The 71,496-nt window shown below is 32.9% G+C and overlaps 6 protein-coding genes across 11 annotated transcripts; 1 reads left to right on the forward strand and 5 right to left on the reverse strand.

Annotated features, from left to right (window-relative positions):
• Positions 1–1,705: 1,705 nt before the first annotated feature.
• Positions 1,706–30,396, reverse strand: LOC106636416 (glutamine synthetase-like). 2 transcript variants are annotated; one of them, XM_089591774.1, is made up of 4 exons: positions 30,377–30,396; positions 8,070–8,283; positions 5,656–6,110; positions 1,706–3,938 (listed from the first exon to the last, which is right to left on the reverse strand). In XM_089591774.1, the coding sequence occupies exons 2-4, from the start codon at positions 8,251–8,253 to the stop codon at positions 3,462–3,464; spliced, it is 1,116 nt and encodes a 371-aa protein (XP_089447900.1). In that variant the 5' UTR covers positions 8,254–8,283; positions 30,377–30,396; the 3' UTR covers positions 1,706–3,461. The 2 variants fall into 2 exon arrangements, with proteins under 2 accessions (XP_089447900.1, XP_089447899.1); XM_089591773.1 differs by lacking the exon at positions 30,377–30,396 and adding an exon at positions 22,054–22,079.
• Positions 30,397–32,296: 1,900 nt separating this feature from the next.
• Taf7 (TATA-box binding protein associated factor 7) lies at positions 32,297–34,599 on the reverse strand. The gene is made up of 7 exons (XM_014349202.2): positions 34,218–34,599; positions 34,008–34,136; positions 33,847–33,927; positions 33,400–33,760; positions 32,941–33,273; positions 32,703–32,872; positions 32,297–32,614 (listed from the first exon to the last, which is right to left on the reverse strand). The coding sequence occupies exons 1-7, from the start codon at positions 34,353–34,355 to the stop codon at positions 32,579–32,581; spliced, it is 1,248 nt and encodes a 415-aa protein (XP_014204688.2). The 5' UTR covers positions 34,356–34,599; the 3' UTR covers positions 32,297–32,578.
• Positions 34,600–35,792: 1,193 nt separating this feature from the next.
• Positions 35,793–37,434, reverse strand: RpL14 (ribosomal protein L14). The gene is made up of 4 exons (XM_089591251.1): positions 37,418–37,434; positions 36,863–36,964; positions 36,427–36,621; positions 35,793–36,077 (listed from the first exon to the last, which is right to left on the reverse strand). The coding sequence occupies exons 3-4, from the start codon at positions 36,577–36,579 to the stop codon at positions 35,871–35,873; spliced, it is 360 nt and encodes a 119-aa protein (XP_089447377.1). The 5' UTR covers positions 36,580–36,621; positions 36,863–36,964; positions 37,418–37,434; the 3' UTR covers positions 35,793–35,870.
• A 475-nt stretch (positions 37,435–37,909) lies between these two features.
• Positions 37,910–42,408, forward strand: ZC3H3 (zinc finger CCCH domain-containing protein 3). 2 transcript variants are annotated; one of them, XM_089591513.1, is made up of 8 exons: positions 37,910–37,989; positions 38,046–38,372; positions 38,578–39,841; positions 39,922–40,013; positions 40,096–40,255; positions 40,330–40,488; positions 40,624–40,819; positions 41,550–42,408. In XM_089591513.1, the coding sequence occupies exons 2-8, from the start codon at positions 38,330–38,332 to the stop codon at positions 42,006–42,008; spliced, it is 2,373 nt and encodes a 790-aa protein (XP_089447639.1). In that variant the 5' UTR covers positions 37,910–37,989; positions 38,046–38,329; the 3' UTR covers positions 42,009–42,408. The 2 variants fall into 2 exon arrangements, with proteins under 2 accessions (XP_089447639.1, XP_089447640.1); XM_089591514.1 differs by having other exon boundaries at positions 37,910–37,984.
• Positions 42,409–42,665: 257 nt separating this feature from the next.
• LOC106636711 (LETM1 domain-containing protein 1) lies at positions 42,666–44,501 on the reverse strand. Its single transcript, XM_014349208.2, has 3 exons — positions 43,401–44,501; positions 43,171–43,320; positions 42,666–42,878 (listed from the first exon to the last, which is right to left on the reverse strand). The coding sequence occupies exons 1-3, from the start codon at positions 44,127–44,129 to the stop codon at positions 42,681–42,683; spliced, it is 1,077 nt and encodes a 358-aa protein (XP_014204694.2). The 5' UTR covers positions 44,130–44,501; the 3' UTR covers positions 42,666–42,680.
• Positions 44,502–46,257: 1,756 nt separating this feature from the next.
• Positions 46,258–51,122, reverse strand: LOC106636708 (uncharacterized). Of its 4 annotated transcripts, none has more exons than XM_089591517.1 (6): positions 50,911–51,122; positions 49,807–50,245; positions 49,658–49,721; positions 48,740–49,194; positions 48,471–48,626; positions 46,258–48,240 (listed from the first exon to the last, which is right to left on the reverse strand). In XM_089591517.1, the coding sequence occupies exons 2-6, from the start codon at positions 49,962–49,964 to the stop codon at positions 47,952–47,954; spliced, it is 1,122 nt and encodes a 373-aa protein (XP_089447643.1). In that variant the 5' UTR covers positions 49,965–50,245; positions 50,911–51,122; the 3' UTR covers positions 46,258–47,951. The 4 variants fall into 4 exon arrangements, with proteins under 4 accessions (XP_089447643.1, XP_089447642.1, XP_089447641.1 ...); XM_089591516.1 differs by having other exon boundaries at positions 49,807–50,413; XM_089591515.1 differs by lacking the exon at positions 50,911–51,122 and adding an exon at positions 50,496–50,622 and having other exon boundaries at positions 49,807–50,413.
• Between the last annotated feature and the right edge of the window lie 20,374 nt (positions 51,123–71,496).

The raw sequence follows: 71,496 nt of genomic DNA on the forward strand, positions 1-71,496 counted from the left end.
TTGTGATTTCATCGATTTATACATAATTCTACGTTTCTTTTAGTGATTACATTGTAACAAAACAATTCAATATTAATTGAAAAAAAATGTTTATGACGTTTAGAAAAAAAATATTTAACCCTTCTACTATTCCGCTATTAGTTTTATTTTTCATTTTTTTCAAGTTTTAATGTCTTAATTTTTAATTATACTTGAGAAAACTATTTTTTATTTTGTTTTCTACAACAATGTGACGAATAAAGATACGTTTTATGGAAAAATTTTTTTCAAAAATGGACAAACCTAATCAACATCAATGAATAAATCCACGTTGATTAAAAAAAAAAATTGTTCAGAATATGAAAAACATTTTCAAGGAACAATTCATTGTTGAGAGACAAGAATTCGTCAAAAAAAAAGGATAAATTTCATAAAATCATTGCATTTGAAAGAATGTTAACTAATAAACGTGAATATAACTAACTATATTGTACCTTACTAATGTTTTTTGTATTTCAGTTAATAATGAAAAAAACTAATGCTTTGAGCAAAGACTGCATGGATGAAAAAATAATAAAAACTAAAAAGCATTATTTGAAATGAATTAAATTCAATATTGTTATAGTTAATTCAATGGTAGCAACTTAAGTAACTAAGTAAAGATTACCATATTCTTCTATTCGTCATTTAACTCTCAATTTAACTCGAATCTAAATACTCATTTAAAATTTATGACACAGTATGTCCAGGGCACATAAGGATTCTGCACATTTTCATTATGCACAAGTTATTATTCACAAAAAATTGTTAATAATGATTGTAAATAGCAAAAAATTTTATTTCATTTATTTTATGTTTAGAGGTTTTTTGAATTTTTTTGAATTTGTATTAATCATCTGTGTACTATCATAAAATGTACAATGACGAGATTAGCGTATTACTAGTATATGTAGCATTATCGTGAGGTCAAAAGTAATCATTATAATGAAAATCTTGGGTAATCTTACTACAAAAGTATGATATATTTAATTAAACCCTTTAAGATTCTTTAAGTACGGTGAAGTATACTTTCAAAATCACAAAGACGAATTTTTCGTGTATGTGCATTTAAGATGCACTACTGAAAGCATACAAGAAATCTCTTTATATTCTATACTGCTAATTACTGTAGCAGGTGGTGGGAAGGGCTGCCAAGTAATAAAAAAAATTAATCAGTACAGATAAAATTAACCTTTTTTTGTGAATAGTTTTGTCAGAGATTGAAGAGGATCGTAGAGGGATGTGACCTAATCCACCCAAATCTCTGTATATTACCATGTAAGTAAATATGTAAGAAGCATCCATATTATTCAAAAAGAACTAGTTAAGTAATATGTCAGATTTTTTTTCCTTATATTATTTCTCTCGAAAGTTTGGTTACACGTAACTACAAGAGTTTTATTTGTTGTATGGTTAGTTGTAAATCCTCATATTGCATGTTTGATTTTTTTCAATAAGTATAAATACAGTTTTAAGATGAAAAAAATTTTTTTAAACCTTACTTTTTTAGTATAGTTGATGTTGCAACCAAGTAATTTTTTTTTCGTAATTAATAAATTTGAAAATAGTGATGATGAGAATCACTTAATAGGCATGTCTAATATTAGTAGCTTACATAAGTAAAAAAAAAAATCAAAGCTGTTGAAGCGAAGAATTTTAGGGTGAAATAATAAAAAGTACTACAGAATTTATCATGCAATTATTTATTATGCATCTCTGTAACAAGTGCTATCTCCGTTAACACTAAGAGATTTTATACTTGAATTTTTTTTAAATTACATTATTATCTCCATCTGATATTATTGTGCTTAATAAAATACGACTTCGTAGAATTCAATTAAATAATTGTAAGAACAAAAACATCGTTATTTATTGTTCCTATGGTTTTAATTCATCTCACACTTTTTACACAACCATGATACTTTATCTTTTCAAAAAATATCTCCACACGCACTGGTTTCTTCCAGAGAAAATGTACAAACGACTTTTTTGTTACTTTTTATTATGAAAATATATGATTTGTAATCATTTCATTTTGTTATTAAAAATTTATCATTTTACGAAAGAAAGCAAAAAATTATATCCATAGCAAATATATATTTGTATATAACATTCATGTGCTTCGAGTGTACATTGATCACACTTGTATTTATTTTATGTTGTACACGTACAGTTGAACCAGCGCTTCAACATCAATACACCCTGATAATAATCCACTATTATCACATTGATAAAAATTCATTTAATTGTTTTCAGATGTCTTACATTTAAAAATAAATTCAACATTAAAACTACACTTTAATCTTATTTAACAATGTATACTTTCATCATCAAGGGCCGCATTTGGTTATTCATCAACTGAATTTCTTTTTGCACTATGCGTAATTTTATTTTCTAGCACGACATTGTGCTTTAATAAAGTTATTCAAAACAGTAGAATTTCTCAACATTAATTTAACAATCATTTCAAGATAATACCCGTCGCACGACGTCTCTCCGTATTATTTGTCAGTTCCAAAAACAGCAAGGAATGTGAGATATACACATATACCACAAGTATAATGTATTGACACAACGTCGATTCGAGTGCTTAGGTGAGTAAATACAGATTCAATCGACAGTACCAGCGACGACGACGTTGGGTCCTACGTATATTTTAATGGGGGATATTCTGCCGCTAGAGGCGCTCGCCATCACATGGGGTACTCGCATGTATTTCGTATATCTACATACTATGATGCGTACGCACTCGCATACAATATAAGTATAGATATACTAAGCCATGTTGGGTACCTCATGTGGTGAGGAGCATCCCCTAGTGAGCCCGTAGTATTGGGATTTAACATTTGTCGTGGCACCACTTATCAACGGAAAAATAAATAAATATGAGCAAACTCGCAACTTTTCATTGTCAGTATATCCATACACATATAAGAAAATGGTGCCAAGAACCCGAGAAAATCAGTGATATCGGGGTTCAATCACGCCTTCTGTTAAATCCCAATATATTCGTACATGTAATTATTCAAGCATTTTCAGCTAAGGTAATGAACTACTTGCATTATACCGCGATGACGCGATGATCATATAGTATCCTCGTACATCAACTATTTGGCTCTCGCAGGGGAACACTTTTACTAATCGCAGGGAGTGGAGGGACACGAAAAAAAACATGCAAATATACCCCGCTGTGTGAATCCTCTCTCTCTCTCTCTTTTTCTCTTTAACTACATAAGCGGGCGCTCACAAAATCTTATTCGTTTATCCAAAAATACGTGTGCGCATACGCAACTTTTTTCTCTCTAAATACTCCATGATCTATCAGGTCCCAGAAGTTGTGCATAATACCGCAGTGTGTCTTTCGGTAGCAGCAGCAAGGTTAGGTCACGCGTTTCATACACCCGGCAGCGACCGGCTTCCGCAGTCATTTGTGCAGCAGCAGCTTACTGGTTGAGGATACAAGTACGCACGAGGGCGTTCGTCACCGAGTACGGGTCACAGTTGCTGCTGGGTCTACGGTCCTCGAGGTAACCACACTTTTGCTCGGCACATGACCTCGGAATCCGGATGCTCGTGGTCCTGTTGGCCACTCCAGCGCTGAAGTCGTGGATGCTGCTGGTCTCACAGATGCCGGTCAGCCGGCGTTCGTTGTCCTTACCCTCGCGTGGGTCGTAGGCACGGATGTGCTCGACGTGGCGATTTTTCATGCGATCGATCGCCTGATTAATTTCCTCTATGCCATTAGGTGCGCGCATCGTCTTGGTCGAGAAGTTGCAGTGGGCGCCCGAGCCGTTCCAGGTGCCTGAGATCGGTTTTGGATCGAGGGTTACCACCACGCCAAACTCTTCGGCGATGCGGTACAGGATGAACCTCGAAATCCAGAGGTCGTCGCCGGCGTTGATTCCCACACTTGGTCCAATCTGCGAAAAAATGGGGAAAGGAATCGTGGTTTAATTTTACTTTGATTTTTGAAGGTTAGAATCGATTGGGTAAAGGGACTGAAGTTGGATCGTTGCATAATATAAACGAAATACAGAGAGTATATAAGTACACTATACTCTATGCTTTGTGGTATTCAATTGTACACTAGACAAACCTTAATTGGTTAAGCGGAAAATTAAAACATTTAATTCCTCTTGACTGGTTCCATAACATAACCTCTTTTATGAGATTTCATACTTCGCGCATAACTAATTAAGGTTCGTCTAGTGTACCCCAGGAATTCTAAATAGTTTAATTGAATTTTAACAAAATCTATGTCTAAATGTAGGAATTCATTACACTCTTCACTGTTTATTTCAGTCGATTTAAGGTAGAAGTAACCCTTGGAACCCAAAGTATGGCCCTCGGAATGGTTTTGGTCAAATTTTTTTAACAATTTAAAAAAAATCAATATTAACTCAAGAATGAATATTTCGTTATTTTTTTATGCGCTTTGTCTTCATTAATATTATGATTTTTAAACTTAATTTGGGTACTATGAAGTAATTTTTTTAACAAAAATGTGAACAAATTAACTAATACCTCCCACCCCTTGAAACAGCCACTTAATTTAAATAGGTTTCATGTATTCTATGGGAAGACATTAGACGTTAGAAATTAAAAACTATGTTTTATTATGTCCCCTATCTGGAACAGCTTCGCTCAATAATTTTTTTTTTTTTTTAACAATACTAGGACTAGTTCAATAGTTATTGTGGTTTGTATTAGAAAGATTATAAATAATTTTTTTCTGAACCAAAAATCTCAAGAACTTGTTTATTATTAGCTGTTCCACATAGGGGGTTCATACTTTTCAAAACCTTCCAGATTAGTCCCTTTAACTCAAGTGACGATAAAAAAAATATTTTAGCTGCTTTAATTGAATTGTTTCAAATTATCATTTATAAAAATCAACAATCAATAAAAATTCGTTATCTAAAATTGCCTCAATTAAAAAATGAAATTCGACGAAATTTTACAACAGTTATCTTCTTTCATTAGTAACACGAATCAGGATTTTAATCTGATGTTCGTTCGCAAAGCAATTAGAAATGCTCAGGATATTGGCAAATAAAATTAAGTCTTCATTAAAAATTCTAATACAAATTAGAAAATCAAATTGTTACGATTTAATTCATATAAAATCATCATTAGCTACTGAAAATAATCTGCACTCTATACCACGTCGTTGCCTTTACATCATCAAAATAATAAAATTCACGTATCTTGAAAATACTAGATGATCGAAGCAACACTTCTTTTGCAAAGAAATAATATTAAAACGTGATATAAGAAACATGAAGCATCGCGATAATGTAACACGTACTTAGACTAGTCATCAGATTCTTTTGTGAAGTCTACAGTTCGGCATAAATTTGATCAAAGTGATTCACCGTCAAAACACTTTTAATCTTGAGAATCCCATTACCGTTAGCGTCGCAGATAAGAAAAAAAAAAAAAAAAAAAAAAAAAAAAAAAAAAAAAAAGAAGGTACAAGTGCAAAACAACGAATCGCGTAATAATCAACGAATGACGTCACATCAATATCAAGAGACACGTTGGCCTAATATGAAAGTCGGCCACAAAGACGACCGGCCGATTGAAAGTCAAGATAGGATATAACAGCGAGACGGATACAGAAAAATAAAGGCTCACCTGGTACTCCCACTGGGAGGGCATGACCTCGGCGTTGGTACCGCAGATGGGAACCCCGGCGTAGAGGCAGGCCCTGTAGTGGGCCTCGACGATCTCACGGGCAATGACCTTGTCGGCGCCGACCCCACAGTAGTAGGGCCCCTGGGGCGCGGGGAAGCCGTTCTCGGGCCAGCCGAGGGGCCTGCCATCGACGTCCAGGAGGGTGTACTCCTGCTCGATGCCGAACCAAGGCTCCTCCTTCTTCACGGCCGGCGAGTCCATGGCCTCGCGGCACTTGAAACGCTTGTTCGTCGCGCAAGGGATGTGGTTGAAGTCGTACGTCTCGCAGAGCACGAGAACGTTGTTGTTGCACCGGAAGGGGTCCTTGTATATGGCCACCGGGTGCAGGAAGACCTCGCTGTTCTCGCCGTGGGCCTGGTACGTCGAGCTGCCGTCGTACGTCCAGATCGGCAGGTCTGCGAATTTTCGTGATTTTGTCATGACGTTATATTATGGTGTATACAATTATTTTTTAATTTTATTATATTATTTGGTGATTTTTTGGTCAATTTGATACATTTTTCAATCCATGTTATTAAAAAGTTTATTTATGTTGCGGTTGAATTTTAGCATAAATCTTTGATAATTTTTTTAACGTGTACCGGTTAAGGAGGATAATTCGGGTTGATGCTTTTTTTTTAATTTTATTTTTGCGTATGAGTTTTAATTCGCACCGCGTGTGTATTTACGTCGAGTTTGCGTCACGCTTCGTTACTGATTATTTCGTTTTACTTCGACACTACGTAATCGAGTTTATGTTATCGACTTTGCTGTAATCTTTAAACACTTCATTTCATAATGTCAGTACTTATTAGTTTTTTTTTGTTTTACGTTTTATGCTGTAATGATTAATACATATGTCACTTTAATTGTCATTTTCAAATTTTTACGCTGACATCAGATAAAGCAAGTGAGTTAGAGATTAGTTAATAATTATCTAGATCATTAGTGTAGGTAATAATAATAATAATAATAATAATAATAATAATAATCATTTTTGTCCTCTTTTTTAATAAAAAAAATTTTTTCTACGCATACCTTTAAAACCGGGCTCATTTTACTTGTAATGCCATGTATTATGAGAATAAACTTTTAAACAGTAAAGGTAACACCCTTTTTCAGTGATTTACCTACATGTTAAGATTATGTGTATACACTATGAGAAAAAAATTAACAATAAAAGCCATAAATAAATTTCAGTAAAAATTACCATTCCGCACAGTAAATCGAATTCAAGATGGCAAAAAAGGAAAAGTTATTATTTTTAACGGTAAAGGTTATTGTTTTAACAGTAGAAATTATGTTTCGAAAAGTAAAAATTATGGTTAGAACAGTAAAAATTTCGATGCGGGAAAGTAACATTTATTAACTGATCCTGTTAAGGTTAACTGTTGCAACATAGTAATTTTTACTGTTCTAACCATAATTTTTACTTTTAGAACCATAATTTTAACCGTTAAAACAATAATCTTTACTATAAAAAATAACTTTTTTTTTTTTTGTCAGTTTGTATCCGATTTACTGTGCAGAATGTTAATTTTTGCTGAAACTTTTACATAATTTTTATTATTTTTTTTCTCTCAGTGTACACATCGTTTACATATATATAATTCGCGAAAAAAGGGTGCCACCATTACCGAAACCCGTGCTTAATAATTTTATCTTCATAGTATGTGACATTGCGAGTAAAATGGCCTTATCTCGAAAATGTGTCTCAAAAAAATTGTTGTACGAAAATGGGATATTTTTTGTGGATTTCCTCACGTATTTCAATGGTTCTCTTATTTGTTTGTACATTTTTGCTCTTATGCTATTTTAAAATAAACCAGATAATTTCTCACAGTAATAGATAAATATTTTTTTCCAATAAAAATATTAACGCCGTAATCCCTAGTATAACGTTTAATAGCAACGGATGAACGAACGATCATGGAACTTTAAACCTAAAAAATTCAAGACACGCTTATCGTCGTCGAACGAACGAGTTCTAGTATGCAAAGATAACGATAACGCGCTTGACGCAAAAGTACGTTACGTTACGATCATCAAACAGTAAAATACAGACATTTTGAATAAAGCAACAAATAAAATAGTCATGAACGCGACCCAGATCGTACAGGGTTATCGGATCGATATAATTAGCGATTTGCCTTCGATGGACTTGAGCATCATTTTATTATTTTATACGAATGAAATTTTTTTCCATCGTTATTATTTGAAAAACAAACATTTATTAAGTCGTTTTCAGCAAGTTTTAGAAACTACATGACAAACATAATTATTTTAACGAATATTTGAATACTTTTGAAACAAAAAAATGTTTTGTTGGAAAAAATTACATTGTCAAGTGTTAGAAAAATTAATGTGTAACTCACCGGCCGGCTTATTGGGGATATTGTTGAGGGTGCGGGTCTTGCTCCTCAAGCCCTCACCAGTACCGTCAATCCATATGTACTCGGCTAGGATCTTGTCGTCCGGCTGGGGCAGATCCAAGTACCTGTTGAGCAGCGTTTTGTCCAAGGCCGCGTTAGGCGAACTCCTCAGTATCTTCCGCGACATTCTGTCCGACCAAGATGCTCTTTACTGCCTCTGCAATTACACGGTTGATCGTTTGGTTGACAATGAACGCTCAAGTCTTTTATATTGGTCGCAATTGATTTCTACGTTTCATTTTATGTTATACTAATCGATTCCAGCTCAAAGTATACCAAAGATAATGTATAGGTAAAAAATGCAATGGAGATACATTTTTCAAAAGCTTAAGGTGGTTCTTTCATGACTCCCGAGTCAAAGGTGCGACTGTCAAATTAATATTTATTAATGCTGCTTAAATTTTAAACGATTATTTATCAATATTGTTTATTGAATCAAATTAAGTACTAATTAAAAATTTTAGATCATGATATATCCGATATGATTCATAAGAATGATCATGTAAAATTTGCGCTTAACCTCAAAATACCAACAGTTAATGCTTGCCTATATGCTTTCAACATAGGAAACGAAAATATATATGCCTGTAATTATTTTAATGTCTTTTGATTAAGTCCGCGAACATACATATTTCGAAATGGCAGTATGTTTAAAATTTCGTAAGCTTTATTGTGTCAGTTTTTTACTTAATAATGTTTTGTAAATAAATAACCAGCACATGTTTAGAATATAATTTTCATTTATCATTTTCTTGCGTTCATATTCGTCAGCCTATAGGTACTCTAAAATTTTGAGGAGTAGTGTATTATAACTTAATAAATAATTCCTCAAGGTTTCATGTCATTCGGTTCATAATCATTTCATGAAAAAACCGCCAAGACTTTTTTAAATGCACTTTTTTTGTACTGTTGCTATTTAACAAACAAAAAAATTCTGAACAACAGTTTTATTTCATTTCCAAGTTCTTTACAACCAAATGTAATGTATACTAAATTGTTTGGTTGTATAGTTTAAACATTTTCTACGTCATTACAATATAGATTTTTAACCAATCACATCACGTACTTTTGGTAAAAATTGAAAAAATAGAAGAAGAACGAAATAGTTTCGTACGCGTCACAGATTTTCCGACTAGACAAGAAAAAAGATGTCATAGAGGTATGTGTATGCCCTTGAAAAGACAGTGTCTAATCTCAACCTCTTGGCTGTCAAGAACGAATACATCAGCTGTAACGTAAAAACCTACGGAATATACAAGCAGCGAAATACCCATGGGTATAGTGATTTCATCAATACGACGATCGATCGAGATAACGGATTTTTCATTCGTTGCAAATAAACCAATTACTTTTAAGCTTCGTCCAATTGTGTACAGTAAAAAAAAGCGGATTAGACGGCTTATCAGTTACTTCATGTATGAGACATACGTTCCATGGATTTTGATAAAATGTCGTCGACAATAATTCTTGAAACTTTCTTTCGCCCAACCAATTAAAATTTTTATTAAAAATAATTTTCTGTGACACATTCTACGGGGGTACGGGATAACGCATCTTGAAAAAATATAAACTAATGCAATATAAATGTAAATATAAATATAAACGACACAACGACACTCTATTAAAATTTTTTTCATAAATATTCACTGAAATCGTTAAAAAATAAAAAATTTAATTATGTACGTATTGTATTGACTATTTTATGGATTGCAATTTTTTACAAAACTTATCTTTCACTGTCAGGTTTAAAGTTTCATTATCTTATCAGAATCGGTAACGTGACAATGCCTCGGTGATCACGTACACCATTCAATTGAATTGCAATGAGTAAAACTTTTACTTTACAAAAAATATGAAGTAATATTGTTTTACAATAAAATTGCAACTCCTTGATTGTACATTAGATCTTTAGAAGTATCAATTAAGAAATTTTGAACAACAATATTGCGAGCATGAATGTTTTACCGCATCATAAAACAATTAATTAATAAAAACATCCTAAATAAAATGAAAATTATTTTTTATGTTGCAGAGACATGAAAACAATATTTTTCATTCTGTATGATTTGGATAGTTAGTAAAATTATGGTATAATGTTTAAAAAATCTTGTTAAGAGTTTTTTTTAATCTCGTTTTTATATTATGATTAGTAAATTATATTAGTGTATAATAGTTGACAATATAGAATAAATTTCTAATTTAATGGAAAATTACCGTTCTACTGTAATGTCACATCGATGTTAATTATTTTTTGGTCTGCGGTTCTGTAATTCTTTAAACAAAACCCTTCATATAATTTTGCCCATGCAAAAATGTTCTTGCATTTTGTATCAACCATAATTTTGGGTAAAGTAAAAAAAAAAAAAAAAAAAAATAACATTCAAAGCTTCCCACGAAAACGTCTCCGACGGGGAAAATATTTTTACAATATCTCAAAGAGCCCGAACAATACACATTTTCCGCGTCCAATTCTTCAAAAGACAAAATCCCTCGAGACCCACTCGCAGCTGGCGAAACGCAAATACGACTCTCACTCGTTTGACCCTCTCACCACCCACTTCCGAGAAAATCTCGGCGACATTACAATGGAAAAAATGCCGCCTCGATTATTACGCGGCCGAGCTTTGATACTCTGTCACCCAAGGTTGTAGCAAGTTGATACGCTCGTCAGTATACTGCGACCTTGAACACCACGTATACACCTACAGCATTTTGTTGGCAGGAAGATAATCGTTTTTCCGATTAATCCGTGCCATTCGTGCATTTATTATTTACCCTATCGATTTATCGAGGATCGATTACCCTTTTTCTTTTTTTTAACCTTCGGATGAATGCATAAGCACACGAACCTCGCGTTTCTCGAATTCAATTTTCCACCCCATCGATGTTGACGTGCATTCACGAGATTCCCCTTTTTTCCACTCCCGACGCTTCTCTTCTTTATATATACTACTTGTGTCTTGATTACCAACTGTGCAAATGAGCATAGATACCGAGGCCGGAATCGATGCAGCCATTCCTCATTCTTCACACTCATTGAACCGAGACACCAGTGCCTGTACAACGTGGGTACACACTCGCAAATACATATTGTTATTTGACCAACAAGAAGCGACCTTTGATTTTGATTACAACGTTAACTTTTCACCATTTGTTTAAAAAAAAACTTAATATCTATAAAATGACTAACAAACAGCCTCTGCATGACGCTCCAAACTGAATGCGATTTTTCTACCACCAAATAGGTTTTTCTCTCATAAATTGTGTTTTACCGTACACGGCTTTATCGTTACTTTAATCATCGTTGGAGATAATAAGTACAAATGGATGGGCACGTGCCATAAAAGCAGTACCGGAAACTTTTCTAATAACGTCGCTTTTTTGCGAAGAAGTATCGTTTTTCCGAGACGTTTAAATTACTTTTCTTGGTTTCGAATGATCGCTGTCAATACTCAAAAAAAAAAAAAAATTCTGACTTCAAATCACTCTTTTGTAGTGTTACACCCTTTTATCCAACTATAATTATTTTTCTGTTAATGTAAATGCATACTAATAAAAATATTAGTTTCTTTAGTTTTATTGGAAAACTAAAACTTTCAGATTTAAAATACACGTCATAGGTTGCCACTCGCTTTTATTCCTCTGCCACTGACAGTAGCTCGTCTTGTCTTACTCGTCTGTTTCTACTTTACTCTGCAGATCAGATTAATGAGATTTGTCTCCTCGATCAGTACATTTTTTTTGTGTTATTCATAAACTTTTTTTTTACCCTGTGTTGTGTCATGTATAAAGTGTAAAATCTGGTATATTTATTTAGCCAGATAGTGAAGAGCAAGTTTTTACTGTGGTAAAAATTTTTAAAAAATGAAAAAATTGTAGTGATACACTTTTATTGTAACCTTGATAAAAGCAGGAGTCGTTAATTTTGTCTATTTTTATACACAATTTGTTTATGTGGTGACACATCAATCGTAAGTACAATAAACAATTATTTTTGTATTTTTAATTCATGAATAAAAAAAACCGTTTATTTACTAAGTTTTATCCTATCCTATTATATGTATCTCTGTAAGTTAAAAGGAAAAAACACAATGCATTTCTACAAGAACAGCTAACAGTTTTACCTGGTAATGGCGGGAAAAAAATTTTTTTTGTTTGATCCTTCAGAGGAACCTGGTATTCTATGTGCATGAAAATTTTTAAAGTAACGTCTTTTCAAAATGAGACGCTAAGACATCATTTTAGAAAAAAATCTCATAATTTTTAATCAGTTTCGAAGACATGGATTTTTTGTTTTGATAAATGTTAAAAAACTTGGGGTGATATGATATTTTGGGGGTTGGTTTGAGTCCATTGTTTGTTTACAAGAAAATATAACTTTTAGGACAATTCTTTTTTGAGTCCCTGTTTTCTGCAGTTTATTCAAAAATGATGTGAAAAATGTTCAATGTTTAGAAAGTGCTTTATATTAAAAATGTTTTTAAAATTCATTTTACCCTGGAATCCGTTCCACCCTACACAGATTCCCTGATTGCTTAATTACAAACACTTTATACGCATACTTTTTTTTTCTCAGTTGCACAGAAAAAAGGAAAAAAAATTCCCTGAAAGTAGAGTTTTACGGGACGTGATGCGTCCTGATTCCGAGTCTCCATTAGTTTTTATATTTATATAGGAAATTACATAAAAAAATTTGTGCGTACCTTCTCCATCTAATTAATTGTTTCACCCAAAGACCATGTAAACTTTTCATGGTAATTTTCCAATTAAAGGAGATGATGGAAACCATACGAGCCTTACTGGGACAATATACTAAAGGTTAAATCGAAAGGAAGCCAGAAAAATGGAGAGTCGCGATTAACGCGCTATTGAGGTCGGTGTTTGTTGAGCGTCAAGTGAGGGGATCCGGAGAGAAAATTATTATGTACACGCTCGTGCTAATCACGCATGATGGAACTGACTCGAATATACTCACTTCCGTGTTTTAACTGTACGTGAGATCGGAATTCAATGCCAAACTAGAAAGCAGAATTTTTCTGCTCCATTCATTTTTGCCAGATAATTTTTTTTTTTTTTTTTTTTTTCGTGGATGCGCGAGTTTTTGACAATATTAATTTCATATAGCAAATGTGTCAATGGCAAGTTGTTTTCACAATAATGCGCAAAAAATATGCAAACACACCTACGAACAGAATATATTGTCATACGTCATTTTTAGTGAATGACCAATTTACATGGACGGTTAATTATACCTAATGCACAAATTGTGATTCTATGTATACTGAAATAGGCAAAGGGTGCATTGAGTATCGTTTCTAGCATTTGAAAGTTTTTATGCACCACAGTATAAAATATTTTATGCTACGTGAAAATAAACCACACGTATGGTGCGATAGCTATACTATTACATGTAAAAGTGTCGTAATATTTATATAAGTAATAATTAAAAAGTATTGCTGATATCCTTATAAAAAAAAAGTGAAGCAGAATTACGTGTTAACTGTTTCATAAAATTCTTATTAACGCAAGTATTATCACGAAATATTTTTAATTACTTAAAGTTCACAATCACCATGACTATTTCACATTTTTTGAAAAAAAAAATTTACAAGCCACAGATAAGCGTTGACAGGACAGATTTCTCGGTGAACGAACAGAACATGGAAACAAAGCTAAAAACCCTGAGAGAAAAAAAATTAACAACGAGGGTTGATAAGCTTAAAATTTTTATGCATTGTTATGTGGATAAACGAACGATAAAAGCAAGGCCAGCAATATTTATCAAATAATATGTTTGTTAATCGAATGTATTCAATCTTTTGAGTTGCTGCCCGTATAACCGATGTACAAATGGACGAGCTACTATTGATTTTTGGGCATTCGTGTACATGAGCGTTTCTACAAAAAAAAAACTTTGATGCATAGTGCCTGAAAATTTGAAAAAAAATCAGTGTACAACTCTGAGATGCAAATTTTTGTTTTTCTCCAAAAAAATTTGAAAATATTTGAGCATAAAATTAATGAATTTTTACAATTTTTAAAATGATATCGAGGCTTCTAATGTTATTTTGGGCCTGAATTAGAAAAAAATGTAGGATACAACAGTTTTTTTTAATTTTTAAGCTTATTTAAAAAATATAATGCTTTTACTATTAATTTTCTTGCAACGCCATGGTTTTTGAGTTTAAAAAATGCAATTCAAAAATTTTTAAAGGTGTGCAATTGAAAAAATAACTATGTTTGAACTTAGTAGTACTTCTTTTATAATCAATAGTTCATCCATCCTGTATATTGTATAAAAAATAATAAAAAAATAATCCAAAAACTGATATGGTGATTATAATTTTGTTAGAACAAAAGAAAATATCTTACAGATATCTTTATAACGTAGCATGTTCATTTGCAATGAAAAAAAATTCATGTAAATTATAACGAGGTAATGATAAAAAAAATGTGAAACACGTTCAACATATCTCGATAACTCAAAAGCCTTTCAAAATTTTTACAGTTTGATGGTTACGAAAAAAAATTAAAAATTAATTCTATAACTGATCAAACAAGAAATAGACTATAAAAACGTGCCATGTCTTATACGTGTATTTTCGAGTTTACGAAATCATTATATTTCTAGAGTCACATGACAAAAATATTTTTTTAAGAAGAATTTTTTAATCTACAACTCGTAACTACAATTTTTATTTTTTAGAACCACTTAAGTTTGTAAATTAAAATAACATTTAGTTACAATTAGTCCTGTACATATAACGATTTCGGTCATCTTTCAAACAGTAAATAAAATCCCACAAATCAATTCCAAACCCATTTCCCCACGTTTACAACACCGATACAGTTTGATGTGCAAGAGTAGTAAAAAAAAAAAAAAAAAAAAAAAGAACATTCCCAAAAGTCACATAATACTTAATTAACACCAAGATAATACAAGCACGACTTCCTAGTGTGACACACGCCTACGATGATTACGGCCTTGAACCAATACAATGCACACGTATAGCACGCCCAACACGCGACGCATGCAACAGGCTGCACTGCATTTATAAACGCAAAGAGCTGAAAGAGCTCATCCATCGGAGTTTTTAATCATTGCTAATTGACTCTATGGTCACGTGCTGGGACAGTGCAATATCTGCATGACGCGCCAAATTGCAAGTCAAAACTATATCTGAAAAAAAAAAAATTTTTCATCCAACGTCTATGTATTTATATTATTGGAAATGGCTTTTTTGAAGCTCTTTTTGGCTTGAATGAATCACAATGTAACACATGTCAGAGATAAATTTTACACTGAACGATGCAACAAAAAAAAAAAAAATTGTTTTCATCTTCTTATTTTTTCAATTTTTTTTTTTTTTCTTGTTTCACACAATAATTACTGCACACCCCAAGCTGACGTATAAATTACAGCTTCAACTAGATCAACGTGTAATTTGAGATCTAAAAATACTGTGGCGGAAAAAAATTGTGCCTCGTGCTCGGTTCATTTTGAAATTTTTCAAAACGACGATTATAAAAATGTTCTCATTTGAATATATAAATTGAGGTGTTTTTTTTTTCCACTCTCTGACACCCAATCGAAACAATGATGAAAATACATTACGCATCCATACATACACACACTGAGGCAACTATACTATCCGATCGTTGCACGCGCGAGTACACAATAGATACACGCATTTGTTTTTTTTTTTTTTTTTTTTTTTCTTATTATTACGCGACACCAATCTATAACTTTGCAGCCAACATCGTATATAATGTATATACGTCGCGAGTCGCGCGCTTTGTTGTTGTGACACGAGCGATTAGTCATAATAGATACGTTGTAAGTATGTACAAATCATTGTTTTTCTTCGTTCGACCGTTTGGTCGTTCAATAACAAAAACGTATTAGTTGTTACACGAATAGGGCGAATCACGTTATCGCCACACCGAGAAAAACACAAACACGACTTTGTCGCGTCTGTGCACGGGCCAACGATGGTTTTAAAAACAAAGGTCACGCAAAAGCGCGACAGAACGATATATTCTCTATTGCGCGTATTTACTCTCTATGAATGAAAGTAGCCGCTTGTCAAATGTATGTTTTTGTTTCACTGTGCAGTATCGAGTGCGAAATGACGAATTCTAATGTTTCCCAAGACAAAAAAAAAAAAAAAAAAAAAAAAACCTGTGCCCGTTTATTATTCACCGTCAACGAGGAATTTCCAGTGTTATCGCGTTCTTCTTCCGCCTCTGAATGAAACAACACACAAGATAATCGTGATTTTGCCATTATATGTGGTGTTTATCGATTGAAAACAATAGTCGTGTGTTTCGCTGTAGCTGATCCACGTGCTTTGTTGCTGTTTTTGTTTTTAGCATGTAGAGTAACGACCAAACGTATTTGGCACCTACTATCTCGCATGACCCACTGATCCAAACAATACAAACAATACGAATAGTTTGCGAATCAAAAAAAAAAAAAAAAAAAAAGAAACAGTAGTGCAACTACAACTGACAAATTTGTATGAGCTGAAATATAAAGATACTTTTATTGAAATTAGATACTTATAAAATTTTAATCATTTAGCAAGTGGTGTTCTCTAAAGAAAAAGAAAAATCGTTTTCATTGAACACGAGTAAAACGAAAAGTGATAGACGCACAATAGAACAACTTTTTTTTTTTAGCAAAAAATTAGACGTGTACATAGAGATATCGTCCCTGTCTCTCCTTGTCTGATGTACAAAAGAGAGTGAGAAAGATGAAAAATAAAAGATTCTCCTGCGTGGATAAGTGAGATGCAATACGTTATACGAGCAATTGGCTGTGCAAGAAAACTTTTCCTTGCCAAGATTTTGTCATATCAATCTTTTAGCTGCACTATATTTATGACTACAGTTCCCACGATACACCGTACACGGACAATTCTACAAAATTGAGTCAAAAATCTTTTTTTTTTTTGACACACTCATCCACATTTTACAGGGGTAGGTATGAAGAAATTTTTTAGTTTTTTCTTTTTGGCTTTTTCAATGCATTGGAAAAAGTAAGTTATTCTTGTTTTAAAAATTCAGAGATAATTATTTGTTACATTTTTATTTAGACTTAATCGTTTGGAGGGGAAGAAAAGAAAAATTTTTTTCATGCTGTAATTCAATAAAAAACAAAAACTTTTACTGCGATTAGCCTCTTATACATAAGATCCCTCAAAAATATTAAAACAGTGTACCATACTTTATTTATTTCAAGATTACAAATTTTATCACACCCCTGAGGGCATGTTCATTGTAAGAGTTCAAAGTTATGTAGAAAGAAAATTTTTTTTAATTTTTGGGGACTCCTACCCAAGTTTTTTGTAGAATTTAGGTGTTAAATTGTATGTGTAACCAGATTATTAATTGTACAATTTTCTACAGTATGTGTTAAATTATGGTGGAAAAAAGTTAGTAGGTTTAACCAAATGTTTCCAAAATTAGCAACCGCATTAATAACAAGTACTAATCAATTCCCTACTTAAATGGTAAAAATAATTCTTATTTATTGGTTTTCGTTTAATGCCTATTTATTTTTTTACTGCCGTTAAGCAAACTGTTTTTCTCTTTCGTTTGTTATGAAATTTTTCACGGTTAAGGAAAAAAGAGTCGTAAATAATACGAAATGAGGCGGCATGTTTTCAGTTTCAATATAAATTTACATAATAGGAAAACTATGAGCTCCGAGTACTAGATTTACTACGTAGAGAAAAAAAATTGTGTTTGACTAAGGAAAATTATTAAAAATAGTTACTTAATAACACTCGATTTATACCAACCATTATGACATTCAATCGTTATTTACACCTATGACTTGGGCACGGATACTTTTTCATTTGTAATATAATTTTTTACTGCAAATATAATACATTTTTTATACTGAAACTTTTTTTTTTAATTACTACTTATAACACACTGCTTCACAAAATTTATTTCCCAGCAAAAAACAATATTATACAATTAAAAAAAAAAAAGAAAAAAAAAAAGTATTTAAACACATTTGATTTTAAATACCTCACAATAAATTTTGATTTCTGAAAGTTATTACCCTTTATAGTTATTTACTACTGTAAGAAATTTCTCTCTTCAGTTTAATGTTAGTATAGTGATGAATGAAAACAATATTTCCAGCCGAAATAATGCACTTCAGTCAATAAAAAAAAATTTTCTCTTAAAACGTTTAAGAATCCATAAAATGGTTGTACCTACTTTTTCAAACACTTGATTCAGTTAAATTAACTAATTTAAAGTAATCACAATGGCAGTAATGTTAAGCCCTACTTGTTGATTCATACTATAAATTTTTTTTTTTTTTTTTTATTATTATTATCGTTACAATTCGTGCGTTGCGTTTTCTCAATCGATATTTGGATAAAATAGAGGAACAAATAATCGCACATCTCCATAAAACGGAGTAAATCAATGAAAGTGGAGCACAAAAAATGATGAGTAGATCACTCATATAAACTACGTACACGAAGCACGCTATACAGAACCAAAGGCTAAGACAGCAACAGATTAGGTGAATTTTTCAGTGAAAATGACACGTGATATCGTCGCTTATGGACGTGTAATAGCCTCATCAGAAGTGATCTAAAGTGCGCCGATCCGAAGCAGCATCAATTTGCCGATAAACTTGCATCGCGAGGTCCATACTTACGTCAAATTAGCTTTTATCGCGTGCGCAATGCGAGCTCTATACCTACTAATGATGTAGTTATGTGTACAGGCTGTCGTGCTTATTTTGACCGAAAGCCAACGTAATGTAGCCTAACGATGTCGAGTGCATCGGATGAAACTGGATTGATTGCGCGGTTGATGGGTTCAATCGGGGAGGACTTTCAATTGACTTGTCGCGGCAATTAATGCGGATGGATTTCATTGGGTCAACCATTCATGTATACTTTTTTTATATATTGTCATGAAAACGAATAATATAAAAAAAAAAGATAGTGAACCAAAAAGTGTCATATTCCACTTTGATCAATCATACGTGCAGTACTAATTTATTTTTATTTTTATTTTTTGTACTTTTTTTTAATAAGAGCAAGTCCTTATGCATGCGGTAATAAATTTTCATAATTTTGCATCAAAGTGCATTGTTATTGCCAAAAAAAAATTTTTTATTTTCATTATCAACAACACATTTTTACTTACTGAATATTTAAATACTTTGACGATTTTTTGTATAAATTGTTTGTTCTTTCGAGTTATAATATGTTTATTTGTGGAAAAAAATTTGTTGAGTACTGTGTTGTAAACAGTAGATAGAAATTTTTTTTTTTTATTAAAGCTAAAAAATTATACCTTCAGCCAATGATTATATTGAAAAAAAAAAAATATTTGTGCCCAAGACTTTTTACTAAAATCTTTATGTACGATGTAATTCAATATCAGTTATTGTTAAATTGTTTTTCATGAAAAAAAAGACAGAATTTTATTTAGTTGTTCATTTACTTAACTAAGGAAAAAAAATTGATACATGAAAAAAAAGTACTTATAATGAATGACACAATTCTAGAGGAAAAAAAAACTGGCACTCGCAAAATTTGTGGAATGACGTAATCGCCCTCTTCATCAATTGCATAATACAAATAAAACACGATAAATCGTTCATAACATAGCGGTTGTGTGTGCTTCAAGCTGCAATCGTTGTAAAAAATAGCGATACATAAATAGATAAACTGTCAAGTGGCTAATTGTGTTAATGAGTATTGGGATTCCTTTTTTTTTAATCTTTGAAAGTTTACATTGAAAAATCATATTTAAAATATTTTTGTCATCAAATACGAAGCAGTTGAGGATAACTTTCAACTAATTTATACTCTAATGAAAACAAATAAATATTTTTAAAAAATGACACAAAATTCTTTAAATCATATATAGTTACTTATTATTTTATCTTTGATTTTTATTTCTAATGTTGGTTTATTCATTAGAAAAAAAAAGTGATAAGCAGACCAGTACAAAAAAATACCAACATTGGTCTTCATAATAAAAACTTTGTTTTTATTTAAATCTGAAGATTTTATTTAGTGACATAGCATTAATCGCATTAATGTCTATTAATAAATAGATCAAAAAATGCATAAGTTACGTTACAGTAAGTACTTTTTCAATCATTTTGCAACTGCTTAATGTATTGCTAAAAATGTCATGTATTACAAATATTAAACAATTTTTTTTAACACTTATAACATCACGGAGCTTAACAAAATTTTTCCAACAAAGAAAAGAATTAAAATTTGGAAAAAAATTAATTAAAATGAAATTTAAAAAAAAATGATTATTAAAAGTATTCAAAAATACAAAAATAAATTCACCCAAGTTTTAGTATGAAATATATAAAGAACCTGGGCAGAAATGCGTAGGTAGAACAGTTAATAATTTAATAATTAAGTTTTATTAAATTCCAAATAAATTTTTATTGTTGATATGATGTATGAAAAAAATGAAACTATAAAAAAAATCTTGTTTAAGAACCAAATACACATAAACAAATATAATATTTATTAAAAATTATTTTTTATTCCTCCATCCATCCATCTTTAATAATTTGTTGGTATCTATAAAAATCCATAAAACAGGGCATAATAAAAACGTTGGATTTTTTGGTTAAAGTTGAACGGAATCCAATTCATTTGGAAGATCAGCTTACGAAGCACACGAAGCAGAACTAAAATAAGTCTCCTTTTTCATAAATCTTTAAAACGCTGTCTTAGTCCCGTTTGCAAGAGATCATCGTAAGAACACGATTAATCACAAAACAGCTTTTCTCGTAATTATACCCCTGAACCCTGTGGCAAATTATTCATGCGATGTGGTACATCCCAACTCAATGAAACAACCCTTTAAAGCTTTATTGAATTTTAAGAATATTATAAGTAGTAAAAGTTATCAGCAAAATAAGAATAATCATCAGTCATGCCAACAAAATCAAGAATATACCAGCAAGCATGTCGTGGAATATCGTAGCCAAAAAAATCACATTATTTTTTTTGGTCTACTAATAAGTTTTGGTTCGAAGCCCACGGCACTGCGACTTCTCACCTTCGAGGGCACGCTAACGCCTTCACCTTTGCTTACAGGGAAGAGAGGAAAAAAAAGCACTCGTAAGTACATACGCACCACCCGTACCATCACCAAACTCGTCAAAGCGTCAAATCAGTATCGAGCAGCGCTTGTAAGCTCGACCCCGTGATTTCCCCATGCGTAAGAAAACCCCGTCTACCGAGGCAAAAAAAAAAAAAAAAAAAAAAAAAAAACAAAGGCCTTTAAACTCAAGAGCGCTGAAACAGAGGTAGACAAAAGCTCGGTTCCCCGCGTCTCTTTGTCCCCGCTTCGGAGTGAATCAGCGCCCACACGGTGTGACACACTCTCTCCAACGTGTTTTTCCCCCATTCATCTCTGGATCCAAAAACGCAAGGCAAACGCAAGGTCAGTGACAAAGAAAAACACGCGCGAGAGAAGGAGAGCTTTCCTCGGGAGCACAGTGTATAGGTAAGCCTATACAGCCAGCATCGATTTTGTCCAAGACGTTTTCCGGGAACCTCAGCGACCATCGCTGACCTTCGACAACAGCAGCGTCGCGGTGATGTACCCTTTGCAACACCCACTTTGTAAATCCTGTACCCTTCGAAGGACGCACCAGTGACTTTTTACACGTAAATCGAGCTTGCAGCCGCGACCGCACTTCATCGAGCGACGCTGATGGCTTTTTTGCTCTTGCCTAGCATTCCAATGATCGCAAATAAAATATAACACTACGGTGCGATTATCCGAGCTTTTCCTAACGAGTTGAGGAAAAAATCGATTCGAAAGAAACCGATGTGAAAAATTCGAAAATATAACCCAAACGAGGGATATTCCAAATGTATGTTATTTTTATGTGTATACCTACCGATATATTCGTGAACAGTATAATATATTATGTACACGTGCGATGGACAATACAGATACGATGGATGTACAGGTGCGCGTGTACTAAAAAACGTACGATAGAAAAGTGTCGCGGAACAACTGGCCAGCCGTTGGCTCGCACTGCGCTACTTATACTACTTCCTACTACACCTAGCTGACACTGCTCACCACTTCCCGGTGATGCTCTCTGATGCTTCCACTGCGTACCTATACAGTCTCTCTCTCTCTCTTTGCGCGCTGCAGTGAACGCATACAATGTCGAGTGGGAGAGAGTATGTGTGCATATGGGTGAGTAGTGCATTGATACACACGTGTGTATACGTCTCATATACAAATGTATGTTATGTATGTGCAGCAACTTTAGTCAGCTGGATCGAGCACGAGAGGGGAGGAAAAACAGAGAGGGCGAGAGCTTTGCAAGCTCTCGCGCAAGCGTCGTAGCGATCTCTATCTCGGAGATTTCCCCTTTCGCGTGTCGGTGGGTGTCATGTAAGTATTACATCAGGAAGAATTGCATCTTTCTACATTGTTATGGCAGCGATGACCATGTTGGAGTGGATGGCGTGCGGGTGCGAGGTTGATTTCATGATGGTTATGATACAGGGGACTGGCAAGGTAATAATGTATATATAATAATTATATACGCATTACGTGCAAGATTTGTGCGAGCGCACGGAAGGGTGATGCGTATAGGGAGGAAATTCAAGCCAGGGATCAATTGATTGGACGCTGTTGCAGTGGGTGAATAAATTTATCCTTGTTTGGGTAGGTGCACGCGTGGCTTGCGAGGTCGCGAGCTTTTTTTTTTTTTTTTTGGTTAACTGCGGTCCATGGGAGCTGCGTTTGCGGATTTTTTTACCCGAGATTTGGTTGTTCGTTATCTTTGTACGTTTACTGTTTCAACTGTCAAAAGATTACTGTGTTTTTTTCCCTTCATTTTTTGCTAATTGCCACTGGTTGCAGAGCATAAAACATTTTTAAAGGCTGATTTGTTGGTTCAGTCGTTTTTCACTTCTTAAGAAAAAATGGTTCCTTATTTATTTTCTGAATTTATAAATCTAATACCTAATGATAATATCCTCATTAAATCTAATGGAATATTTGTGACGGTGTACAAACTAGACAAAAAAAGTATACATTCATTTCATAATATTAACTCTAATTAAAAACAGTTTAATCTTTAATTGTTTTTTTTTTTTTTTTTTTTTTTTTTTTTTTTTTAAGACAAACGAATCAAGTAGTACCATTCAAAATTCCTTTTTAGTTTTATAAATATACTGAATTTAAATCATTTTTACAATTAAATGCAATCGGTTTCCCTTGAATTTGTTTCTCCGTAATCATTTAGCTACTGCAACATACCAATTTAATTGACTGTTACATAAAACATGTTTTGCGATACTTTAAATAGAATTTTGTTGAAATTTAGGTAGCTGCTGAGGTCGTTGTAATTTTTTTTCGGAAATAAAATAAAAGAAAATTTTAAGAAAATTAATAGATGTACAAGTAAATTTATTTTTAAAAAAAGTATTGAAGTATTAAAATAAAGATTAGAAATAGGAACTCAATTGAGTATCTTTAGCCTTCGAAAATTTGAAAAATTCTCATCAGTTATCAAAAATCAGTTTTTTTTCAATTAATAAATATATAATAATGTTTAAAAACGATTTTTTTGCATGCTGGTGAAAAAATTTCTTTCCTCTTTATGTATAGTTCTTTTTTATCATGAAAATTTAATTATTTTAGAACGGTGTCGTTTAATTTGTCTGTTTCAAATTCTTCAATAAATAATACAAAATTGCTAACGTTGTAGCATTAGAGTAAATGAGATTAATATTTAAGAAAAAATTTATTTTTTTTACAATTTATATATAAATATAAACTAAAAAAACAGAAGTTAAGTACTTAAATAAAAAACTCTTTTTTCCTCATTTACTGGCAGTCATTTTCTCTGATGTAAAAACGGATAAAAATCTTATTATTTTATTGCTTTGTTTTAATGAAAATCAAATAGGTATAAGAAATAAGTTAGAGACTTGATGAATCGTATGCGTCGTAAATTTATTTTATATCACTTTGAACCGACAGGTTTTAGATTAATACCAGCTTAAACAAAAAATTACTCGATGGTATGAATCATCTAACTACGCTACTAAATACTTTGTACTTTGATATTTTCAAACTACTCTGGATACTATTACAAATACATTTCATATTTCATTTTCAGTATGTTTGAAAAATTCAGTTGTAAAATGTTGACGGTTTCACGTCAATTTACTTGATAGACTTTTTATTTGAAACCTGAACGAAAAAAATCCGTGGATTTGATCCAGTCGGTAATTAATGCTCAAAGAATTGTTTACAATTTAAGAATTTTTCTCAAAAAAATACCCATACAATGATAATAATAATCTCTAAAGCGTTTCATGCATGCGCATGACGCAAACTGCGTAACAGAAGAGTTTCAAGTTTATCGATGTATAAATTTTATTTTCAAACAAAAATTACGTACAAGTATAAGTTACTCTTATCGTCAGGCCATCTTTTTTTTTTGGTTGCATAAGATATCCGTGCGATTTTCAATTAGAGCTCGAAAATCAAGTCACGGACATCTGACAAACATACTAACAACGCGTAATAAGTGCCCCCTGTCTAATCAAATTGTAGCTCTTACCTCACGAAATCCACAAATCAGAATCACACAGGTTCCTAGCACCTTTTGATTGAAACAATATTTGCTTAGTATTTGTACGAGTACGAAATCTATTTATATACGTGTAACCAGTTTATAATGTATGGCAAAGCCGTAACTCTTAAAAGTCATGAAACTTAAAAAAAAATTTAAACACGAGATTTTGCCTGTGTGTGAAATTTTCAAACAAGTAATTGTGTTGCAGATTGTTAGATGAGGATTTTTAAGTTTGTTTATCTCTTTAATTTTTCTTGAGGTTACGCTCAAGTTTTAGTTTAAGTGTGAATAAATAGCTATTTTCAGAATACAATCTCTTAATTTATTTCAAAATTCTTGGATACTTTTTGATTGGTTAAAATTTACTTTCCAATTGTGAAAGAACGCTCCTGTTGGAACGTGGTATAAAAAATTTCGATTAATAATATGAATTTTTTTCTGTCATTGAAAAAAAAAAAAATGTTTATGATCATTTAGAGTATTAACGGGTTTGTTTATACTTGTTCTTGTGACGGCATTTTTAAAATTATTATTCCATGACTCTCCCAAAATTGGTCCCAATTTTACCTGTGTCCAAGAATTGGTCATTTTAAAAAGTGCCAGTCTTGATTCCAAATATTAATTTTAGTAAAATTTTATTTTTCTTTAATATATTTTATCGAAAATTCTTAAACTCGTTCACGTATTTCGTGTTTTCGTTTTTAAAGAGTTGAAATTATCTAAGAACTCGTTAAAAATTATCTAAATATAACTAAAAAAAAAAACAAATTCAAATCCTCTCTATATATTTTATATAACTAGAACCCTATTTTAATAACGAAAAGAAAAAATTTTATCTTTACAAATATTCAAGTATAACTGTAACCACTAAAACTGGGTAGTATGAATAGAAATTTTATTTTAAGCTAGCAAATTTGAAGCCATAAATCGTAAAAGTTTTATTTTCTACGTAGGTAAAATTCTTTCTAAGAAGACGTTGTGATGTAAGATATTTAAATAACGTTGTAATAAAAGTTATCGCCACAACGGCTTTTTTTGTACGATTCTTGTTTTTATTTGTTGACAAATTATAAAATCATAAACACACAATCGCACGAATCATTAAAGTGTGTCAGTAAAACAAACAGATAGATAAGTTGAGAAAAGAAAAAAAAAAAAAAAAAAAAGAGAGAAGAATAAAGGATAAAAGCGTAACGAAAGTAATTATTTAACAATAAGATCCATACAAGGAGAGCAAAACAATGGGCGAGGTGAAACGAAAACTACGGCGGAGGGACTGAAGAGACAGGGGAGGAAAAAAATGATTACAGCTCGGGGCTCAGTAAAAACCAGACAAAAGGGGAAAAAAGAGCAGTTATCCAAGCAATGAGCAGAACTTGATCAGAAAATCGAAAGAGCAATCAATTAGCAAAATAATGATAAATGTACTCCCAACGCTTATGATTTATTCTCAGATATATATGAATAAAGTTTATTTTTGTCACGTACGCTTTTTTTTATAATCGAATTCTGTGATGGATACGTGGATATACAATCTAAAAGAGTGCATAAATTATCGCACTCCTCGTGATTTCTATCCACATTACTATCCCTACAACCATTTTAATTTAAACGATAAACTGAAATCAATTGGATTTACTTTGATCCTCGAAGCTAAACTTCAACATTTTTTTACACTAAGCTCAACGATTATTTTTAATAATTTCTGCCCAAGCTTTTACAAACGCATATCCATGATAACGCCAAGTTATTCAGATTTAGTTCAGTTTGTTTTACAAGCAGATTGAACTCGAAAATGTAACAAAGGTTAACTTCAGCCGTGCATAGTGCCATGCTCGTAATAGTTGTGAATTGGACACTTGGCGTGTTTCGGTGAGTAGTTGAAATGATTGCCTTTAAAATAGTAAAATGAAACAGAAACACATTTTTCATAAAATCTAAGAAAAAATCAAATTGTTCCTCCATCCATCTGCTTACTAGTCAGGTTACACGAATAAAATTTCGAAGAAACTCTATACGCGTACGTTTGCACACGATATCTAAGTGAAATGATATACCTCATTCTCAATGCCGTAACTTCCGTCATTACAGTGAATTTATGTTGTGTCCTGGGCAATTTTACCGAATCGGAAATATATAAATGCATAATAACCATAACTGCAGTGTATTTTTTCTTGTTTTTTTTTTTTTTTTTGTTGAAATCGAGGTTGAAATTACGTGTCTATTGGAAGCATAAATATATGAGCTGCATCGATCCAATGGTCGTGTTACATAATACAATTTATTTCATTGTTTTCTGTCTCTAGACTCTCACCTTGCCCCTTATCACTCATGAGTACCTATTGAATGAAAAAAAAAAATACAAAAGACTTGAGATTAAAAAAAAAAAAATAATAACAACTCGGTTTCAGAGTCACTTTGACGATTGACTGATATTTTTTTTTCATCAGACCTCTTTGAGGTGTAATTAATTATACAGATAAAATTTTATCAACAGTCAAAAAATGGCCATTAAAGATACAAACATAAAAGTTTGTCCATCGGTATCGCTATCACACACCTCAATTACCTACGTTTTTTAAACGAATTTCGAAAAAAATTGCTACATCGATGTCGTCACAGTCATTACCAAACACTCGAAAGATCTAACGATACAGAATGGGTTGCTGATAAAATTTAAAATCAATCGCCTGTTGTCGCGCACATTTTATATCTTTTCATAGTCTTTGACTACATTATCTGCTTCGCGGAATTCTTTAATCGCCACTCGAAATAAGTAGGGCAAGTGTATTGATTATCGTGGGCTACCCTCATACGGTGAATTGAAAAAAAAAACTGCTGATTGATTGGTAAACGAACATATATGAGCTGTGGGTGAAAAAATATATATATTTTTTTTTTTTTTTTTATATCAATGGTCCAAGGTGACGTAAATTATGATAAAGTTGGGATGGAAATGTAAAAATGTATGTGACAAAGACAACGAATAAACATCGGGACAAAGGGTACCAAAAAGTGATAAGAGAAAGAAAAAGGACAAGATGATTGCTAGAACAACGTGTTGACGCCTAGCATTGACTAAGTCAATATTTGAGTGTGTCCAAGATTTTCCCAATGATGATTCAGTGGGTACATGTAATCATCCGTCTTTCTCCGAAAATTTTTTTTACGTCATCGAAAACATTGAGATCACGTTTGGTTTGAACTTCAAGATTTAGAAAAATTTCCAAGTTATGAGTAAATCATGTATATTTAAATGCTTTGGATATTTTTTTCGAATAAATTGTGAAAATACAAAATGTGTTTCAATAAAATTTTTATTCGTAAAACACTTTGAACAAAACAAAAAAATAAATTGATTGTACTTATTTAAGCAAACCTTCCCCTCCACATAAGATTGCGAGTTCCTTTTTATAGTTTAAGATAAAAACTAGAAAAATAGCTGTTAAGATTTGAAATCGTTTAATAAACTGAGAATATTATCTGGACCCCAAAAAGGGACAGGAATAAAATAAAAAAGATATTAGATTAGAAAAATATTGAATAAGTTGAAAAAGATATTAAATTATTAAATTAATTAAATTAAGGAAATATTCAGGAGAATTCAATAAAGTAATAATCAATAAACAATTGCTGTATATGGTGCAGGAATTAATTGATTATTCAACAGATAAATTTTGAAACTTGATAATAAATATTTTTAAGTATTGTATATAATCGGCAATTTGAGCAATTTCGCTCTTTTACACAGGGCCACGAACCCGCCCTCCGACATATAAACACAATCATTGTTTGTATGTTGGTTCCTAATCTTAGAGTTTCCTCGGTACAGATAATATTCTTAGCCGATTGTTACCACCACAAATTAACCGGGGTTATACTCGAAGAAAGGGAAGTCGTAATACCAAAATTTGTTTCTTGAGTTAACTCGTGGTAAATAAAAATTAAAAATTAGCTATCCTATAATAATTAAACGATCCACCCAAAATCTGTTTTTCTACTGTTTTTACAGAGTTGGACATTCATCATAAATTTGGTTAATTAATTTATAAGAAAAAAGTAAGAATTCTATCTTAAAAGATTGATTGTTGCGTGACTAAAGCCTTTTTACTCGCAGTGCGATTTGTTGAAATATTTGTCAAAGATTGGTTGCATTAAGGTGCAGAAAATATTAAAATGGAGAGAATAATTATATAGATAAAGCTGCAAACGCTATGTGGACTGGCTTGCCTGAGAAGTAAGTAAGGAGCGGGCGGTAACGGTTTGAATGATTTTTTAAGTTGAAAAACGTATACCTAGTAGCCCACCGATCGTACCACAGGTAAGTGAGGTAAGTTAAACGTAGGTGACTTACCGGTGGGTAATATTTTTGTTTTTATTTTTACAATTTTTTTAAAAGCCAATGTACTAGCTGCCTTACTATTGCGTTTTTTTTTTTTTTTAATTTATTTCTTTGATTCATCTCACCTTATAAAGGGTAAAAATTCACTCAATAATTAATTTTTTATACAGCATATTTGTGTGTATATTTATATACATAAATTATAAATTATATAAAATATGAATAATACAAAATTCCAATAAAATTATCTGTTACTTTTTTATGGCCCCTGGCGCTCCCTCACTGTTATTAGAGACCTCTCATTCTGTATTCATCTCCCCGAAAAATTATGAAAAATTTGGTAGATTCGCCCGTTACTTATTTTAACCCTATGAAATTTTTCATAGTCATTATACAATTTTTCTTTTCTTCAGTTATAATAATTTATTTAAATGGTCATTTATTTGCTCATTATTTAGTTTTTTCTTCAAAAACCCTTTTGTATTTTTCCTATTATTTTTCTATTTTTTGTATTGTACACGTACTAAAAAACAAAATTATCCGACCAAATTTTCATTGGGTTTTCTAAATTTTTTTTACATTTACGGTAATGAATATTACATATTCGTTACTCTGAAGAAAATTCGAGTATTTTGACCCAATTGCACAGCAAACAAAAAAAAAAAAAAAAAAAAACTGTTGTGTTTAGGAAAATCTTGATAAACATCAAAAACGAAGTAATAATATAAGCATTCTAAAATAATGATTGCTCTCTCATTTTTTAATTAATAATTGTAAAAGTACACAACGTTTAAAAAATTTTAAAACCCTGTTTTTTTTATACATCTCTGTTATGTAGTAAAATAAAATTTTAATAACTTGTAAAAATGTTGAAAATGCTACCTTTCTTACTTAAAATCACTTTTGAACTACTTTAACGTCAACTTGATTGTAACTTGTGATGAAAATAGATGATACCATTTACATGACAACACCCTTAAAGCAAATGGTTGAGCTAATTTATCATAGTTTTCAGCAATAAATAAATTTTACTTTAATTGTTTGTGTATTAGAAAAGTTGCCATAAATAAGCTCAATCCCATACATTAGGAGCTGTCATTCATATGTTACCACCAATTAAATTAAGGTGAAACCAGTCCATATACGTGACTTTTTTATGTTGTAATATTGTAAGAAAAACATTTTGCCAAACTTTTTAAAAACGGAATGCTTAGCAATAATTCTCTAAAAGACAAAATTATTTTGAAACGTAAAGTTAATTAATTTGCTCACCTTCGCAGGTATCCAACACGAGCCCCAGGACGCTCGAAGAAAGACTAACAACGAACAAGTCCATACTTTTTACTGAACTGTTATCGAACACCTACGATTACGAAGATTGCATCTTGATATTACGATTACGAGTTACCTCATTCGCATGATGTTTAAGCAGATATATTTTTCTCCGATATTTTTGATACTAATAATACAATTGCTCTACTTTTCACTTGCCCTCGCAAATTTCCAGTCGTTGTAACTTTTTTTTATTTCCCATATTTATATTTCCTGCAAAAAATGACAAAAATAGTCGATAAAATGGGTAAACTGTTTAACATCAACAGAGTCAATAATTTATGCTATGATTGTTGAGAGTTTTCAACAACAATTAACTTTGAATAAATTGGAGAAATGTTAAAAAAAAAAAAAATTACATGTTTATATAATTGAGCCAACATAAATTTTATAACTAATTAGCATTATTACTTAGAGCAAAAAAAAAATCTAGTCGAGTCTACTAATTTACTAAAATCGGGTTACTACCTACAATTGTGAGTTTGGTAGTAGCGCCGTAGGGACGCGTTTACCCCACTTTAGGTAATCGCGACTAAATAGTCTAGTTAAACTAGTAGTCGACACTATTGGAACTTTGTTCTTTTTATTGGCTCTTTTAATAGCAAATTAAATATGAAAAAAAAAAAAAAAAAAAGACAAAGCAACTTGGGAAAGAGCAAGATTTATTCATTTCTTCTCGGTCAAATTTTCGAAATTTCAATTTCATAAATCGTATGATAACGTCTTTTTTCCCCAATAAAAACTAAGTTGGTTATAGTAATATAGCCGGAAAATATTGGTAGAAACTGATAATATTTATTAACGTAACATAAATTTTTTACCATTTACGAGGAATAGTTATATGTTGCGCTATTTTCAGAAATAAACTGACAACAGCTCGGTATGTGAATAAACAGTCTGGTTTATTTTTGATTGCTCTTCATATTTCTGCACACGTTTTCCCTTACAATTATCAAATTTTTTTTTTTAAAGTATACATTTGCGCGAACTGCAGTTTTATCGCTTTTATTCTTTCTAATCAAAAAATTACCCTCAAGAAACTAAAAAAAAGATTTTTTACTTACATTTTTAAGAAAGGTCTCAAGATATTTTCCATTTGACCTTGTTTCGCTTTACATCACACACAATGTGATTAATAAAATACATTTTTGATTTATTTTAATGTCAAACGCCAATATCAAGTTTTTTCACTCGGATCAAAATAAGCACTTTGTGCAAGATAAAAACATTAGATGATCCGTTGCATCAATATTTCTTTTTTTTTACATTAAAAAAAAGACTATATACATTCATGACAGGGAGTGATAACAGGTCCAACATTGGTAGCCCTAGCAACAAATTAGTGCTCTCCAGTCCACGTCCTTGGCAAATTGGCTCGTTCCGCATAAAAAGCTATTACACCGTGCAACAGCAGCATCATCAGCAGCTGCAAGAGAGCCAGCACCAGTCCCCCTTTATTGCGGGTTAATCGGCAAGTACATACGCAGAGAGGCTTCTGACGCTCCCATGCCACAGGGAAAATGGGACATTACTTCCGCTCGTGGGGTCTGTCCATATGAACTTGTCAAGATTGATGTTCGCTCCAGTCATAGAGAGCGAGAGAGAATAGACGAGGAGATAAGCGCTCGGGCTTTGTGCGCATCAAATCCCAATCCACCTTGTTTGGATGTGATGAGCAAATGACAGCCCGCTTTTGGTCATCGAAATTTGTAATGTCCACAATTGTATGTATACAAATTTTGCTGGGTATGTTACGTAATTGATGATTCATGCACTACTCCAATAATTATGCGCTAATGTGACACAACGACACAACCACAATGTAATTTTAGTGGCGTCTAGTGCAAAATATATAATTTCAAATTACGGAATGGATAATTTTTGTTAAAATAATATTCATCTATTTACAAAAAAATATACTTTACACTCTCTTTGTTCTATAATCGATTGTTTTTGCTAACCTTCTGTTTATTTAGTTACTTATCTTATACTATCTCTGTCGATCAAATTATTTACAAACCTTTAAATTTATGTTTAATCTTTCAAACTTTAGCACATAAAACATATGGTTCCACATATTTTACATCATTTTTAAAGGGTACGTTCACATAAAAATTCAGTGTATTCAGTCTTGTTGGTTATTCACACATTATCTTCCAATTCGGCAAGTTGATTCAACTAAAAAGTAAAAGAGATATACAAATGTATTTCATGAAAATGAACGCTCAAAAGAAAAAAACTTGAAAAGTAATGTAACTCTACACACTTCTTGAATTTTCTGATTTTCTTGAGCAAATAAGTTGTCAATGATCTCATGGAAACGCTCTCTCAGCTTTTCATTTTCGATATTTGCTATTTTTTCTTCCTGCTGCCGTCTTTGCTCTTGCAAATCACGCAGTTCAGCTTGCAGTTGCTCTCGCCGAACTTGAATGGTATCTGAAAATCAAGATAATTTACAGTGTACGTTTGGTGAGATATTGTTATTGCTGTACGATTATTCATACCTTTGCTAATCATAATGTTTTGAGACAAGGGGTATCCCACAGAAAGATCATAGTCATGGTAATTTTCTATTTTTGGTATTTTTACGTCTTCAATGTCGGGTTTGATGTCTTCAATGACATCTGTTTCAAACATTTCTTTGGAAAACTCAGTTACCAATTGACCGCTACTAGTAGACGGAACGTTAGCAGACGAGTAACCAACTTGCATTGAATTGGAATCCGAGACTCTACTATCCGCAGACATGCGACTATTTTCATCCATGTCCGTAACATTTATGGGAACGTCATCGTCTTCGCTGTCACTAACTGCTTCACCAAAGATGTCATGTTCGGCTGAAAAAAATATTATTCCTTTAAATTATTTGAAAACAAAAAACTGGGTGCCTACATGTATTATATGGTAATTATAGTACTGAATTCTAAATAAATACTATGATGCTATCATTAACAATTACTCACCAACATCAACACTTTGTGAAACGTCATTGTGATTTTCACTCTTGACCTCAACAGTTCCACTTGAGGAGACTATATTTGGCTTTGTCTGATCTTCATCCTCACAAATCACCTCCCACCTAACGTTCACGGCATCATTATCAATCCTCAACAAACGTTTGACTTCCTTCTCAATTTCCGGTGTTTCAACGTATTTCTTTTTCAACGTTTTCCTGAACCTTCTTTTCCTTATGTTCTTGGACGGTGGCGTTATACCATGAGGCCAAAGGAACTTTTTGTCGACCTTGATGGGATCTTTTTTCTTCTGTCGAATTGGAGACTCCTCATCCGTCGTGTGATCCTCCTCTTCTTTGCAGATAAGTATCTGCACAATCGTAGTAATTTTTTTTTCAGTAACGTGACCCAACTAGGTGCTTGCATGTTATTCACTATTAACAACAAACAGGGTACCTGGCAAATGTCCGCAGTCTTGTAGAAACTCTTGTTGTCGATGGTTTTCAGGGACTCAACGATTGTCGGCAAATCCAATAGCTGTAGCAAAAGACTGCGTACAATACACAAGAAACTCGCATAAAAATATCGAGTGAGGTATAAAGAAAAGGCGCAACTACCTTTGTATGAAATAGCCAGTTGTCAAATCTAACTGTTCCGTTTCGTAAGTCAGTATCCAGAGATATGGCCAGTCTTTCTTTCAGAGGCAAGCCGTTGCGTAAAATTTCTCTTAAAACATTTGAAGCTTCCTGACAGTCAAAAACAAATTATATTAGATATAACTCTAGTTTGTGTATACATCATAAACAATAAGGTTAGAAAACATTTACCTCTGGAAGCCGCATTATAAACTGACTTTCTAGCTCCACTTGAGGCTCTCCTTTGTTTTTGTTTTCTGAATTGTTTTGTCTGTTTGTTTTTGAAACTGTTCTGACTTTTTTTCTAACATTACTTTCGCTTCCGTCCATTTTCACTTCCAACAATCTCTGTCTAACACAATACAAAGCAGCAGCAAAGCAGTATAGTGGCAGATTAAGCAATCAGACTTATCAGACGGTATATGCTGGGTATTTTTCCGCAATCGTCACCGTCACCATAGTATAAACCAAGAGCTGAGGCAGAGAGGCAGAGTAGAGTCTATGTCTATCATAGAGATCCTTCTCTGTCCTTATATCTCTATGCGTCCGACTGCGTTGAAAGTTAGATACAGCCTCTGATTTTTTCATTCTGGTAAAGAGAGCACGGTGAAGGATATACATGAAGTTATGTGTAGTAATTATAGTAATCACTACTAAGTAGTGTCATATGGTCGATTTTATTAAACCATATAAGTAGAAAATCTATACTTTTAGAGGTCAATTTTTGGATAAAAGGATTATAAACTTGCCGCAAACAGCACAGTAATTGTCAAATTTTTATTGTCTGTCTATAACATTAGTTGCGGCTGGTTTATAATTGATAACATGGCTCTGTAGTTAAAATTATTTAGTTCAGCGCCATCTAGCGTTGCGGATTTCTGAACTAAAAAGTAGCCCTAAACTTTCGACCCACAGCATAAGCGCTTAAAGCCATTTAATCAATTATAAACCAGCCGCAACTCATCCTGTAGCTATAAAATGAGAAAATAACGATACGTTTGTTTTTGGCGGCAAGTTAACAATCTATTTTCTACCAAAAAATTGACCTCCTATGTATTTATACTTTTGAAGATAAATTTCCGAATGAAGGTAAGATTGTTAACTTGCCGCCAAAAACACATGTATCATTATTTTTTTATTTTATAGCTACTACAAAATGAGTTGCGGCTGGTTTATAATAGGCTTAATGGCTCTAAGCGCTAATGCTGTGCCTCGAAGTGAGCCATATATATATATATATATATATATATATATATATATATATATATATATATATATATATAGACATACGTATGAATAGCATCAGCATGTACGTCAATTGATTAATGATTACCTATATGTGTCAGTTTTTTTCTGTGTGAATATTCGCGAATTGTACGTTTGGTCACAGAAACAACTGGAATGAAAATATTGAAATAAAAAATATATATTGTTTCACGACTTTCTTGATGTATAGGGAACCAAACAGAACTGGTTCTGTATATATAGGTATATTTTGTTAAGAGAACCGAACCGAACCAAAAGGGGCTTGAACAAATCTATTGTCTCTAGATTCCTTCTGAATGTCAAATTGTTTTAACAGTAAGCTTTGCACTCTCTTCTTTGGAATTTCAGTAGTGTTTGCGTAACAGACGTTATTCTCTTAATAACCACTTAGATTTGTCAAATTGCTAGGTGTAATGTTGTAAAATTGAAACTAAAACGTACTCGTCCGGGAATATAATTTATGAAACGGTGAGGGAATATAATTGCACAACGTTATCCAAGTAAAAAAATGTCAACTATTTCTTTTATTGAGTTTTATTATTTTAAATATAAACAGATTTAAACGCGGTGTTCTCGAATTTACTTTTTAGCTTCTTTGGATTTTTTAGAATCCTTAGCAGTTTTAGCTGGTTCCTTGCTTTCCTCTGTAGCCTTGACAGCTTTAGCTTTCTTCGGGCCTTTTTTGTCATTACGTTTTAGCCTATAAAAGACTGTGGACCTAATGGCGTTGCGGATTCGTCTGGCACGACGAAGTTTAAATCTGTCAAAGTCTGACAATTGGGCACGCTGAAATTATAAATAACATTGATGAGTTTTCTAAAAAAAAATAGTATAAAATTAATGGAACAAAGTTTATTAGATCAGTATGTACTGAAAACAATGCATATTTACTTATTTAAATATTGATAAGTTTTCAGTAATATTTACATTTCTTTATAGTTCAAAATTTGATCTTAAAAGTGAGTAGGTCATACATAACAAAAAAAAAAAAAATGTTGAAATGCTTAAACATTATTTTTCAAGTAAAGAAAAGTTGCAAAATTTTATTCATGATGCATTTAGACAACAGTTTTCATGAAATCGTAGAGTAAATGAAAATTAGAAACTGGAGTTGGAGGGAATAAAATAAACATACCAATTTTTTCGCCTTGATTTTTCCAGCCCACATTGTCTTACTCCACTTCTCTTCGAACTCCTTCCAATTCCAAGCCTTACGAACTGCTCGTGTAGAGGCTGTAAATGGAAATTTGATGTGGAATTTGGTTAAATGAAGATCATTTAACCTCATCTGTTGTCGTGGTACTTTAGTGTGTGGCCCATCAACCAAAACCTGCAAATCGATAAAATCTTTGAGTACAATTTAAACATGTGGAAAAAGTAGAATTGATTGTTGTCAAAATATTCAGTTTGTAATTTGGCTTCAGTTATGTATCAGCCGGCAATTCCTATCAAGAATAAGGGTTCATCATGATCAGCTAGTAAAAAAAATGTTTCACAATAATACAAGACCTAGTGATTCAAGTGCCAATATGTTGCATGCAATTACATGAAGAACAAAATATCGTAATTACCCTGTTTTGGTCGATGATATCGACAATCGCCACCAATTTGCCCTGGGAAGGACCATCATTGACATAGGCCACTCGGCCGGTCTGCACGAATCGCTGGAACGGCTGAAATAAGCAAAAAAACAAAAACTAATTATAGTGAGGATTGACTTTCCCAGACACCCTTCAGATATATTGTAACCTCAAAAAGGTGATCTCGGCCTTAGAAGAAAAAAAAAAAACAAAAAAAAAACACGTTACACGACCACACGCGTGAGATGAGTCGAAAGGAAATCTCCCAAATTTTGCTTCGAAGCCTACCGACTGTACAAATGTAAAAAAGGTGATTATCAATGACGACGAGTCTTTAAACAACTGAACCGTGAGCAACGATACGTATGAAGCAAGCCATGTGGCATCGTGTTCGGTGAAAAGAGGTTATCCTCCGAGTGCGTTTGTTAAGTAAACAAAAAGGGCAATAATTAAGGTAACAACACCGACACAGGGATAAAATAATAACGTGAAACCAACGAATAATCGAAATAGCGACAGAAACAAAATTGTTGATAACCAACGTACTTGTTGCAAAGGAGAAAAAGTACGAGAGCACGAGAGCAGGCGTCACTTACCATTGTGCCTCGAGTATTCCAAAAGCGAGAAAAGAAGGACGAAACCCCCCCAGCTCCGCCGCACGAGAGACTGGAAAAGCTTACCTGGAGAGTCGCGCGCTTGACTCGCGCGCGCGCGCAATAATCGTCACTGTAATTGGCGCTGCTTTTGAAAACACGTTTATTACATCAACCATTTCCACGCGACATTCTGATACAAATATATATGCTCACGCTTGCAATATTTGATGCTATGATGAAAAAATACTTTTAAAGTATCACTATTGTTTTTTACGTTCAGTCACATTGAACATGAAAGGGTTATAATTTAGAAATGTGCAGTTGGATTTGGTACTTGTATTTGACTAGCCACGTCTTCCCAGAGTCGAGCGGTGATTGGCCCGCTTGCTTACACTTTCGGTAGGATCTATCTTCGCATTCGTCGATTACCACACGTAAGATCTAGGATTGCCATGCCATATACGCCATACTTTCACAAATTTTAGTGCCTATGCATGGAGTCATTGGAGTCGAGCGCGTAAGGTGATTCAACAGCATTTATTTCGTCATATCAAGACTTTAAAATCACAAATATATAGTTTTGCAGTTTTACGGGCAGTAAGCACAAGTGTGGTGTATTGTCAGATGATAACACTTGTAGGCATAGTAAAGGTGTGCAATGAAAAATATATCATTGTTTTGTGAGTGAGATTCATCCCTTGTTTCTGCACGTATGTATTACGCAGTAAATGTACAACGCAAGTCAGAGCTCGGTTTTTTTTCCATCAAACTCGAGTATGCTCAAGAGATATGATTGCTAAATTATCATCCTCTAGGACAATAGCTGCATAAAGTAATCATAAGTTTGTTGAAAAACCAAAAGATGGACAGTTTTCTGCAGCAGCACGATCTTCCTGGACTCAACGGTAAGGTTGCATCTCACTATTCCTTGGACTCTCTGTAGATCTATATATACCTACGTGTACCTCGATATAATGTATTTCCTTTGCGTTTCTCAAAATCAAGTCTTATCTTTGATTCTCTGTGATTCGTGCACCATAAGGTGTGTTTTTTCCTGTCTGATAACTTTGGAATTCACGTAGACGTGATAAACATATTGTTGTGTTCTAGGTCTACTGGAGAAACACAAGCAGATGCAAGAGAGGTCGGCAATCAAGTCCCAGGCGCAAATGATGCACAGTGGCATTAATTTCGTCAACCCAGTAAATCCAGGATTGCAGCACGCCAGTGGTTTGTTCTTGGGAAGCCCTGCAGCAATGGTGCCGTTCACGAATCATTACTTCATGGGTAGTCCGGTGCAGATGCAGTGTGCAAACGGCTACTACAATCCAAATCCCATCCTTCAGCCTGTAAACAGTTTTTTCAATCCCACTCCTGTACTCCAGCCTCCTCCTAGCAGCTACTTTAACCCCAATTCTATGTTGCAGACACCGGCTGGCACTTACTTCGATCCGAGTGCTGTGCTACCCAATCCGACCAATTTTTTCAATCCCAATCCTTTGCCTCAGTTTCCTGTGCCGCAGAACTATTTGAACCAAAATCTCATGATGCGGTACGACAATTATTTTGACCCTAACCCCGTGCCGCAGTACCAGAATAACGCTTACATTCAGAATCCGGTAACACCGTGCTTGAGCAGCACTTATCCCCCGAACTTTATGCCCCAGTTCATAATTGGTGGGAATCCCGGTGTTAATCCTGTGCCACAGTGTACTATAAACAATAACTTTAGTCAGACTGCAGTGACACACGTTGCAAATAGTAATTTCAATCGAAACGCTGTGTCGCAAAGTGTAAATAGAGTTGTCAACAAAAATTTTGCCAGTACCAACAAACCAAACTACCCCAAGGAGCAAAAGCCTCAAGGAAACGTTCCCGTTTCAACAGGCAAAGTTTACGTTAACCCGAGATACATTCATGTTAATCGAAAATTTATTTCTGATGCTAAAGAAACAAACTGCAGTAAGGAAGAAAATTCTGACATACCTTGTGCATTGGAGACTTCAACCACATCTGTTCCCGCGGTTGCTACTGCTTCTTCTGCCGAAACGAACTTCCCTAGTGTGAGTGAAAACACACAGACAGTAGAATCTTGTAGTTCTGAAAAATCGAAGCAAGATGATGGTGGTGTACTCAAGTCAGAAAATAATGACTCTTCTGAGAATAATGCGAATTCTAGCATAGTGATATTGACGCGCAGTAAACTTGTCAGGATAAAGAAAAGTCCCATGAAACTCACGGTGGCACCAAGAAAGAGGCTTTCATCCACTGGTTTGAAAAAATTAAAGATAAGTCCAAAGAAAAATTTGACCTCTGCGAATCAATTGTACAGCATGAGTAAAATGAAATATATTAATTCGGTGACAAAAAAAATGTAAGTTTCGTCTTCAATATCATTAAGTTTGTAAATTTAAAGCTGAAAATTATATGTTAAAGTTTGTTTTATTATCGTAGGAGTCGCAGACTGGGATTGATTTCTATTGATGGTGTTTTGTACAACAAAAGCCGAAATCAACTGATTCGCAGTAATTCTTCGTTAGTGAAGCGTGAGATTTCAAAATATTTGTGTTAACCATTTATTAACTATTGCCTGTATAATTTTATAATCATTGGAAGATTGGATTTCAGGAAAACTTGATTCTATATCTGACAAAAGTGTAGAATATTACGTGGCTGAAGATGGTAAGAAACTGTTGAAATTGGACATCGTTAAGAAAAAAAGTGTCACTTCTCCAGTTAAATCAAACACAACTTTACCGTCTGTAAAAAATTATAAGACAAATTTCAGGTAATAGAATCGCGTTGTGTAGTTACACAGTTTTTAGATGAAAAAAAATCGCAATTCTGACATTATAATTTCAGTTACAAAGTAAAGCAGAGAAGTTTGCAAATTTTGCGAGATAAAATGCGTAAAAATAATCAACCATGCCTTTTGTTCAAAAAGTTTGGGTACTGTGCTAACCAAATAGAAGGAACTTGTCCCAAAGTGCACGATAAAAAGCTAGTAGCAGTCTGCCGAAAGTAAATTATCATGTTCATTTTATTTATTGCAACGATGATACATAATTGTTATCGTCTAATTTTCCATATTACATACAAATAGCAGTTTGAGAAATGTTTGAAAATTTTGTACTTAAACATTTTTTACTTTATTAGATTTCTTCAAGGAAAATGTCGTTTGAAGAATTGTCCACTATCACACGACGTTGGTCCGGAAAAGATGCCGACCTGCAAATACTTTTTAGAAGGTTTTTGCACTCGTGAGGGATGCCCATATTTGCATGTCAAGGTGTCGTCGAAGAAGCCCATTTGCAATGAGTTTCTACGTGGTTACTGTCCTCGTGGTAATGAGGTAAGGGTGAACATATTTCAACGTATAAGCTCATGTTTATTTCATACTTGGGTACCAATAGAACAAATACTTCCAACTAACTACTGTCCCGTTAAGTTAATCATAGGTAATGTTAACAATTATGAATTGTCGATGATAAAGTTTTGAAAAATTTCGAAAGTTAACTCTCAATGTAGCTTTTACTTGAAAATCGTAAATATTTTTCAATTTTTAATAACTGGTGAATGTGCGTTTATAAATGTAGAAATAACATTCAGATTTTTTTCTATTGCTTTTCCCATCTTAGTTTCATCACAAATGATTTAAAATTCTCCCAAGTTTTAAGCAATGTTATTCATAGGTGCTTATAAATACGTTTTACTTTTTTGACAGTGATCTCGTACAAAAAATATTGATGATTTCTTTTTAATTTCTCACACAGCACAGTTGCAAATTTTTATTTTAGCTTATTCATTTTGGTTCATTTTTAATACGTTACATCTTGTAGTTATGGTTTCATCATATTTGCGATTCTATTTTACTTAAAATGCGAGCACTTTTAGTTACAGTAAGAACGCACCAACCACAGTGATTAAAGCATATAATGTAACGGTTATTGGTTCTAAAACACTAATGATTTTGAGGAAAAAAAAAAAAAATAAATAAATAAAACGACAAAGAACGCCAACTTGACACTACTAACACTGGCACGACTTGTTTTTGTTTTCTCTTTCTCTTGTTCATCGCACAGTGCCAGAACCGTCACATAATCGCGTGCCCAGAATTCGACAAGAGCGGCAGCTGCAGCAAAGGTAAGTTTTGTCCATATCCTCACAAATCACTCTTAACAGAGACCAAAAGACCAAAGGGATCAGCTCGGCGCAAGAGCGAGGGGGTGTCGGGCGGGCGAGCTCTAAAGCTCAAGTCCCCGTCGAAAAAGCAACCGGGACAAGTGCCCGAGAGCACAAAGCGTTATTACGACGAAACGAGCGAAGATTTGAGCGTTAAACGGGATAGACTGCCAAAACAGATCGACGCGGCCACGGAGGAGGAGCCGCTTGCTCCTGCCCCTCGTACTTTAAACGAGGAGTCACTGGATGCGTGCGACGCAAGCAAAAGTAACGACAATGCCCGTGAAACCGAACTCGTGAGCAGTAGATCCCGGAGGCCACCCATCGGTCCGCTTCCAGCTTATATTCCTATCGAATGACCTTGCGCGTTGCGTTAGGACGCGGTTCGTTTATTGAATAAGACCACCACTTTATCTTTTCTTTCTTACTAAAGTACCTCTCTTCGTGACGTTAGTTATGAGATTTTTCTTTCCCTCCCCCCCCCCCAAGAATAATTTATTCGCGAACTGTGATATACACGCTCATTTGTTACTCTGTATCCGTTTGTTGCTCCCGTGTTTTTGCTGATGAAATATTTGTATTGTTGTAAATATATTTAAACACCTTGATTGTTTGTTCTTTAGTTGAGGACGTTGAGATTTCAAATTTGATTGATATCTTTGCGTGCCAATTCTTCGCTCGTAAACTTTTTTTTTCTTTCATCCATATCACGATAAAAAAATACTTGAAAAACTGACAAGCCCAGTGAAACTCCAACGTTATGACGAAATATACATATATTTTTTGTAACAAAATTATTTGTAAATAACAATAATTTATAAAGAAAAAGAAAAAAAATACAATTATTTATATTTGAAATAAATAATTTTATTCCAGTATGTACAGTGTTGTTTTTCATTTATCACAATGTTTTCCTTAAATTATTATTATTTCCTTTTTTGAGTTTCTTTTTTTCTTCATTCGTACAACAAAGTTGGAACTTTTGAAAAAAATTTCAAACAAAGTCGATACAATTTTTCAAACGACTTTCATCACTTGTGCTTTTTTTTGCCATGATACAAGAGAGTCCAATTTGTCTCTAAATTATACGCCAACAGAATTGGGCAATGCAAGAGTAAAGAAATACTGTTTTCGTCAACTTCTGCTGATATTGACAGCCATTGGTCAAGCCAAGCTTGCATACTGTCAATCGACATGTTTACTGGATTCACACCTCTGAATGATAATGCCTAAAACAAAAAATTAAGTATGAACTGAGCAAATTTTTAATTAAAGAATCTATACGTTAATTCCGTCAGATCAACACATTGCTTTACGAAATAACATCTCAAAATGTAAACAGTAAACACAGTGTCAAAGTTCTATTTTTGGAAGTAAAAAATTTTTATATATGTATAGTTAGAGTAATGTGCATCAAAGCTTGAACTCGAATGTACAATAATAACACTGTCTCCGGCGTTATGAGTAAAGTTGACTTTTCCTTTATCCAAATCAAACACTATAATAAATAAATTTAAGTACCCATCGAATGGCATCATACGGCAGTTTGCAGACTCCTCCTTCTCTTTGGATGGCAGTATCCATGCGTTTGATGAGTAAACCTCTCTCAAGAAGCCTCTTTCTGTGCCTCAATCCGAACCTACTCAATCCATGAACCTTCAGTAATTCTATCTGAAAATGTATTAATTCATAAATAAGTTTTTAGCAAAATTGCCCAACAAAGGCCATGCAAATGAGTAAGTATAGCTTACAACGTGTTTTCTCGTGAGCTCCGAAAGAGAGAAAGGCTTGCCCGAAAATAATTGCCTGCAGTCGAGTATTTGCTGAACTTTTGGATGAGTTCCACTGCCCAGGTGGGCTACAATGTCTCTAAATTCGGCCTGCAGCCGAGTTTCGTGCACCTTACACACTTCCCTCTGCATGCACCTCAGTAGGGGTTTGTTGTGTACCAGACGGCGTTTGTGCTCCTTGAGCATGAACTTGAGTTTGTCCTGGATGGACCAGTAGTGAGAGGTCAACAGAACGTGGGGAAAGTAAAAGGCCAGGGGAAAGATGATGTAGTTGGTGAAGGGCACAGCCGAAACGAGGAGCACAGGGGAAATCTTGATGAGATCCTTGGGCATTTTAAAGCTCAGCTCGAGCTCCTCGCGGCTGAGACTGTCGACACCCGAGGTCCTCGCCTTCTTGATTGTCTGCACGTACAGCTTGAGGTCCTTGTAAAACTCGCGGGTCCCGTGGCTGAAGATCCGGTAGACGTGCATCGACCTCGGGAACTTGCTCTCGAGCAGTTTGTCGTAGTTTTTGATGTAGTCGACGTACCGGAAAAACCAGTACTTCTTCAGTGAGCTTACTCGGCTACTGCTACCACGGCCGTTCTTGCTGTCGTCAGCGTGACGTTTTGGCAGGAGCGTCGAGCAGCAACTTGGGCTCGGCAACTCCAGCATCCGCGGGCACAGTACTCGCGTTGTTATTCGAAACATTATTGTTTATCGCTTAATCAATATAAATTAAAAAAAAAATAACGTAATAGAAGACGTTCAACGCTATGTTTGTGTATACAGGTACGATTGAACTGTAATTATGACGACTTCAGATTCGAAAATACGTGCTTAACGGCAATTGTCGTTGTCTTCGTTATTTATCACCAACACTTAGCCTGACACAGCCAATAATCGATGCACTATTTGATGTTGAATCATGATTTATCTATTTGGTGGCTCACTTTTATAGTTAGAGGTTAAGTTGGTCCAACAACAAGCTTTTTTTTTTAACCAAAACACTTAGACACGACAGCGCGTACTTTTTCTCAATTACAGAGTATTGAATTAATTAAACAAAACTATATATAAGAAACAATCGGTATAAAGTCACAATATCGTATGCTAGTTCACTCACTGTAGACCGTAGCAGACTGATTTAATCTGACGCTCAGTCAAACACATATAAATAGAAAATAGCCAACAGTGTAATGGCGATGCAGCTCCCGATTGGCCGACCTGACAACCCAGTCGGCGAGTCAGTCCAATCGAAAGTCTACTGACCATCCCCTCTTCCATCTTCACTCGGTATTCGGTATCGGTAAACTATATGGTAAACACGCTTACACACGTGCTCTTCCGCCTTCCGCCTCTTCCCCCACTGTTGTGTGTGTCGTCTGCTCTCAACGTGTGCGAGCTTTACCTATATATATATATATATATATATATATATATATATATATATATATATATATATATATATATATATATATATATATATATATATATATATATATATATTTATGTTTTTTAAAAATATATTTTGATGTCTGAGTATTTATTTACAACGTACACACATTTTGACAGTATGTTTATTGACTTTATTTGTAAACAAAACAATATTTAATCAGGTGTCTGGGATGTTAGCTGCAATGGCTCGTTGGAAAATCAAAATCGATCTTGATCAACAAAAATGGTGAAATAGTTGTTGTTTGTTGTCGGGGTGATTTTTTTCTACGTATTAATCTGTTGACCAAAACATGAGCCGTTGGTTAAAAATGACTTTTGCAATAATTGTTTAATTGAAAAATTTCTTACATGTGTGTACAGGTCAATGGGATCGTTGGCTGTTTGACCTTGACATGATTAACTACAAATTCACAAAAATTGGTGCAAAGTTTAAGAAATTTTTAAAAATTTTATATCAGCAAACCAGTTATTCATTCAATTTGATACATTGAACTTTAAATTCAATGCTGCATCGCAAATAATTCTTTTATTAGAAAAAAAAAAAAAAAAAAAAAAAAAAAAAAACGATTGACTCATAAATTAATGCAAATTAACGACTGACTGGTTTCGTTTTTGTAAGGAAACTTTTTATTACCTATCTGCGATGGTTCCACCACTCTGAATTATTCTCTCATTTACATCTTTTCTGCAATCTTGAGTTTTCCATGAATTAAGAACTTTCAGTTAGTAATGGAAAACTAAGCACTATATTGTCAAATCCATAGTCTTTATTAACTCTCTTTTGTTTCGACTTTTTAATATCTGTGGATTTTTTTATTTTTTTGTGCTGTTTGAGAAATATTTATTCATATAAAAAAACAATTTTGTTGATACTTGTAATTTTTTTTACCTTACCCTCAAGTAATGATCGGAAGTGCAGTAGATTTTCATTGTCTGTTTTTTCATCGAAATCAAATGTGATATTTTTCGATTTTGCTTGAAGTAACATAACATCAAATGATTCTATAGGTGTATTATGTATACTCGATTTGACAGTTACACCAGCATATCTCTGGGCATGTATTCCCATGGGAATATTAGGTAGATACGCTTGGGTAAAATTACATTTGAATTTTTTGTCTTTTACGGTGTATTGAGAAAAAATAAAAATTTGTCCCCATAAAATATGAGATTTTTTTAGATAAGCAATCATAAAGCACTTTTACGATGAATCAAGGATTTTTATACACGCACGTTGTCCAAGGGCATGATTTTGTGTACGTTACAAAAAATATTGATGAATAAAAAAATAAAAAAAATTCAAGAGTTATCACAGAAATGTTTAAAAATTGGAATTTCTGCGTTCAATGAAGAAATTTTTTAACGGTTAAAGGTAAATTTTAGTAATTACTCGTGTAATTTTTGAATTATACATGAAATTCCATTTAGAGTCAGTACCGATATTTATAATTGTAATATTTTCCTTGGTATAATATAAGTTAAGGTCATTTGATGATGTGAAAAAGTGGTAAGATGGGTAATGTACATGTTCTTCTTTATTTTATTACAATTCATAGACGAGGTATGATGTTGAAACATTGTATACTGAAACATTTGTATAATCAATTTGCCAGTCGTTTCTCATATTGAAATTTCACTGTAGTTATCTATTTATCTTATATCATTAAGGTTTTTTAAAATGATGTTGAATAAAAATTTATTTAATTATATAATTTACACGTACACTGCAACAAAAATCGTGATACATTTATTTAAAAAGATTGTGTCTAGCCAATATTAATTGTTTGCTTCATGATTTATTTAGTGAATTCGTCGTGTTCACAATATTAATCAAAAAAATGCTTATGAAATAAAAATACCAAATTCGACATTTGGGAAGAAATTTTCAATAAGTATCACAGATTATACTGAATGATAAAATATATTAGTAACACTAAAATATCTGTTGGGTTTAAATTCAAAGGAAGTAAACATTAAAAAACTTATGCGTCATACACACATTAAGTTGTACAAGATTTTCACAGAAATCGGTTTCACATCAATTTAGTTATAGCCTGTAATGCAATGTGTTTTTATTGTTTATTGTTTTTTTAAATTTATGCTTACATCATAATAAATTGTATGGACCAAAAAAAAAATACATTGGTAAAATATACAACTCGCAATTCTTGAATATTTGGAATAATTTTTTAACTTGAAGGAGAAATAAAAACTTGTATTTGTTGATTGCAGTCGAAAATAATAGCATACCAAACAACAAAATTTGGAAAAAACCTAATTACTGATTTTTTCATCATTCGTGTTACTTAGCACACAACACAATTATTTGATTTCTTGTTCTCAATAGCTAAGAACAAAGTTATTACGAATTTCGTGCATGCTCAAATGTTAATGTATATATAGAATAAATTATTTAACAGTATACAAATTACTTAAATTCTTACTTAATTACTATCATGATTAAACTTTAAGATGGTAGTAAAAGCTTATGATTGAGAAAAATAAACTTTATAAATTCGTCATCTTTTGCTGTTCATTTAAATTAATGCTGATGTTATTGCGGTCAAAAAAAGCGAAGCGCAATCATATATTTTTTAAGCGAAATTAAAAACTACAAAAAAATTTACATACTGTACATGCATATTCGAATTATTTTATTTTGTTTCATTACCAGTTAGTGGAACAGTAGGGATTTTTTGAAATTCAATTTTTTTCCTTGATGAAGAAAAAAAAAGAAAAGAAAAAAAAACAATGGTGCAGGACTACTCAAAAGTATTTAGATTACATCAGCAGCCCTGACTCTATTTGCTTTGTTTTACGTAACAACGAACACACGTGACAAAACGTGATGCTTAACATGCAATAACGTTTAGTCGACTAGGAGATTTTTTTTTTAATGTTAAATGCGCCTGTCCTTGCGTGACACGACGCTTTTTCAACGATCATGTGGTATTTCTAGGACGCATGAGCTCGCGTTTCTTTGAAACTTGAAATTTTTTTAATTTAAAAGAGAGAAGTGAAAACATTTGGGAGATAGCAGAGTAGTGCGTTTGCACAACAACCCAAAGATCTCGTTCACCTGTTATCGCTAGCATCGGAGGGACTCTCCTCATGGCTATTGCTCGCAGATTGCGTGTCCACCTCAATTGGTAATTTTAGTTGCTGCGGATCGTTGCTGTTGTCCGACATGCTCGCGTCGTCGCTCTGCAACAATGTGCGACTTGACGAAGAAGGACTGTTCTCCTCAACCAGTGGATTGGAAAAATTTGGCGAGTCAGCGCTTGACAGAGACTCGGGAGTGCCGACCGAGCCTGTACTGCTTGTAGCTATCGACGAGAACGGACTAAATCCAGTTTCCAATCCTCTGAAATCAAATGCAAACATTTTTCAGTTGTACATAAAATTAAACTGAGATCAAAACTTCATTTTACTTAATTACATAATAATATAACTTTTGGAACTGACATAAAAAAATAACCAATCAAATCAAATAACCGTGACAACTCCATTTATTTTACAAATTGTAATATGCATAGAAAAAGATCAATTCATGACAGAAGTACAATTTACTAAAATTTATCTGTTATGACTTACCTAAAAGGATTGACCAATAAGTTAAAGGTTCTTTTCATAGGAGGTTGTAAAAGACGATCCATTGCCGAGGAATCGTCGAATTCGAATTTTCTTTTCATTGCTATACTGGTTCCGCTTAGACAACTCGGACGAATTGATATAGGACTCAAGCTCCGCCTATAAAATCAAGTTACTTTACCTAGTGTAATTGAGTAGACAAACAAAATAGCAGAGTATTTTGCTCATCAATAACACATCATTGACACGTACTAAAATTGTGATGTACGCACCTTGTGGCAAACGCCTTTCTTGTCGGGCTAGGAGACAGTGACCCATTTTTCCATGCAGCATGCAAACTCGGCGAGTAACACTGTCTCTGTCCGAACCCAGATCGCGTGGGCGAAGGCGAGGAGCATGACGACGTTCCACCAGTCGATACATTTAAATTCAGAGGATCGAAAATCTTTTTGGGATGGAACTGCTTGTCTGGCTTTAGTGGCAATGACATAGCACCCGTTGCTGGCAACGTATTTGATGGTGTCGATTCGGTAGACGAGTCTTTGAAAGACATATTGTCCGTGTCAAAGGTCAAATCCTCCCAGGACTGGGAGATTTGCATGGTACTGTGAATTTCTTTTTCGTGGGCCGCCTCTCGACCCGCTACTACATCGATGCATTCTTCCCGGCGCAGTTGATTTACTCTAGGAGTCAACCGGGGGCCCATTCCAACTGTACCACCTGGGCTCTAAAAGAAAGAAAAAAAAAAAACGCCTTTGTGATTACACATACTGTAGATTATGTGAAAACTTCTGATAACACCTAGTCGTTCACCAAATGAAGTAGTGAGTGTCACAAGTGTGGAAAATTTATCTCCCAGTATACACACTTACTGCAATATCAGTAAGTATGTGTTGAGCAAGATAAATCTACTTTTGCACAATCATGTAGTTCATTAACATGAAATAAAATATGATATTGAAACGGGGTACAGATATAAAAAAACTCATTTAAAATGGCACATAAGTTGTTATTGAAATATTATGGAGGGTTGAGAATAATAAAGGTCTGTGTATTCTGTGAGAATTTCGAGTTCCAACTAAAGTAGAAAATCTTATTGGATAAAGAAAAAAACCCACACGATTCATGTGTCTACTCCCAATAAGCCCATGTCCAACGATCAATAATGGTATAAAGAAATGGGCACTTACACTGGTACTGAACCTCCTCACTCGTGGTAAACTTGAAAAAACACCAAAAGAAGCTACAGTATCCCTGAAAGATAGTACAACGTGAAAATTGATAAAATTTGCTTCATTGATGCATGTATGCTCAATCGAACTTCAAATAAAGCAAGTACCTTGGTGGGGCAGGAGTCGTTGGGGAAGATATCGACATGGTGGCACTGATTTCGTTGATCATTGGAGCACTGCTGGACCTCTTGAGACTAGCCTGTACAGGACAATCAACGCTCATGGTAGTCTCTCCGCTGGCCTGCTGCATGCTCTTTGCAAACATGTTGCTGCTGGCTTGTCACAAAACCACCTGCTGCTACTACTGCTGCCACTGAACAACAGAGTCCCTCCGGTCGAGGACCCATCTACACGAATCTTGGTCCAACTGGTGCCAAGTCGAAGCAGTTATACGTGATCCTCTCGGTAGAGACCTTGATTGTCTTAGGCACGGCGGTTTCCAAACTCGTGGATGTTTACCCGTGCATCCTGAGGACTCCAGGACAAAGAACTCGGCAAAGTCAGACACGCGCACTAGGTGTACACCCAGCAGACAACACCCGGGACCTTGTAAAGCGAGTTGCAGAAACTTTTACAATGTTTCATGCAGCTGTATTATTATCAGTGCGGTGTGTGGCGCATCAGCGCCGAGAATAATGGCTTCGACGTGTGAGCACCGCCGCGAGCACACCAGCGCCAGCTCCGAAAAGAATGCCAATTCACGATTAAATCAAGCTATAATGGGCAAAACGAATTGGTACGCTTATTATCTAGAAGCTGAGCGAACTCCAATGTCGACATGAACGGCGATACTTACAGCGACGAGGGAAAAAGAAAGAAATTCCTCGAGAAGTCAATACTTAGCGAGAGAGGAAGAAGACGGATTCAGTTCAGCTCGGAGAGCATAGCAGCGGCTGATGTTCATGTATGGACTATGGACTATGGAATGGAGTGGTTGGTGTGGTACTGTGGTGTAACTCTGTAACTTTTATACCTATTCGTCCTATATGTATATGTATTTACACAAATGTATTTATGTGTACTGAACGATGCAAGAGAGAGAGAGAGAGAGAGAGAGAGATGATGAAAGGTGTGTGTGAAAAGTGTGGGGAGAGAGAGAGAGGAGAGGAGAAGTCGAGGAGATGAAGCAGAAATTACAGTCAACGGCACTCAACGCGAGAACCGGCTCTTGGGGATATTGAATGGATATACTTATAAGTAATATATGGTACCTTTTGGAGAGCAGCCTTAGAGGCTTAGAGAGCAAGTATGGTACCCACTAGTGGTGAACTGCCTTTGATGATAATCTCTTATGATTGTGTTTAACTCTCACCCTCTGCTCCGGGTCTATAACACAAATGTCTGTTGGTTAAGTTGAGGTACTGATGGATGGTCGCTTTCCTCGTCTATTGACAGTCTCGTGGCCGTCAGCCTCATGTCTTTCTTGCAGACTTGGCTGACTTGGTTATCGACAACAGATAGACACTGCAGCATTGTAAATGCTGGCATGATGGTGTAACTGCATCTCCGACCGCGTGGCGGCATGATTCGCTCCCGCATGTGGCGAAAAAAGTGTCTGGTTAGTATATATAGACCAAATTGTGAACAGTCGTGCAGAGATGTGTGCACACTGGCTCATGACGTAAGTCTACAGTCACCCGAGCAGGAAATGAACTAGGGATCTGATCAGTCCCTGATCACGCTATCCTTTTTAGTGATCACACTTGTAACGCTTATCTGACCAGGTAATGGTCAGACAGCATGAATTTATCCTTACTTATTCTGACCGCACATGCGCATTGCTTGATCTATGAATCTGTCATCTAAGTTATAACCATCTAATTTGAATATATGATTTTTATTTTCTTATCTTTATTATAAATATAAGTATTTGTAGCAAAAAATTTAATTATAAGTATAAGTTTTCAGCAAAAAATTAATTTCTGTTATAAACTGATCTAAATACTTTTCTACTGAAAATGGTTTCCCTTTCCCACAATAAGTTGCAATATTAAAAGGTTTATAAATGTTTGATTCACACTGAACTCTGCATATAATTGGCCAAAACTCAACTGAACTAGACTTGTACAAAGGAAGACCATCGACATTAAATTGCAGCATCAGAACTTTCTCTTTATGTAAGTCTACGTTTATAATTTTTTTCAGTTGGTTTTCTATCCCGAAGTATACAAATTCAGATTTGTCACGTTCATTTTCCTCATTAAATTTTTCAATATTATAAAGAGAAGCACCAGCAGTTTGCAGCAATGTTTTTGAAGTTTTAGGTAGGCCAGTCAACCAGTCAGCATAATTTTATCTGGTTTGTTTCTTTTGATGTTATTTTCAAAATTATCACTGTCACTGCTATCACTACAAGAACCAACTTTTTGAGTTAACCTATACTTACGGACTCTATATTTGGTAAGCAAAGCCTTTCTTTTTTTGCTGTCCATTTTTTAGTAATTGTAGTCAACTTAATAATCCTTTTTTTATTTATATTATAGTTATCTTAGTTTGCTTTTACTCATATATTTATAAAAATTTGACTCATTTTGGAGCAGTACCTTGGCTTTCTGCTAGACATATGTGAGTATGCATACACATATATGTATATATACCAGACGCTCTAAGGATGAAATCATGCTGGCTGACCAGTACCTGATTAGATAAGCATTACAAGCGTGACCAGGACCTGATCACGATGACTGATCAGGCCCTGATTTGAAATAAGGATGTCCTCATTTCATTTCTGCTCGGGCACCCACGTGGTCGGATTCGGTTTGAATAGTTTGCTACGTTGTTGTAGCTCACCAATCCGTACATACAATCAGGTAAGTGAGGTAAGTAGTGATTTGCTGGTGCGTACATATTTTTTTTGTTTTTATTTTTACATTTCTGTTAAAAACCAGTGTCCTGCTTTATTATTTGCGTTTTTCCGAACCAAATTCCTCTCTTTTTTTTTCATTTCTCCTTACAAAGGGTGAAAATTCTGAGAAATCAAAAAAAACACACGTCCTCTGCTTTAATTTAACATAATTTTCCAACATTACTCAACTCACATATTTTAATCTGTCAAATTACTTATTATAAAACTATTTTTTTTCAGTTATAATTCGTTTAAACAGCCTTTCATATATTTGCTCATTATTTTGTTTTCTCTTGAAAAATCCTTTTGTGTCCAACATTCTTTCTTTAGAATTTCATATTTTTGAATTATTTTTTTTTACGTACACAAAGTAATAACACCAATAAACTAATTTCCAAAAAAAACTGAGAGAACAATTTTATTTGAAAAAAAAAGTTTATATCATTATGCAGCATACAACTTTAACTTCAATTATTCTTAATTAAACCATAACATCGTAAAATATTAACACATGTCATGTACTAATATCAAATCATATGGTTACTGTCACTTTTCAATTTATTAATTTTTTTCTGTTCAAATCGTATAACTTATTCCACAATGTAAATTTTCTCATCAATTTAAATGGATATCCATTCTTTAGTTTTTCGTCTTGACATAAAAAACACGTGTAGTATCATCACATAATAATTATATTTTAACAAACAAGTACATACATTAGGCTCTTAACCATCACATGTTGCGCTTATTATTCGATATTTCATAAATCTTACTAGCTTGTTTATAACGCAAAAACAACGATTTCCGTGAAAAAAAATTATAAAGAAATAAACAGACATTGTATATTTACTAGACATGATACTGAACTCTGATCGTGGCTTTCGATATCTCGCAAAAGTAAGTATTTTTTAAATAATCTTACGACTACGCATGTGCTCAACTATTATTTCATAAAAATTATCGAAGCTAGTGGACCTTATTGCCTTGTTCCAGTAGCGTATAACTGAAAATTTGTGCCCTCAGGCTCCATTATTACATTGAAATTTTTTCACACAAAATTTTTTTTTTTTTCCTATTTTGGGTAATTTTATTTTACTTCATTATTATTTTGAAAAAATTTTTTTTTAGCTTTGGACGTTCATCGCGCCTTCAGTAAGAAAAATCAAGATCACACTTTGTGTGCATCCAGCAAGGGCAAACACAAAGATTACTTTAGGTCTGGTACTTGACCTGATTACCAGGAGACATTCGCCTCGCGGACCCGGGCCGGACCAGGTGTCCAGTCCAACCTGTCCAGGTGCGAAAACTAAAACTATTGATTCACCGATTCACCCTTTGCGTAGTTCCTGTTGCGATCCACAAGATGGCACTGTCTGTGCTAGAACATGCGAAGATTATTTTTCAAAAATTTTATTTTATTTTTATTCCACTGTTGAATTTTTTATTGTGTCTTCTTTTCTTAACATTTTTTCCGCGAGAATTTTGTTTCTCAAAATTAACCAAACAACTCTAAGCAAGAAATGAATGTTAACATAATTAAATACGTTTAGGAGGTACTCTGAGCTGAGCAATCTGAGCAACCCCAAATCAATTTAAATAAGGAAAAATTTTCCAGAAAAAATTTTCTAAAACCAATGCAATCGAAACAAAAACAAATCGATGAGTACACACACACGTGCATATACACATAGGCTCTGTTCGGAAATGATACGTTGGTTAAGTTTTTGGTTGGTACCTACCCCCACCCTAGCTTAACTAACCGACCGTGTGTTCGCACATGTAAACAATAGTTAGCGTGATCAGCTGATTAACTATTGTTTACATGTGCGAACACACGGTCGGTTAGTTAAGCTAGGGTGGGGGTAGGTACCAACTTAATACTTAACCAACCCATCATTTCCGAACAGAGCCATATTCACACAGAATTTGAATTTTTTGAATTTCAATTTATATAATAGATTAAAAGGACTCAGAGACAAGCTCAATGGCCCTGTATAGCTTGTAAGTACGGCTTACAATAATTAAAACTTATAATACAGATACTGTGGGGGGCTAACACAAGGGCAAATAATATGTTGTAAGTTGAATATAACGTCTCGCTAACTACCAAACGAAGTTCCTCGTGTCTTACATTTTAACGCTGTATCCACGGTTGATAATTATTTTTGTATCATCACTTTATTGCATTGAATTTTAACGATTTTCGTAGGTACAGTCATTAAACGTACTCAATATTTGTATAATACTCTCATAGCGAGAGATGGGACTTACTTAAATCAATAACAGTGTTTTCCTGTACTCTTGGCATTTTTTACTTATTTTTCAATCTTTGGACGTTTACCGCGCTCTCAGTAGGAAAAACATCACTTGGTGCACATCCAACCTAGGCAAGCACGCACAGATTTCCTCGCTACTGGCTTAGGCGCGCCGCCGATTTAGGCCACGCCTTTCTTTCCTTGAAGCGCCATGCCAATCCAACGCCACCGCTGGTACTTTGCGAAAAAACTGAAAAACACTATTCTCCGATACATTTTTGGGATATTTACGAAATAGTTAGGGATACGAAAAGTTAAACAGTATAAGATTAACATTTCATTAAGAAAAAACATCTTGAAAAATGGCTATATGTGGTCTAACAACTTTTTTAGAGCTATTTATCGGAAGGACCTTTTTTTAGTTTATTTGACGGTTTGCAAAAAGTTTGCATCCGATCGTCTTGAAATTTTGTAGGGTTGTTAATTAAGAATCACAAAACCCATGTTCTGTTAAAATTTTAAGTCAAAATATTATTTAGAACGCTAGTTACGAACTATCGAAAAACAGGGCGAAATTGGCACTTTTTGGCAATTTGTGGAAAAACGGCAAGGCTGATTTAGGTCCACCAGGGCTGATTATGTTTGTCTTGAAATTGCGCATTTTTTTTATACAGAACATTTTTTTATCTGAATTACTGCTCACATCACGACATGCCCCACTAGGTAAAAAAAAAAGTGTACTGTTTTAGTTGTTTCTTTCACGAGGACAATATTACACAGCATACATAATATTTATTGAGTATTGCTACATGTTTACGCCAACTGACAACTTTTAATGTCGTATCTTTTTTTCTACTTTTTTTTAGTATGTATACCTCGGTAAATTGAATAGTTTGATTTTCCAGAATTATAATAACTACAACATCGTCTTATATAGTTTAAAACTGTCGCTTATAAATTTTTTAACTTTTACCATGTATCCATACGTATTTTGTTTTTGAACTTCTTATCTTATCTATTATTATTATTATACTTTGACTCTTAACGTTCGATTTAGTACAAATAGTAGTCAATAAATACACTGGAAATAATTCTGATTCCGATAAGAATTACTTGTATTAGTATATTACGTACCTAGTGAGCGAGGTTAAGCATGTCGCAGATTTCACGTGAATAAACGAAAATATTTGTATGTGCTAACTTTAGTAATTTCTCCGCCAATGATACTATCAATCTATAAGTCAACATGTATTTGTGTTCTGGACTCCGCTAACCGCTATCATCATATTTATGGATCATTTTACAAAAACTGCAATATTTTCACGTTCTAATTGAGATTTATAAATTACATGTTTAGAACTTATTTATAAATTAATATTTATTTAAAACCTATATTAATTTAAGTGAATCTTTTTTAATTGTAAAAGAGCGTTTTTTGCAATTGTGAAACCCCAAGTCGAAATTTTTCAACGAAATTTCGTTCATCACATCTGCTCCCCAGACTCCTTCGCACACTATAGTCAAAAAACGCTCTGCATTCGCGACGATATTACAAATAGCACAATGAAAATTTTAATCTAAATAAAAAATTGCAGTGTTCCTGTACACTCTGGAGTACAAAATAATTAATTCCAAGTGTCTGAAAATTAATTACTTGGCCAAATTAAATCACTTTTGGTGTGCAATTTAAAAGTGTCAAAAGTAGGCTTCACAAATAAAACGTCCCGTGATTAAAAAACATTATTTTGTTGTGGTTTCAAACTATCAGATAAGGTGCTAAACACTTCAAACTTTTGGATAGTACATCGTAAAAAAAATTTTAAAATCAACGTCTAGGCACCAGAAGCCGCAAAAAATTAAATTTTTAAATGCTTCGCGTTACAGTAATGACATTTTGGCTTGTTTTTTCAACTTTACGGCCACGCAAACAGTACATTTCGACTCGATCTCAAAAATGCATATAAGGAAAATTGGTTAACACCGTTTAAAAAAAGTTCCGACTCGAAATAATTCGATCAGTCGTTTTTAAACTTCATGGAATATCGCATTTTTTGTGAAATTATCCATATAAACTATTGAATAAACGTTATTTTGAAACCGTTTAAACCATCAAAAGTTTTATTTCGAACATTAATTGAAAAATCCCTGCTTTCGGCCAGCGCTCGGCTTGATCGTAACACGAAAATTTAATGTAATTAATTATTGAACAACTTTGATCTTAATAAACAACGGTGTGAATATTTTTCTGACCTTATATACCCTAAGGTTCGAATTTAGTAGATTATACCACAAAAAATTCGAGCGATTTCTAAGGTACAATTTTTATTATCCACCTAATGTTGTAAACTTCCTTTTCGTTGAAGAGTTACAGATCTTAAAAAAACAACAAATTTTTAAATTTTTTTGTAAGGCTTACTTTACGCTTCGAAAATTAAAAAAAAAAACATTTCAATACATGGAACGATCAGTTCTTTAACTACAGCTTATGTTTTAGATTTATGTGTGGTCGAGGAAAATTGTAGATTCTGTGGTTCTACGTTTCCGTAATATACATGTATCTTAAATGTGGTCGTTGTGGTCTAAATAGAAATAATTTGCAAAAGTACCTAGAAAACTGTAGTAATAGTGGTAATATAATATTACTATCAATATTATATTTTTAACATGAATTCAGCCGTTTTATTCTGTAAAAATTAAAAGATCGTTACCATTTAATTTGGCTAGAAAAAAAAAAAAAAATTTTAAACACTTACGTTGTAGTATTTTTCATGGTTGTGAGAACTATTAAGAATAAAAAACATCGATAAAGCTCATGCGCATGTATACTTCCAAATATTACGCATGCAAATTGAAGTTCCATTGAACGACTGTATGAACGTAATATTTTTATAATGGTCTGTTAGTTTTGAGCAATTTAAGAGTTTTAATAAAAAATGAGCTTACACGTGGCAGTTTGAGCTCTTGATAAGAGACTGAGTTAGAATTATTTTGTGTAAGCAAAATTAGACGGAAAAATGGATTAAAAAACACGTTGGGTGATTGGCCTGAAAAAAAATACATAAAATTTATGAGTAATTTGTTCATTGCTATCGGCTTATGGTATGATGGACCTGCATTCAAAAAATTGACATTAGTGTTTATTGTGTCATCGCTACTAATAATAGGCAAAATATATGCGGTAAGTGAATTTTTGATATGAATTATAATAGTACACTATAGTAACATGTAGAAAGCAAATCTAATAGCATGTTATGAGCCTAAATTGGAAAAGTAAAGCAAGTCTTAGACCGTCCGGGTACTATCGAATTCGAGGATGACAGCCAGAAAATCTGAGGCCTCTTTACTTCCGTCGTAGAGTTGTATACAACTTTTTGAAAAATGCAAAGGTATTGAAAAAGATCTACCTACAAGTTAATTATTGTTTAATTATTGAGAAAAATTTAGAGGCATGTTATAGAGCATTTTAAACAATGCAAACGTTAAACGTAAGGAAAATATTGAGTTTGTGGGGTGCAAGAGGGGGTGCGCGGTAAAGGGGGCCAAGCTGCGCGGGCAGAGGGGACTCCCCCTTCCTCATCCCTTTAATGATACTTCCGAACCTCCTTAACTGCTTACCTCACTTTCTTGAATGTCTTTTTTTTTTTTTTTTTTTTTTATGAAATATCAAATCTGAGATCAAGGGAATTCAGTATATCGGCCAGAGTTTCTACTTTACCAACCTCTCTATTGTGAGAAATTATGGTTAATAACTAATTATCTTGCTATTTAAATCCAAAATAAGGAGAAGAGCCCCCAAGCGTGCACTTTGAGGAATTAATTGAGCCCAAATTCAATGCAATTCGTTGCGAATTGAGAGAGAAAAGTTACATTTCTTGCTCATGAAAGAGAGTGTCAGTGTGCATAATCTGAAATGTAACTTTTTTGAAAAAGTAATGCATTGAATTATCTGAAATTTGAATTGGACCTCTATAAAATAAAAAGGTAAACACGGCTCTTTTCGTAGTTTTGCAGTTATTGAGCTTTAAAAAATTGATATTTGTCGTAAGCGGCATAACATAACCTATAAATCTACATATGTTGAGTAAGTTCATAATTTGAACTGTATATTTTCAAAAACCATGAGAGGACCGGCGTTTCTCTTTTTCTCTTATTAAGAGAGTCTATTAAAATATTTGGACATTTCAATACTTAAGTTTGTTAACGTAGGTGTTAAAGGCCCTATACCTTATTTAATATTGATATGTAGTCTCTGATTAATATTACCTCGATATGTAAAAACGCATATATACATACATACACCTTCACATACATATGCATATAAATACATACAAACATACAAATACATAGCATACCCATACACATATACATATTATACTTATGTTTCTCTCAGAGTGCCAATCGATAGTAAACTGGATCCTTATATATTTATTTTAATTTTGCAAATGAATTTGGATACAATAACTAGAACGTTCGGAACCAAGTTGGCCAAAAAAGAGTTAATAGAGTACCTATGGTCCAAACAGTTATGGGGATAGTAATCTCTAATATTTAATCTATAATCTAGCAAGCTTGGCTTAGATGGCGCCAGGGAGCCAACACTAGATTTGTTATTTGTTCGGGATTTAGCTTGGAGCACTCTTTTTTTCTATAGTCAATCTATTGAAGTTATTACATTGACTATAGAAAAAAGGAGCGCTCCGAGCTGCTCCAAGCTAAATCCCGAACAAATCTATTGGGATTATGCCTCTACCACGTGACCTCAGTATATATATGACTAATATAGAGGAGAAATAACACAGGTCTTATGGGAGGAATCTTGTTTTTATTTTTTTTTTGCACTTAAAAAGACATTGAGCTTTAAAAGGTTGTTAATTCCATGTAACTGACATAATGAGAATTACATAGTTATTTTTTTTGTTTGGTGAATTCGTTTATGAAGGTTGAAACAGCGTTTTGAACGTATACGGAGTGCCGTTTAACCCTACTTTGAGCTGTTTGCATAGAGATATTAGAATAAAGTGCGCAAAATATACTGCTGCCAGTAAGTTAGCCCGTCAGACGGTGCGAGAGAGACAGATGCGAGAATCTCTCTCCATCTCTCTCTAGCCGATCGCTGTGATTGGCTCTACTCCCTCTCCAAGCGCTGAATGGCTGGAAAACAGAGAGAGACGGAGGGAAATTCTCGCATTTGTCTCTCTCGCACCGTCTGACGCAGTTTTCAGGCATTAGCGCACTCTATTCTAATATCTCTATGGCTGTTTGTTTATCTCTGAGCATCAGCAGCAGTAGCGCAGCAGTAGCGACCATAGAGATATTATAGATAGAGTAGGCAAGCCTGGAGGTGCAAGCGTTGACACGTTAAAAAGAGATGCAACATCGAGCTACCTTTCTATCTCTCTCTGTGGTCGCTACTGATTGCCTATGCCCACATATACGTAAAACATCAGCCAATCAGCAGCGAGCACAGAGAGAGATAGAAAGGTAACTCAATGTTACATCTCTTTTTATTGTGTTAACGCTGCCACTTACAGAAGAATCGGTGGCTTGCCTACTCTATCTATAATATCTCTATGGTAGCAACAGCTGAAATAAACAGCTCAAAGTAGGGTTAAACGGCACTCCGTATACGTTCAAAACGCTGTTTCAACCTTGATAAGCGAATTCACCAAACGAAAAAAATAATTACGTAATTCTCAATATGTCAGTAACATGGAATTAACAACCTTTTTAAGCTCAATATCTTAATAAATGCGAAAAAAATATAAAAACAAGATTCCTCCCTTAAGACCCGTGTTATTTCTCCTCTATATTAGTCATATATATACTGAGGTCACGTGGTAGAGGCATAATCCCAAATGGAATTCCCCCTCCTTTTCTGCCTATTCGCTTTTCCAACACTGTATAGATTATTGATATGTTAGTGACAGTAACTTTCATGTTACTGACCACAATTTTTACTGCGAGAGTCCTCTTCACCCAACACTGCAGCCAGGGACTGGGACCTGACTTATTGGGAATATGCCTGTACCATGTGACATGGCGATGTATATATGACAACGAGAGGAAACGTAGTATAGGCCTTATAGAAGAGATTAAATTTTTTTTTTTTTGTGGTGGAAAAGATGTTGAACACAAAAAGTTTCCGGAGTACATATTTTTAACATTGTAAGAGTTAGGTTTTTATTTTTTTATATGATGAAATCGTTTATTAAGGCCGAAAACATCTTTTTAAAGGTACGAAGTAACGTTTAACCTAACATCAAGCTGCTTGTTTACCTCTAAGTAGGCATAAGAGCGACAGCAGCAGTAGCAGAAACGAGTAGCTCAATGTAAGCTGCACTTCGTATCTTCAAAACGCTGTTTACGGCTTTAATAAACGATTTCATATATAATAACAACCTTACTCTCATAATGTTGAAAATATGTGCTCCGGAAACTTTTTGTGTTCAACACCTTTTCTACCACGAAAAAAAATAAAAACTTAATTTCTCCCATTAGGCCTGTACTACTTTTCCTCTCATTGTCACATATATATAACCGTGTCACGTGGTACAGGTATATTCCCAATAGAACACCAGCGCCACTTTTGTTGGAAATTTTAACACGCGAGTATATCTATAGCGATGTAGTGTACAGATGTGGCGTATTGTGGGTTAAATGTAACAAAAACTTAAAGACATTTTCAAGCTGAATCTGTGTACTGTCACAAATAATATTTCTAAATGCAAGTTATTTCACTCGAAATAACGACCCTGCTACAAAATAACCACAATTGAGAGTACTGCATTTTACATGTGGTTATATGGAGACGTTGAATTTATTCCATCAGATAGTGCTGTACTCCACCAATCGCAGCGCTGTTGTCGATTTATGTTTCACGCCAGATTCCCATAACTTCGTTGCGTGTGATTTTTTAGAGGCAGTTTCAATACATTGAAAAATTTTTTAATACAAAGTTTTTTTTTTCTTTGTAATAGTAAATATGTAAAGTAAATATATAATACACACACAAATTCATAAAATAACGCTCGTGAGAAAAATTAATGACATCCATCATTTAAACATATTTCTTCTTTTAATGTTTTATTATCAAATTTTTGGTTAAACACAACATAAATTGAAGAATAACTTATTTAATAACGTCATTAGGTGAAATAATCGGTAATATCTAATCGTGTTGTTTTGACAAATTTTCTTTCTAATAGTCCAATAACTTGCATGGAAAAAACGAAAAAATAATAGTGTTGAAAACAATATCTACGATAAATGATGCTATAATCTGTAAGTTTAATCGTAAAAAAATTATGTGTCATACTTTTGGAAATATTGTAATATTATGTAAAATATGTTGGCTATCCAATAAAAGTTATCTGCATGTTTCATGTTAGATAAAGGCAGTCTTGGCATCAAATGATCATAACGTTATACCTTTTTCGAAAATCAAAGTTACTGTTGGCTGTGGTATCAGTATATTTAGAATACGCCCATTATATAGAAAACTATAGACTTAAGTTGACTTCACACTTATAGTACGGCGATATTACCTTATTTTAAATTTTAAAAAATCAAACATTTAGTTTTTATAAAAATGTTAGAGTGAAAATTTATTTACCAATACTTTTCCTTTTTGTATTTTAGTAATACAATTGGTGATTCACTAACACAAATAAAATTTTTCACACTAAATGTTTATTAGAAATTTGAATTGACATAGAAGTTTAATGGTTATATTACCTAACTCATGTATATTTCTGTTATTTTTCAGTTCTTAGGTGTCATAAGTAACTGGGGTGGAGATTATTTGTTATGGATTGAAAATTTTATCATATTTGTGTATGTAACTGCAACATTATTAGCATATTTATTCACCTTACTCAACTCTAAAATGGTATGTAGTAAAAAAGTATTATATCTAGTTGTTTCTAAAACATTTGTTTTAATTAGATTCAAATATTTTTTAGATATACGAAATGTTTTAAAAAATCACACTTCTTTTTTTATCATTGCATGATAAAAATGAAAAAGCCATTGTGTCCATAAAAGAAGATTCTGGGTTACATTTGATACAACTTCTTATTTGTAATCATGTAAAAATTACTCTTTATGTAATTAATATATTGTTTTAAATATTCAGCATCAAATATTCTTTTACAGATTTGATTGTAACGGCTACGATACTAGCCAGCCAGGCATCGTTGATGACATTATATTTAGACTTGATAGTACCATTAAATGAGTCTCAGCCAAAAATATACTTACTGAAAGTTAATTTTATTGCTGGTCCAAATGAAAATTATTTCTTGCATTACTTTGCGTCTCTAATACTTATTAACGTTATGGACTATATTGCTTTTTTGTATAATAATGCTTGTACACCAAATTATTGCCATGGTCCACGTTATCAAGTAAGAAATAAATAAATTTTTACATTACGTAAATAACATTGGAATGATCAATTGATTTAAGGTATCGTATACAAGTAGCCACTGCAGAACTGGCGGACGATAAAATCGAATCTTATGACATGCTTATCTCTTCTATCAAATTACACCAAACGTGTTTAGAGTTGAGTATTAGTAAATTATTAATTTAAATGCTCCAATCAAATTTTTCATGTTCCCTAATCATCACGAGTATAAGGTAATTTAGAAAATCTTTTACATTGGTATTATAAAGTTCGAACGTCGATCACGTGACTCAAGTGAAATTTAGTATTACTGGTAGTAAAATATGTAGTTCGTCAATGAGAACTGATGCAATCACTATACAAATTTTCTACAGAGCTGTCTATATACTTTTATTTCCATACCATCGATAAAACAGTTGTATTATATAAATGATTTTTGACTAAAACTAAATTTTGAGATTAAATCTACAAATGTAGCTTTCATTGACTACTTAGCATCTAAGTCTCTCTAAATACAAAACTATTCTACAAAAGTAACTCTTTAAATTTATTTAATGAAAAAAAAAGTTTTATAGAAAAAATTGAAAACATGTATAACACCTAGTTTGGCATGGCTATTTTTGTATCGATGACTTTTGTCAGTATAATACCAATATCTGTAAGTCTTTATTTCCTAAAACTTTAAATGATTTTTTATTAAGCAGTATATACAAATACATTAATTACACAAATTTTTCAGTTGCTCGAAACAAGCGATTCTTTTGAACTCGACAGAGGAGTTACATTTTTTATTTGTATAGTGACGATTTTATTATCGGTGAATTGACCAGGGCAAATAATTATATATGAAATTGACGATTTTTTTTACTAACGTAAATGAGTTTCATATCTTAATTAGAATGTAGTAAATGTACATGTACACACTATATTTAATTATAATTGATCGAAACCATTGCTTCTACAGTTATACGTGCAAATGGTATGAATTACCACAAAAATCAAAAGTTTTGCTGCAAATCATGAGGTACAGATGTATGAAGCCTTGTATTTTTACTGCGGGAAAATTTATGGCCTTAAACTTTGAGACCTACAAAATTGTAAGTATATTTTCAATCTTTTATAGTTATTTTTAATTTAATTTCTTACATAAATGGGTAGTATATCTTTTACCTTTCAGATTATGAAGACGGCGTTTTCTTATATGACTTGTCTGTATTCTACAAAACACTAGTTTTGTGTAAAAGTCTCACTTCTTAGAGATTCTTGTGACCCTATTGAGTATTCATAATTTGTCAAATATTCTTGTTGGGTAGAATTATGCATTCGTTTTTACGTAATAGTTATTACAAAAAGTAGTAATCGTGTAGGCAAAAATAATTTATTCCACGAAACTGATGAACAACGTTTGTAACTCCTGCTATTGTAAATATAAATCTTAGGTGCTCGTGTTTATAATTGACTTGTAATCGAACGGTACTATAGTGTACTCATTATTACCTTCACCACACGTGTCCTGACCATGATACGCCATAACTACCGCAAGACACCTCGGATTGCTGAGTTATTAACTGGTATTACTAATCACATTACTAAAGTCGATAATTCACCTCCAAAACATATTCTAGTCTTTTTTTTAATAAACTGTAACATTTTTTTTGAAATTCTGAAGTTCTATTGTTAATTTATTCTTTACTAATTCTCAAGTAACTGCTTATTTACGCCACCGTTTTTAAAAAGTGCAAAAAAATTTAATGTTATCACTTAAAAAATAAAATAACTAGGTTTATGAAATAAATACAAAATTAATCTTAAGAAATTATAATACATCGGTTTTGTATAAAAATCAGACATGTCAAATTTTTTTACACAAAAATGTTTGAAATAGGGTGTTACAATTTTTCAGGATTAATTTTTTATTCATTTCATAAACTCAGGTATTGTATTTTTTTTAAAAACAACATTTTTTTTGCACTGGTTGTCAATACTAATCGTCTTAACATACTATACAACTAAGAAGTTTTTAAAATCTCAATTTCACTGAACGAAGGTTTAAAGAAAAGAAAATCAAAGTTATATTCTTATCTTAAGAGCCCCCACTCGTTTGTTAATCTCACAATTTTTTTTCTATTAAAAACCCGTTAGAACTTTTTTTCCTGATTTGCATTTTCCTTGCGTAGAAGTGTTCTTCTCTCTTTTTAAGGTAGTGGCGGGAACATTGAATTATTCCGGATTAATCTTTGCACGTAATACAATAAAAAACGTGTTATTATTTTTTAAAAAGTGTTTAGTTTTGGTTTGTAAAGAAATAGCAAAAATACGAAATAATTTAAAATTCATGTTTGTTAATATCGATGATATTTACAATCTATTTCTATAGTTTTTTAATATTTTTTAAAGGTAATGTTGTATAACAAAAATGAAAAAAAAATTTCTGCACGTCAATTTTCGCTTTTGCATATTGCAAATCTTTAGTGTGCGTCAAGGGTACCCTTATTTTCATGCATTGACCTTCACAGTTCTTTATTATTTAAGCTTTGCTTATAGCCTCCAGAATTTATAAATTAAAGTGTGTTCAGTTTCCCAAAATCTATGATGAAGGGGAAAGGATAAATATCTGCGGTGCATAGGCAAATAAAATAAAAACCAAACTTTGAAAAAAAAAAAATAGAATAACTAAATCCAACATCATGATAGTCATAGAACTATACGTAGCTCATTGATATTATGATAAGCAAAGCTGAACTTTTTTCCACGTACAAAATTATCTTGCATTGAAAGCTCTCCGTAAGTAAAATATAGTAGTGTGTGGCTCCTAAAAAATCATTTTAAAAAGTTACTTGCAAAAAATTGATTGTAATTTATCAGAGTTACGAAACCTTCGGGCTAGAAGTGTCTCTTCTTTCAAAAAAATTTTCTGGATTTCAAACTGTTCATGGTTGTAATATTTAAATAAAGCTACAAACCAAATTGAAGCCAAATCGGATGTAAATTTTTTGATTTTTTTTTTCGTATTTTCTATAGGACGTTAGAATCATAATAAAATTATTAAAGGTCTTACGATCCACGAATATTACGAATGCAAATTGGAGCGCCATTAAATGAATGCATAAAAGTAAAGGTTTTTTAAATAATTTCTTAGGTCTTAGCAGTTTTATAGATTTCATAAAAAATAAACTCGCGCGTAGTAGCTCGAGCTCTTCGTAAGGAAGTAAGTAAGAATAGTTGTACGCAAGGAACAACGCAAGAAAAAATATGGATTTAATAACATCAAAGGATTTTTTAAAACTCAAACACTTTAAAGTAATAAGGTATATTTTAATCTCAGTTGGATTATGGTACGAAAGACCTTTACTTGAAAAATTGACAATAATATTTATTGTGTCATCGGTGCTAATAATCGGATATGTGTATGCGGTAAGCAAATTTTTGTCATTAATTGTAGTACACAACGTACATGTACAAAGTGAAGATGAATAATATTTGTGCCTGTAGTAGCCTGAACTTTGAAAAGTAGAACTTATATAAGATTTTTAAAATCATCCAAGTGGTTTTTGTCTTTTGTTTTTTTTTATTTCATGCTGGTCAAATGCGTTTTTTTTTTCACCTTGTTGGATTAAGAACGAAGAGTCTTACTTTTTATTTATTCTGCTCACATAATACTTCTTTTGCATGTCAATCTTAATAAAATTCTAAAGATACAATTTATTTTATATTTTAACCAGAGAGTTTAAAAAATAAAGCTCATCGATCATCTTGAAATAGCCCATGATGCTTAACGTGGAATGACATTACACATCTTGTTGTATTTAAGTTGTCACGCTATTTTATTCAAAATTTTTATTTAAAGAGGGCATTAAATAAAAACAAAATGTAACACCTTAGATTGGTCAATAGAGCAGGTTCGATGGTGGTTTTAAAAAAAAATGCAAAAGTCAGTTTGACGTCCCCAACTTTTTAAATTTCTTATACATAAAATGTTTTTTTTTTAATTTAGATAGTAATTACATCCATTCAATGAAAAGAAGCCTGGAATCGATATGGACAAAACTGATTACAAAATTTAATTTTGCAACTTAGAGATTTTTTTTTCTAATGCCTTTTACAGTGCCTACGTTGATTAAACTAATCTGCCGTAAATAAGTGATTAAAAGTACAAGTGTTTATGAATAGAAAAGTAAAAACCCTGACATTTCGAAAAAAGTATGCAATTTTCAAAAAAAGGCTTTTTAAAAAAAAAAAATATTTTTGTAAAAAGTATAAGTGTTTAAAATGCAAAAAAAACCGCTTGTTCTTGGCTATAAAAAATTAATAAATATATAGTAGGATTTACGAGTCCATAGGGTTCTTATCATTCAGATCAATAGTTCATTAAAAATCGCTTTTGTTGCAGTTTTTTTCGATTTTTGTAAACTACTAAATAATTGATTAAAATTTTCCGGGGCTGATTGGATGGAGAGTTTTAATACCTACATCTTATTCCATTCAAGTATCGCTGTAAAATCGTTTGTAATAATTGTACAACCAAAAAATAAAAAAAAATCTTACTTTTTTAAACTTTATTGCACAATAAAACAATAATGCATCACTTTTTAGCTGTTGAAAATATAGTAAAATAAAAATGTACCTACAAAAAAGTAAAAAATAAGGAGGCCAAACCGACTTTTGCATTTTTTCTATACGAAAACCTTCCAATGACATACTACCGTATGGGGAGCACTGTAATAGTCAATGTTATAAATTGTATTGTTACATGCGTTAAAACTGTCTAAAATGAAAGTATAATCTTATAATTAAAAATACGTTGAATAAAGGATGCCAAATTTAAGAATGAATATTTGAAGAACTCAAGCAAAAAAGATACTATTAGTTATAGAAATGCAAATTAAAATAAAATAGATAAATAATAGTTTCGAGATACTCACAATTACCTTTTTATGTACTTTTTAACAGTTGTGACATAAAAACTTCATGATTTTTTTTTATTTCGTTAAACGTTGTTTTGAGAAAATACTTAAAGTAAACTAGAAACTTTTTAATAAGACAAATAGTGTTTTCTTATAACATATGTATTCATTGCAGAAAAGGAGATACAAAAAAGTTACCATGTTGTCCTAGAATTTCGCTATTTATTTAATTAGAAATTTATTAAAACAGTGTTTTATTTGTCTAACGTATATACTATTGCAATAGATATGTCCTTTTAAGGAGCATTACGTGTACAAATTTGTTTTTACAACAACATTTCTTACAAACGTGTAAACTAGTTTTTCAAACTTTTATAATTTTACAGAAACCTTACCACCGATAACTATAGTCGACGAATATATGAAGTGTACAAATTGGTTTTCTGTACCTCTCGAAAATCATACTTGTTATCGTTATTGTGCAATTACATCTTCATGGAACAGTGTCCTTTCAAAACTAGTGTTTTCAACAATATTTCTTAATAATACTTATTTTTTTATAAAGACAAAAGCCAACTTTGCACTTGTGGTACGGACGTCACTTCGTTTTAATTGGGAAAGTCTACTACTTTGTTTCCCTCTAAATATAGCTTCACTCACTAAGGGTTGATAAACATATTTTTTACCAATGAATTTCCTCCAAAAAAACAGATGCACAAATATATTGAAGTTTTTGAAAAAAAGGGAATCAAAGTATTTGAATGGTAATAACGTATACCACTAATGCAAATAACAATTGATTCTTTCAGTTCTTAGGTATGATGAGCAATTGGGGTGTCGATTTCCATCGGTGGACTGAAAATTTTATTATGTCACTGTATTTCTTTTACACGACCATAATGTATAACTATCTTTTATTCTATTCAAAAGAGGTATTTAATAAGTGCTGTTAAATATCTAGTTGTCCTTCAAAAAATAATATTATTCAGCTATAATCATTTTTTAAGGTGTACAGACTTTACAAAAAGATGATATTTTTTCATTTATCACTACATGATTACAAAGAAAAAGCTATTTCGCTAAAGATTGCTAATTCTGGTTTACGTTTAATACACCAATTGTCCTGTAATTATTTACAAATTATTATTTCTACGTCAAACATATCAAGTAAAATATTTACGGTTCAAAATACTTTTACAGATTTACTTGTGATCGCTACGATACTAGCCAGCCAGGCATCGTTGATGCCAATATATTTAGACTTGATAGTACCATTAAATGAGTCTCGGCCAAGAATCTTCTTTCTTAAAGTTAACTTCATTGCTGACCCGAACGAAAATTATTTCATAAATTATTTTGAATCCATCACCTTTATGAGTCTAGCAAATTGTGTTCAATTCAGTGGTATTTTTGATTTATCAACTATTGTACTACAAATTATTGGAATGTTCTCTGTCATCAAGTGAGAAATACATAATTTTAAAGATTAACTAACAGATTTAGTACACAACAGCTTTTTCATCATAGAAGTAAAAATATTAAATTCATTTAAGGTATCGTGTACAAGTGGCCTGTACAGAACTAGTAGACAATGAAAAGGAATCGTATAACATGCTTGTCTCTTCTATCAAATTACATCAAATATGTATAGAGTAAGTTTGCACAAGTGGTCAGTTTTATTTTCGAAACTCTATTTTGCACATTTATTAATTAATGTCAGTATCTGACAATAAACTCATGGTTGTTTTTGATACTTTACGAACGTTCAAATCATGAAAGCTTATAATCTGAATTAGAAGTATAATTTAAAGTACTTTTACTTTGGTTGTGCATTTTCTATGCCAATTAAATAATTTAAATTTTATTAAATCTAATTAGTAAGAAAATATTCTGTTGTTCAACAGATTAAAATATCTTGACTAAAAGTATCTACAAAGTGTTTTATACTCTTACTTATAATTATTATTGAGGTTGAGTGTATAGGCGTACTTTCCGTTTACGAGAAGATTAAGAAAATACCATTAACGCATTGCTGTCATTTGCACATCTAAAAAACATTTTCTTCTATTTAATTAATGAAACAAAAAGAATCTTAGAAATGCTCAAAAACACGTTCAACACCCTGTTTGCTATGGCTATTTTTGTTTTATCCATCGTTTTCAGCATAATGCCGATCTCTGTAAGTAACATGTTCTATAAAAATTTTAATATTCTTTTACTACACTATTTATTCTCTATCATAATGTTTGTAGATACTTGATACTGAAGACTATTTTGAAAGAATCAGACTAAGTGTGATAGTTTTTTGTATGTTGGCGATGATATATTTATTAAGTTGGCTGGGGCAAAGAATTATAGATGAAAACGACAATTTGCTCTTAGCAACGTAAGTATGTGTGCAAGTCGATATAAATCAATTTTTTTATCATGTTTTATGAGGATTTAACAAAACCATTGGTTTTTTAGTTATACAGGCCAATGGTATCAATTGTCAGAAAAATCAAAAGTGTTGCTAAAAATCATGAGGTACAGATCCATGCGGCCTTGTGTTCTCTCTGCAGGAATATTTTTTGCTATGAACCACGAGAACTTCGTTAAAGTACGTATACCTGAGTATCTGTCCGTATCATGAACTTAATTTCATGATCTTCTCAATCAAATTTCTTTAACACACGTTAACAATTTTTTTTCTTTCAGATCATGAAAACGGGATTTTCTTATATGGCTTGCCTACGTTCCGTAAGACAGTAGTTATGTGTGATAGTTTTAGTTAAAAGTGACTGTTATACCTTTTAAAGTTTTACTTAAGTTTAAAATCAAGATTATTCTTTATTCATTCAATGCCTGAATTTAATTTAAAAGTTGACTGCTAAATATTTGTCAGTCAAAGGTTAATAAAAATGTTATAGTAAGGGGCGGTAATCAATTAACAATTACACAATAAAAAAGTTATTTAAATGATAACGATTTTTCCCAACCATGATTCGCTGACTAGCATTCTTTAAAATTATTATTTATTACACAACCGCTATGGATTTTTTTAATAAACCGTACGTACTTTCTGTTAAAACTCTGTGTATACATAAGTATTTTAATGTTACTTTTTGATAGGCCTATAGCAAATACTTTTCAACACGTTGTCTTAGTAAAAGGTTGTGGATGATTATTTACTTATTATAGATATATGTATTTAATTCGCACAAGACTCGAAGTATTCAATGTATGTGTAGCTTATTCACAGCAAACTTTTGGAAGAAATAAATAGAGCAATAATAAATGTGAGTGATCTAAGTACTATCTACTCATTCATTATTTCCCTCCCTGATTTCTTGTATTACTAGCGTTCCCCAACAAAACTTAAAATGACGATAGGAGCCCTAAAATCT

This window comes from Copidosoma floridanum, unplaced genomic scaffold, assembly GCF_036245765.1.
Source record: "Copidosoma floridanum isolate Cflo_tuat_1 unplaced genomic scaffold, Cflo_Japanese_pri ptg000013l, whole genome shotgun sequence".
NCBI lineage: Eukaryota > Metazoa > Arthropoda > Insecta > Hymenoptera > Encyrtidae > Copidosoma > Copidosoma floridanum.

What these genes read in the sequence shown, in the direction of transcription:
- LOC106636416 (XM_089591774.1), bottom strand. Translation starts at nt 8,253, where the DNA reads ATGTCGCGGAAGATACTGAGGAGTTCGCCTAACGCGGCCTTGGACAAA. An exon ending in TATCCCCAATAAGCCGGCCG is followed by an intron (nt 6,111 to 8,069) that starts GTGAGTTACACA and finishes GAAAATTCGCAG; the next exon opens with ACCTGCCGATCTGGACGTAC. An exon ending in CCTCCCAGTGGGAGTACCAG is followed by an intron (nt 3,939 to 5,655) that starts GTGAGCCTTTAT and finishes ATTTTTTCGCAG; the next exon opens with ATTGGACCAAGTGTGGGAAT.
- Taf7 (XM_014349202.2), bottom strand. Translation starts at nt 34,355, where the DNA reads ATGGACGGAAGCGAAAGTAATGTTAGAAAAAAAGTCAGAACAGTTTCA. An exon ending in TTATAATGCGGCTTCCAGAG is followed by an intron (nt 34,137 to 34,217) that starts GTAAATGTTTTC and finishes TTTGACTGTCAG; the next exon opens with GAAGCTTCAAATGTTTTAAG. An exon ending in AAAATCAGAAAATTCAAGAA is followed by an intron (nt 32,615 to 32,702) that starts GTGTGTAGAGTT and finishes TTTACTTTTTAG; the next exon opens with TTGAATCAACTTGCCGAATT.
- RpL14 (XM_089591251.1), bottom strand. Translation starts at nt 36,579, where the DNA reads ATGAGGTTAAATGATCTTCATTTAACCAAATTCCACATCAAATTTCCA. An exon ending in AAATCAAGGCGAAAAAATTG is followed by an intron (nt 36,078 to 36,426) that starts GTATGTTTATTT and finishes TTATAATTTCAG; the next exon opens with CGTGCCCAATTGTCAGACTT.
- ZC3H3 (XM_089591513.1), top strand. Translation starts at nt 38,330, where the DNA reads ATGGACAGTTTTCTGCAGCAGCACGATCTTCCTGGACTCAACG. An exon ending in CGATCTTCCTGGACTCAACG is followed by an intron (nt 38,373 to 38,577) that starts GTAAGGTTGCAT and finishes GTTGTGTTCTAG; the next exon opens with GTCTACTGGAGAAACACAAG. An exon ending in TAATTCTTCGTTAGTGAAGC is followed by an intron (nt 40,014 to 40,095) that starts GTGAGATTTCAA and finishes ATTGGATTTCAG; the next exon opens with GAAAACTTGATTCTATATCT.
- LOC106636711 (XM_014349208.2), bottom strand. Translation starts at nt 44,129, where the DNA reads ATGTTTCGAATAACAACGCGAGTACTGTGCCCGCGGATGCTGGAGTTG. An exon ending in AGCTCACGAGAAAACACGTT is followed by an intron (nt 43,321 to 43,400) that starts GTAAGCTATACT and finishes ATACATTTTCAG; the next exon opens with ATAGAATTACTGAAGGTTCA. An exon ending in CGTATGATGCCATTCGATGG is followed by an intron (nt 42,879 to 43,170) that starts GTACTTAAATTT and finishes TTTTTGTTTTAG; the next exon opens with GCATTATCATTCAGAGGTGT.
- LOC106636708 (XM_089591517.1), bottom strand. Translation starts at nt 49,964, where the DNA reads ATGTTTGCAAAGAGCATGCAGCAGGCCAGCGGAGAGACTACCATGAGC. An exon ending in ACGACTCCTGCCCCACCAAG is followed by an intron (nt 49,722 to 49,806) that starts GTACTTGCTTTA and finishes ACTATCTTTCAG; the next exon opens with GGATACTGTAGCTTCTTTTG. An exon ending in AGAAAGGCGTTTGCCACAAG is followed by an intron (nt 48,627 to 48,739) that starts GTGCGTACATCA and finishes TTGATTTTATAG; the next exon opens with GCGGAGCTTGAGTCCTATAT.